Below are 69,013 nucleotides of genomic sequence, written 5' to 3' on the forward strand. Positions count from 1 at the left end.
GGTCGGTGCAAGCCCGGACGGCTCAACAACATCTGAGCAATAATTGCAAGCAGTGCCCCGACCTTCCCGCATAGGAGCCCCGTACGTCGGAACTGGGCGAGGATGAGTCGGCTGAACTATAGGAAGATAGACTCAGTTAGTTCACTACTATTCCGGCTCATGTTGTTATCATATCCACATGTAACGCCCCACGGTCGAGTATATAAGGCCTAGGGGGCACCCCTTCAAGAGGATAGATCGAGAGAGACATCACACGTCACTTAGCCATCCACCCCGCTCTCTACGTTTTCTGACACTAGAGAGCTCCTTTGTAACCCACCGCATAAAGCATCCCAGCCAGGACGTAGGGTGTTACGCATCTCAAAGCGGCCCGAACCTGTACACAACTGTCCACTATCTCTCGTGCATTTAGCACGAACCATCGAGCTACAGTCGATAACACCGTCCTACTCCAAAAAGCATCTTGAGGGGCAACCCCAGGTGCGCGGTCGGACCCGAAACACCGACAGCTGGCGCGCCAGGTAGGGGGTGTGTCATCGATCCAAGCTAGCTCAATGGTCGTCACCTTCCAGCACAAGATCATCCTCCGCCCCGGATCCATATTTTGCTTTGGTACTATCTCATCTGTAGCGGATGAGGAGGGAACTCTGCATCGCCTCGCGGATCCGCCGAAAAGAAAGCCTTCCTCAGAAACCTCCGAGAAAATCGGGGCGAGGCAGGAAAAAATGCAACCTCCGACGCTCCTAAAAAAGATCACCCCCGACAAGATAGGGGCTGAAGGTCCCTCAGCCCGGAGAACTCCGCTGTCCACCTCTCCGACGAAAGAATGGACACGAATCACAAGGAAAAAGAAAGCAGAGGACCATCAAGCTGATCTTTCTCCATCTCTGCCCTCAAAGGAGAACAGAAAGAAGATCGCCGTGACAGCAACTCCATTCTACCCCGACGTCCTCTTCATCGGGAGAGTGGAGTCGCCCCCCGTCTCCGACGACGAGCCGACTGTACCCGGAGAGGAACCTCCTCAGCGGGAATCTCGCCAACGAAGGAACCGACACCGAAATATCCAGCGACATCACGAGGCCGAAGAGCGGGACCCAGCGCAGCCTGTGTCGCGAGACGAGGTCTCAGAGATAGGAGAAACTCCAGAGGAACGTGTCTTCAGGGAACAAAGGAATTCCCGACGGCGTGATCGTCGACGGGCTCAAGAACAAGCTGAGCAGGAGGCAAGGCAACGTCGGGAAAATCCACTCTTCGGGCACAACCTGAACCCCGACTTCGCCCGAGCCATGAACACGCCGAGTGAAGTCGGAGGGGTGCTGGCTCGGATAGCTGATGGCCTCCCTCGGACCCCCGACGCTGAGGGCTATCGGCGGCTGTTCACTCAGGCAGCCAATCACCTTCTACCTCTCGCTCACCCACCGAACGATCTACGACACGCCATCAATAGTCGTCGAGACGCGCGAAGCTCCATCAATGCTTCGTGTGAACGACGACACGAGAACGAAACCCGTCGACGGGAAGAGTACGACCGGGACCATGGCGTCCCAGCACGGAGCCAGGCTACCAGGACCGAGTCAGCCACGGCTTCAACTGGAGGTACCACCCGAGGACGGTCGAGGCACCACGACGATCACTCCCCTCCCTGGGACAGACAACATCATCGACGACAGGAGGACACGTGTGGAGTATCGGCACTTACTCCACGCCTCAGGGCCATTCAATGGCCCCCTAACTTCAAGGTATCCAACGTCAACAAATATGAACCTAAGAAGGATCCAGGAGGCTGGCTGGCCGTCTACACCACCGCTGCTCGAGGTGCTGGGGCGATCGAGGACGTAATGACCGCGTACTTACCTATTGTCCTCGGGCAAGACGCGCTGCAATGGCTGCGACACCTACCTCGACATTGCATCGACGACTGGAGCGATTTCAGTCGGCGCTTCACCGCCAACTTTCAGTCCCTCTCCGACAAATCGGCGCAACCATGGGACCTCAAATCTGTCAAGCACCAGGGGGACAAAACTCTCCGGTCGTACCTCAAAAGGTTCCAGACCATGAGAAATCGTATCCCCGAGGTCGCGGAGGCGGCAGTGATCAAGGACTTCTATAGAGGATCCAATGACTCGGCCTTCGTCCGAACCATATTACAGAAGGCGTCGACTACCTCCAAGCAACTGTTCCGGGAAGCCGACCTCTACATCACCGCCGACGAGCGAGCTCAGGACCTCATCGGAGGAGTAAAACCAGCACCAGCGGCACCGCGACGCGACACAAATCAGCAGCCCGACAAGCGTTGGGAGAAGAGACCTCGTGAAGAAGTACACGCCGCCGGACCACCTGCCTCTCGCGCCCGGGGAGGACCTCGTGGAGGCGAACGCACGCTGGACGACATCCTTGACGCCCAGTGCCCGTACCACAAGGACATGCGCCACACCCTTCGGAATTGTAGAGACTTCAAGCACTCCGTCGGGCACGACCGACCTTTCCAACCTCTACCTCCTCCTCCGCCGTGGGGAGGACCAGGAGAACCGCGACAACCCCAGCAACAGGAGGAGGGAGGAGGTGGAGCCTTCCCACGTGTCGACAGAGAGGTCAACGTCATCTTCGGCGGACACGGGTCGCAGGAGAACAAGAGACAACAAAATCACAACGATCGCCAAATACTGGTGGCGACCACCGGTCCTCCCGCCCCATACCGATGGTCGAAGCACCCGATCACCTTCACTCGGGCAGATCAGTGGCTCAACTTCGACCACCCAGGCAAATACCCGCTCCTCGTCGATCCGGTGATCCGAGAGAGCAGGGTGAAGAAGGTATTAGTGGACGGGGGGAGCAACATCAACGTCACCTTCCCCCGGACACTCCAAGGCTTGGGAGTTCACCTCAAAGAGCTCCACGAGTCAGATACTCCTTTCTTCGGCATCGTGCCGACTGAAGGAGAATACCCGCTGGGCCACATCTACATGTCGGTCACCTTCGGAACTCCGGAGAACTACAGAACCGAGTTCCTAAGGTTCGAAGTGGCGAACTTCGACTGCGGGTACAACGCCATCATCGGGAGGCTTGGATTGGCGAAATTCATGGCCATTCCGCATTACACATACATGATATTGAAGATGCCAGGGTCGCAAGGGATCATAACTGTGCACGCTGACTTCCAAGGCGCCGCAGAGTGTTTCCGAGTGGCCATCCAGGCGGCCCTCACCACCAAACCGTCGGCGACTTCTTCCGCGCAGGCAAACTCTAAGCCTGAGGAAGACCTCGCGGTACCCGCAAATGAGGCTCAAGCTGCGACCTCTATGCGGCCAATTGAAGAAACCAAAAGAGTCAACCTTGGGTTCACTGATGAACACAAAACCGCCATCATCAGCTCCAGCCTGGATGACAAATAGGAAGGCGCGCTCATCCAGTTCCTGCAAGATAACCGAGACGTGTTCGCATGGCAACCTGCGGATATGCCGGGAGTCCCAAGAGAACTGGTCGAGCACAAATTGAAGGTCTACCCCCAGGCGAGGCCGATCCGGCAGAAGCTGCGTCGTTTCACACCCGACAAGAGAGAGGCCATTCGCGCTGAGCTGGCTCGCTTGGTCGCGACTGGATTTATTAGAGAGGTGTTACATCCCGAGTGGTTAGCCAACCCTGTTCTTGTACTCAAAAAGAATAAAGTGGATTGGCACATGTGCGTTGACTATACGGATCTCAACAAACACTGTCCAAAGGATCCCTTCGGGCTCCCTAGGATAGATCAGGTGGTAGATTCCACCGCTGGATGTTCTTTGCTGTCCTTCTTGGATTGCTACTCTGGGTATCATCAGATTAGCCTGGCGAAAGAAGACAAGGAGAAAACAGTGTTCATCACTCCATTCAGTGCTTTCTGCTATACCTCCATGCCGTTCGGCCTCAAAAACACTGGAGCGACTTATCAGAGAGCTATTCAAACATGCTTAGCCGATCACTGGGGCAAGCGTGTGGAAGCTTATGTGGACGATGTGGTAATCAAAATAGAAAATTCGGAAAATTTCATTGAAGATTTACAGCTGGTTTTCAAAAGTCTACGACGATATCGATGGAAGCTTAATCCCGAAAAATGTGTTTTCAGGGTACCAGCAGGAAAGTTACTCGGGTTTATTGTCAGCCACCGGGGAATTGAAGATAATCCAGAAAAGATCGAAGCTATCAAGAGGATGGAGGCACCGCGATCATAGAAGAAAGTTCAAAGACTTACCGGATGTATGGCAGCCCTGAGCAGATTCATATCCAGGCTGGGAGGAAAGGCTTACCAATTTATAAGTTACTCAAGAAGGTGAACAAGTTTCAATGGACTTCAGAAGCACAGGAAGCCCTAGACGCATTGGAAAAGTTCTTGACAACACCACCAGTGCTGAAACCACCGCGTCGAGCCACGCCGACTCAACCAGCTGAAGAGCTGCTGCTATATATCTCTTGCACGACTCACGTGGTGAGCACCGCGTTGGTAGTCGAGTGAGCAGAAGAAGGGCTTGCATACCCAGTACAACATCCTGTTTATTTCATCAGTGAAGTTCTGGGTCCCTCGAAGAAGAAATACCCTCAAGTTCAGAAGCTATTATATGCAGTACTTCTAACTGCACGCAAGCTCCGTCACTACTTCGACGACCACAAAGTCATAGTAGTCACGGGATTTCCGATAGGAGATATTCTTCACAACAAAGAAGCCATCGGGAGAATAGCCAAGTGGGCCTGCGAGCTGGGATCTCATGACATCGAATTTCGGCCTCGCACTGCCATTAAAACTCAAGCACTAGTTGACTTCGTATCAGAGTGGACCGAACAACAAGTACCAGATAACCCAGAAACTGCAGAAGTATGGCGAATGTATTTTGATGGCTCGTTAAAGCTACAGGGAGCAGGCGCAGGGATCCTCTTTACCGCACCTGGAGGTGAGCACCTCAGATATGCCCTTCAGTTGTTATTTCCAGCCTCTAACAATGCAGTAGAATATGAAGCTCTGATTCATGGACTGAACATTGCTATATCACTGGGCATCAAGAGACTGATGGTATATGGAGATTCTCTGGTAGTCATAAGTCAGATAAATAAAGAATGGGATTGTTTGAGCGATTCAATGGGAAAATACTGCACTGCCGTCCAGAAACTAGAAGATAAATTTGAAGGTTTGAAATTTCACCATGTAGAAAGAGATCGAAACACGGCGGCTGATGTATTGTCCAAGCTAGGATCCAGTCGAACTCAGGTCCCACCTGGAGTCTTTGTTCAAGAAATACCACACCCAAGCATCTCACTGTATCAAGCAGAAGAATGTAATACCTTGAGCCAACCAGAGTCAGATTTTGATGACTGGAGGAGGCCGATCATCAAATATATAAAAAATGAGGAGGAGCCAGATGACAAGAATACAGCCAAGCGCATCGCAAGGCAATCAGCTCACTATACACTCATTGGGGGAACACTATACAGAAGGGGTGCATCAGGAGTCCTCATGAAATGCATTCTCTCAGCCACTGGAAAGCAACTTCTGGATGAAGTCCATGCTGGGCAATGTGGAGTACACGCAGCATCCAGGACCCTAGTTGGGAAGGTTTTCAGGTCAGGTTTCTATTGGCCAACAGCGAAGAGTGACGCAGCCGAGTTAGTCCAGAGGTGTGAAGCTTGTCAGTACCTGTCATAACAGCAGCATCTACCAGCACAGCAGCTGCAGACTATACCCATAACTTGGTCGTTCGCGTGTTGGGGATTGGATATGATTGGACCTTTCAAAAAAGCTCAAGGAGGATACACTCATGTACTGGTGGCTATCGACAAATTCACTAAATGGATAGAGTTCAAACCCATTGCTTCTCTAACTTCAGCTAAGGCAGTGGAATTCATACAAGATATAATATTTAGGTTCGGGATACCGAATAGCATCATAACCGACCTAGGATCCAACTTCACCAGTTCGGAATTCTTCTATTTCTGTGAGCAAAAGAGCATTCAGATCAAATATGCCTCGGTGGCACATCCAAGGGCCAACGGGCAAGTAGAAAGAGCTAACGGGATGATATTAGAAGCACTCAGAAAGAAAGTCTTCGACAAGAACGAGAAATTCGCAGGAAAATGGATCAGAGAACTGCCATACGTAGTCTAGAGTCTGAGAACTCAACCCAATCGAGCTCTGCATGGAAATACCCCCTTCTTTATGGTTTATGGTTCGGAGGCAGTGCTACCTGCCGATCTCAAGTTCAGGGCACCAAGGTTAATCTTTGATGACATAGCAGAAGCTGAAGCCACTAGGCTAGAAGACGTTGACGTACTCGAAGAAGAGCGACTGAATACGGTGATTCAATCAGCGCGATACCAGCAAACTCTGAGGTGCTATCATGATAAGGTCATACGGCGTCGATCCTTCGCAGTGGGAGATCTCGTCCTCAGCCGAATTCTAACAGGGGAGGGATGGCATAAATTGTCACCTCTATGGGAAGGACCATTCATAGTAGCAGAAGTGTCGGGGACCATAATTAGGGGTACCCTCAAGACGCCTAATTCTCAGCTGGTAACCCCCATCAGCATAAAGCTGCAGAGGCCTGATGGGTGCGATTAAGTCAGGGATCAGTCCATACGAGTGACTCGATCACGCCTCGTCCGAGCCTAGCCTCGGACAAGGGCAGCCGACCTCGAGGGGTTTCCGTCTCGCCCGAGGCCCCCCTTTAACGGCGGACACATCTCCGGCTCGCCCGAGGCCTTGCCTTCGCTAAGAAGCAACCCTGACTAGATCGCCGCACCGACCGACCGAGTCGCAGGGGCATTTAACGCAAAGGTGGCCTGACACCTTTATCCTGACGCGCGCCCCCCGGCAGAGCCGAAGTGACCGCCGTCACTTCGCCGCGCCACTGACCGGTCTGACAGAAGGACAGCGCCGCCTGCGCCACTCCGACTGCAGTGCCACTTGACAGAGTGAGGCTGACAGGCAGTCAGGCCCTGCCAAAGGCGCCATAGGAAACTCCGCTCCGCCCGACCCAGGGCTCGGACTCGGGCTAGGACCCGGAAGACAGCGAACTCCGCTCCGCCCGACCCCAGGGCTCGGACTCGGGCTAGGACCCGGAAGACGGCGAACTCCGCTCCGCCCGACCCCAGGGCTCGGACTCGGGCTAGGACCCGGAAGACGGCGAACTCCGCTCCGCCCGACCCCAGGGCTCGGACTCGGGCTAAGACCCGGAAGACGACGAACTCTGCTTCGCCCGACCCCAGGGCTCGGACTCCGCCCTGGCCTCTGCCGAACGACCTCCGCCTCGCCCGACCCAGGGGCTCGGGCTCGGCCTCGGCAACGGAAGACAGATTCGACCCCAGCTTCGGAGGAGCCCCCACGTCGCCCGGCCTCAGGCACGGGCCCGCCACGTCAACAGGGAGCGCCATCATCACTCCACCCCGAGCCGACTCGGGCCGCAGAGAACAAGACCGGTGTCCCATCTGGCTAGCTCCGCCAGATAGGCAATGATGGCGCCCCGCGTGCCCTGTGACGACGGCGGCTCTCAGCTCCCTTACGGAAGCAGGGGGACGTCAGCAAAGACTCGACCGCTCCGACAGCTGTCCCTCCGCCAAGCTCCGTTGCTCCTCCGACAGCCACGACATCACGCCAGCAGGGTGCCAAGATCTCTCCGGCTGCCACATTGGCATGTACTTAGGGCGCTAGCTCTCCCTCCGCTAGACACGTAGCACTCTGCTACACCCCCATTGTACACCTGGATCCTCTCCTTACGACTATAAAAGGAAGAACCAGGGCCTTCTTAGAGAAGGTTGGCCGCGCGGGACGAGGACGGGACAGGCGCTCTCTTGGGGCCGCTCGCTTCCCTCACCCGCGTGGACGCTTGTAACCCCCCTACTGCAAGCGCACCCGACCTGGGCGCGGGACGAACACGAAGGCCGCGAGATTTCCACCTCTCTTCACGCCCGTCTCCGGCCACCTCGCTCTCCCCCCTTCGCGCTCGCCCACGCGCTCGACCCATCTGGGCTGGGGCACGCGGCACACTCACTCGTCGGCTCAGGGACCCCCCGGTCTCGAAACGCCGACAGTTGGCGCACCAGGTAGGGGCCTGCTGCGTGCTGACGAACAGCTTCCCGTCAAGCTCCAGATGGGCAGTCTCCAGCAACCTCTCCGTCCCGGGACGGTGCTCCGTTTCAGGAGTCTGGAGTTCATGTCCTTCGACGGCAGCTACGACATGATACTCCTTCCACCGCCGCGCGACAACGACAATGGCGGCCGACAACCCGCGCGCCGGCGGCGGAATCGACGGCATCTTCCCCGCGGGGTGGAAGAACAACATTCGAGCTCGCCCCGTCCTCTCCTCCGCCAACGGAGGAGGAGGCGGGGCAACCAAGGCCAAGCGGGAGGCCGCGCTCCGTCGACCGTCGAGCGAATCGACGTTCCCAGCGCCCCAACGGAGGGCACGCCGGGCGTCGACCTCGCGTTCGAGACGAAGGCAAGCGCCGTCCCCCCGTGACGCGCTGATCCCGAGCAAGAAGACGACGCCAGCGCGCTCGCGGAGAGCTTGCAGGACGTCGCCCTCGTACCTGAGACGACGGTGCAGCCAGTCCCCGATGTGACTACGTCGCTCCTCGTCGACCAAAAGGTACTGACTAACTCCCATCTTACGTCATTTCGACTCAGCCTCAACCCGCCTAGCGGCCTCGCTTTGGCGGGCGCTCTCATTGAGGCGAGTGCAACCCCACTGGGGTTTCGTATGCGGTCGCCTTGGGACCGATTGACGGACGTCTCGACCTACGGGCCCTCTGGGTCCGAGGAAGATGACGATCCTAGCATCTGTTGGGATTTCTCCGGATTTGGCAACCCTAGTGCCATGCGGGACTTCATGACCGCATGTGACTACTGCCTCTCCGACTGTTCCGACGGTAGCCGCAGCCTTGACGATGAGGACTGCGGCCCAAGCCGCGAATGTTTCCACGTCGAGCTAGGGGATCCCTCCGAAGGCAACCATCTTGGCATGCCGGAGGACGGTGATCTTCCTAGGCCGGTGCCTCGCGCCGACATCCCGCGGGAGCTAGCTGTGGTCCCCGTTCCGGCGGGGGGTCACGACCCACAGCTCAAGCAAGTCCGCGGGGCGCAGGCCAGGCTCGACGAGGGAGCAGGAGCGCTTGAGCCGATCCGTCGAGACGTCGGGCAGGTATGGGCGGGCCAACCCCCGGCCGGAGAAATGCGTCACCTGCCCCAAGGTCTCCAGCACCGCATCGCCAACGATGTCAGGGTCAGGCCGCCACCCGCATCCAGCGGGGTCGGTCAGAACCTGGCAGCCGCAACGATGCTCCTCCGCACGATGCCGGAGCCATCAACCACTGAGGGTCGGCGAATCCAGGGAGAGCTCAAGAATCTCCTTGAAGGCGCTGCGGCCCGACGGGCCGAGAGCTCTGCCTCCCGAAGGCAGGGTTACCCCTCGGAACCTCATGCCGCGACTTCCCGATTCATGCGGGAAGCCTTGGTCTACACCGGGCGCACGCGCAACACCGCGCCTGCGGCCCCGGGCCACCTCGGCAACGAGCACCACCGTCGCGACCGTCGGGCCCATCTCGACGAAAGGGTGCGCCGAGGCTACCACCCCAGGTGTGGGGGGCGCTACGACAGCGGGGAGGATCGGAGTTCCTCGCCCAAACCACCCGGTCCGCAGGCCTTCAGTCGGGCCATCCGACGGGCGCCGTTCCCGTCCCGGTTCCGACCCCCGACTACTATCACAAAGTACTCGGGGGAAACGAGGCCGGAACTGTGGCTCGCGGACTACCGCCTGGCCTGCCAACTGGGTGGAACGGACGACGACAACCTCATCATCCGCAACCTCCCCCTGTTCCTCTCCGACACTGCTCGCGCCTGGTTGGAGCACCTTCCTCCGGGGCAGATCTCCAACTAGGATGATTTGGTCCAAGCCTTCGCCGGCAATTTCCAGGGCACGTACGTGCGCCCCAGGAATTTCTGGGACCTTCGGAGCTGCCGGCAACAGCCGGGAGAGTCTCTTCGGGACTACATCCGGCGATTCTCGAAGCAGCGCACCGAGCTGCCCAACATCACCGACTCGGATGTCATCGGCGCGTTCCTTGCCGGCACCACCTGCCGCGACCTGGTGAGTAAGTTGGGTCGCAAGACCCCCACCAGGGCGAGCGAGCTGATGGACATCGCCACCAAGTTCGCCTCTGGCCAGGAGGCGGTCGAGGCTATCTTCCGAAAGGACAAGCAGCCCCAGGGCCGCCCATCGGAAGATGCTCCCGAGGCGTCTACTCCGCGCGGCGCCAAGAAGAAAGGCAAGAAGAAGTTGCAATCGAAACGCGACGCCGCCGACGCGGACCTTGTCGCCGACGCCGAGTACAAGAACCCTCGGAAGCCCCCCGGAGGTGCTAACCTCTTCGACAAGATGCTCAAGGAGCCGTGCCCCTATCATCAGGGGCCCGTCAAGCACACCCTCGAGGAGTGCGTCATGCTTCGGCGCCACTTCCACAGGGCCAGGCCACCCGCGGAGGGTGGCAGGGCCCACGACGACGACAAGAAGGAAGATCACCAAGCAGGAGAGTACCCCGAGGTCCGCGACTGCTTTATGATCTACGGTGGGCATGTGGCGAATGCCTCGGCTCGGCATCGCAAGCAAGAGCGCCGAGAGGTCTGCTCGGTGAAGGTGGCGGCGCCAGTCTACCTAGACTGGTCCGACAAGCCCATCACCTTCGACCAAGCTGACCACCCCGACCACGTGCCGAGCCCGGGGAAATACCCGCTCGTCGTCGGCCCCGTCATCGGCGACGTCAGGCTCACCAAGGTCCTGATGGACGGGGGCAGCTGCCTCAACATCATCTACGCCGAGACCCTCAGGCTCCTGCGCGTCGATCTGTCCTCCGTCCGGGCAGGCGCTGCGCCCTTCCACGGGATCATCCCTGGGAAGCGCGTCCAGCCCCTCGGACGACTCGACCTTCCCGTCTGCTTCGGAACGCCCTCCAACTTCCGAAGGGAGACCTTGACGTTAGAGGTGGTCGAGTTCCGAGGAACCTACCACGCGGTACTGGGGAGGCCATGCTACGCGAAGTTCATGGCCGTCCCCAACTATACCTACCTGAAGCTCAAGATGCCGGGCCCCAACGGGGTCATCACCGTCGGCCCCACGTACAAACACGCGTTCGAATGCGACGTGGAGTGCGTGGAGTACGCCGAGGCCCTCGCCGAGTCCGAGGCCCTCATCGCCGACCTGGAGAACCTCTCCAAAGAGGTGCCAGACGTGAAGCGCCATGCCGGCAACTTCGAGCCAGCGGAGACGGTTAAGGCCGTCCCACTCGACCCCAGTGGTGACACCTCCAAGCAGATCCGGATTGGTTCCGGGCTCGACCCCTAATAGGAAGCAGTGCTCGTCGACTTTCTCCGCGCAAACGCCGACGTCTTTGCGTGGAGTCCCTCGGACATGCCCGGCATACCGAGGGATGTCGCCGAGCACTCGCTGGATATTCGGGCCGGAGCCCGACCCGTCAGGCAGCCTCTGCGCCGATTCGACGAGGAGAAGCGCAGAGTGATAGGCGAGGAGATCCACAAGCTAATGGCGGCAGGGTTCATCAAAGAGGTATTCCATCCCGAATGGCTTGCCAACCCTGTGCTTGTGAGGAAGAAAGGGGGGAAATGGCGGATGTGTGTAGACTACACTGGTCTCAACAAAGCATGTCCGAAGGTTCCCTACCCTCTACCTCGCATCGATCAAATCGTGGATTCCACCGCTGGGTGCGAAACCCTGTCCTTCCTCGATGCCTACTCAGGGTATCACCAAATCCGGATGAAAGAGTCCGACCAGCTCGCGACTTCTTTCATCACGCCCTTCGGCATGTACTGCTATGTCACCATGCCGTTCGGTTTGAGGAATGCGGGCGCGACGTACCAGCGGTGCATGAACCATGTGTTCGGCGAACACATCGGTCGCACAGTCGAGGCCTACGTCGACGACATCGTGGTCAAGACGAGGAAGGCTTCCGACCTCCTCTCCGACCTTGAAGTGACATGCCGATGTCTCAAGGCGAAAGGAGTCAAGCTCAATCCTGAGAAGTGTGTCTTCGGGGTGCCCTGGGGCATGCTCCTGGGGTTCATCGTCTCCGAGCGAGGCATCGAAGCCAACCCAGAGAAGATCGCAGCCATCACCAGCATGGGGCCCATCAAGGACTTAAAAGGCGTACAGAGGGTCATGGGATGTCTCGCGGCCCTGAGCCGCTTCATCTCACGCCTCGGCGAAAGAGGTCTGCCTCTGTACCGCCTCTTAAGGAAGACCGAGTGTTTCACTTGGACCCCTGAGGCCGAGGAAGCTCTCGGGAACCTGAAGGCGCTCCTTACAAAGGCGCCTATCTTGGTGCCCCCAGCTGATGGAGAAGCCCTCTTGGTCTACGTCGCCGCGACCACCCAAGTGGTTAGCGCCGCGATTGTGGTCGAGAGGCAAGAAGAAGGGCATGCATTGCCCGTTCAGAGGCCAGTCTACTTCGTCAGCGAGGTACTGTCCGAGACCAAGATCCGCTACCCACAAGTTCAGAAACTGCTGTATGCAGTGATCCTGACGAGGCGGAAGTTGCGACATTACTTCGAGTCTCATCTGGTAACTGTGGTGTCATCCTTCCCCCTGGGGGAGATCATCCAGTGCCGAGAGGCCTCGAGAAGGATCGCGAAGTGGGCGGTGGAAATCATGGGCGAAACGATCTCGTTCGCTCCTCGGAAGGCCATCAAGTCCCAGGTGTTGGCGGACTTCGTAGCTGAATGGGTCGACACCCAGCTGCCAACGGCTCCGATCCAACCAGAGCTCTGGACCATGTTTTTCGACGGGTCGCTGATGAAGACAGGAGCCGGCGCGGGCCTGCTCTTCATCTCGCCCCTCGGGAAGCACCTACGCTACGTGTTACGCCTCCATTTCCCGGCGTCCAACAATGTGGCTGAGTACGAGGCTCTGGTCAACGGGTTGTGGATCGCCATCGAGCTAGGGGTCAGACGCCTCGACGCCCGCGGTGACTCGTAGCTCGTCATCGACCAAGTCATGAAGAACTCCCACTGCCGCGACCCGAAGATGGAGGCCTACTGCGATGAGGTTCGGCGCCTGGAAGACAAGTTCTACGGGCTCGAGCTCAACCACATCGCTCGGCGCTACAACGAGACCGCGGACGAGCTGGCTAAAATAGCCTCGGGGCGAACAACGGTTCCCCCGGACGTCTTCTCTCGGGATCTGCATCAACCCTCCGTCAAGATCGACGACACGCCCGAGCCCGAGGCACCCTCGGCACAGCCCGAGGGACCCTCGGCACAGCCCGAGGCGTCCTCGGTTCAGCCCGAGGTACCCTCGGCCCCCGAGGGCGAGGCACTGGACGTCGAGGAGGAGCAGAGTGGGGCCACGCCTGATCGAAATTGGCAGACCCCGTACCTGCAATATCTCCGCCGAGGAGAGCTACCCCTCGACCAAGCCGAGGCTCGTCGGGTAGCGCGACGCGCCAAGTCGTTCGTCTTGCTGGGCGATGAGGAGGAGCTCTACCACCGCAGCCCCTCGGGCATCCTCCAGCGATGCATCTCCATCGCCGAAGGTCAGGAACTCCTGCAAGAAATACACTCGGGGGCTTGCGGCCATCATGCAGCGCCTCGAGCCCTTGTCGGGAATGCTTTCTGACAAGGCTTCTACTGGCCAACGGCGATGGCTGACGCCACTAGAATTGTCCGCACCTGCGAAGGGTGCCAATTCTATGCGAAGCAGACCCACCTGCCCGCTCAGGCTCTGCAGACGATACCCATCACCTGGCCCTTTGCTGTATGGGGTCTGGACCTCGTTGGTCCCTTGCAGAAGGCGCCCGGGGGCTACACGCACCTGCTGGTCGCCATCGACAAATTCTCCAAGTGGATCGAGGTCCGACCCCTGAACAGCATCAGGTCCGAGCAGGCGGTGGCGTTCTTCACCAACATCATCCATCGCTTCGGGGTTCCAAACTCCATCATCACCGACAACGGTACCCAGTTCACCGGTAAAAAATTCTTGGATTTCGTATCCTTTTCCTTTTTTCCTTTTTTCTCTATCTCTTGCAACAGGGACCGGGAAAGGGGGATACCCCGAAAAGGATCCTTCCCTGTGAAGGAACCGGGCTCCGAGCCCCCCCTTACTGATCAGAGGTTCGAAGGCTGGCCCTCCGTAGGGTTCAACAATCGCCTCAGATCGCGTGGGCCCTACACCCACTACTGGTCAGAGGTTCGAAGGCCGGCCCCCCGAAGGGCTCCACGGCCGCCTCAGGCTACTCGGGCTCCGCGCCCATTACTGATCAGGGGTTCGAAGGCTGGCCCCCGAAGGGTTCACAGTCGCCTCAGACACCGAGCGAGGGATGACCAGGGGTACGTTCGATACATAACCAAGGCTCGGGCTGCGCTCCCGAGGTACCCTAGGACATTTCCGAGACCAGCGGGAGCGATCTTGTAACAGAATCCCATCGGAGGGAGGCATCGAGCCCTCGGACCCCGTCGCCAGGGGACCGGGTCCGGCAGATCACCCGCAGGTACTTTTGGGCGTGCCTCTGAGCCCCTAGCCGACCCCCAACGAACGAGGCACAGACGTCCACTCGGATTACCCGCTTGCAGCTCACCGGAGACACCATGTTCGGTGCCCATCGAGGGTAACATGGCGCACTCCCCCCCTCCTCCTTGCGGAAAGGCGACGTAGGGGCGTATGTAAAAAAGCCGAGTCTATCCCTGATCGCCCTCTCGCCCTGTGCGGAGGCTCGGGGGCTGCTCTCGCAAACCCGGCTCCGGCCGAACCGTTGACAGCGTCAACATACCAGCCCGAGAGCTTGGGCCCCGACCGTGCACCCGGGCTACGACCAGTTCGCATGAGGGAACAACCAGACCAGCCGAAGCATTACGCAAGGCATTAAGACCTCAAAGGAGTGAAACCACTCCTCCGAGGCCTCGGGGGCTACACCCGGCGGGTGCGCTCGCGCGCACCCACCAGAACAAAATGCAACCGAGAAAGGCTGGTCCCCTTGCAAAAAAGTGCGACGAAAGCCTCCAAGCGAGTGCTAACACTCCCTTCGAGGCTCGGGGGCTACTGTCGGGGACCATAATTAGGGGTACCCTCAAGACGCCTAATTCTCAGCTGGTAACCCCCATCAGCATAAAGCTGTAGAGGCCTGATGGGTGCGATTAAGTCAGGGATCAGTCCATACGAGTGACTCGATCACGCCTCGTCCGAGCCTAGCCTCGGACAAGGGCAGCCGACCCCGAGGGGTTTCCGTCTCGCCCGAGGCCCCCCTTTAACGGCGGACACATCTCCGGCTCGCCCGAGGCCTTGCCTTCGCTAAGAAGCAACCCTGACTAGATCGCCGCACCGACCGACCGAGTCGCAGGGGCATTTAACGCAAAGGTGGCCTGACACCTTTATCCTGACGCGCGCCCCCCGGCAGAGCCGAAGTGACCGCCGTCACTTCGCCGCGCCACTGACCGGTCTGACAGAAGGACAGCGCCGCCTGCGCCACTCCGACTGCAGTGCCACTTGACAGAGTGAGGCTGACAGGCAGTCAGGCCCTGCCAAAGGCGCCATAGGAAACTCCGCTCCGCGCGACCCAGGGCTCGGACTCGGGCTAGGACCCGGAAGACAGCGAACTCCGCTCCGCCCGACCCCAGGGCTCGGACTCGGGCTAGGACCCGGAAGACGGTGAACTCCGCTCCGCCCGACCCCAGGGCTCGGACTCGGGCTAAGACCCGGAAGACGGCGAACTCCGCTCCGCCCGACCCCAGGGCTCGGACTCGGGCTAAGACCCGGAAGACGGCGAACTCTGCTCCGCCCGACCCCAGGGCTCGGACTCGGGCTAAGACCCGGAAGACGACGAACTCCGCTTCGCCCGACCCCAGGGCTCGGACTCCGCCCTGGCCTCTGCCGAACGACCTCCGCCTCGCCCGACCCAGGGGCTCGGTCTCGGCCTCGGCAACGGAAGACAGATTCGACCCCAGCTTCGGAGGAGCCCCCACGTCGCCCGGCCTCGGGCACGGGCCCGCCACGTCAACAGGGAGCGCCATCATCACTCCACCCCGAGCTGACTCGGGCCGCAGAGAACAAGACCGGTGTCCCATCTGGCTAGCTCCGCCAGATAGGCAATGATGGCGCCTCGCGTGCCCTCTGACGACGGCGGCTCTCAGCTCCCTTACGGAAGCAGGGGGACGTCAGCAAAGACTCGACCGCTCCGACAGCTGTCCCTCCGCCAAGCTCCGTTGCTCCTCCGACAGCCACGACATCACGCCAGCAGGGTGCCAAGATCTCTCCGGCTGCCACATTGGCATGTACTTAGGGCACTAGCTCTCCCTCCGCTAGACACGTAGCACTCTGCTACACCCCCATTGTACACCTGGATCCTCTCCTTACGACTATAAAAGGAAGAACCAGGGCCTTCTTAGAGAAGGTTGGCCGCGCGGGACGAGGACGGGACAGGCGCTCTCTTGGGGCCGCTCGCTTCCCTCACCCGCGTGGACGCTTGTAACCCCCCTACTGCAAGCGCACCCGACCTGGGCGCGGGACGAACACGAAGGCCGCGGGATTTCCACCTCTCTTCACGCCGTCTCCGGCCACCTCGCTCTCCCCCCTTCGCGCTCGCCCACGCGCTCGACCCATCTGGGCTGGGGCACACGGCACACTCACTCGTCGGCTCAGGGACCCCCCGGTCTCGAAACGCCGACAAGAAGTCACTCGGCCGGGATCATATCGCCTCAACCAGATGGACGGAACAAAAATTGGGAACTCATGGAATATAGAACATCTTAGGAAATTCTACTCGTAGCTACATCACGGAGGCTCTCGGAACGACGATGTATTCTGTAAATTGAGAAAAATATCATCAATAAAAAGGTTTCAAAGGCACTCAGATTGTTCACCGTCAATTGGCACGCTTACTTAACTCGGGGTGACCACTATGCCCTGCTAACGGAGCAATCGGCTTAAGTCGGCAACGACTTAAGGCGGTGCGACATGCTCACGCTTACTTAACTCGGGGTGACCACTATGCCCTGTTAACGGAGCAATCAGCTTAAGTCGGCAACGACTTAAGGCGGTGCGACATGCTCACGCTTACTTAACTCGGGGTGACCACTATGCCCTGCTAACGGAGCAATCGGCTTAAGTCGGCAACGACTTAAGGCGGTGCCACATGCTCACGCTTACTTAACTCGGGGTGACCACTATGCCCTGCTAACGGAGCAATCGGCTTAATTCGGCAACGACTTAAGGCGGTGCGACATGCTCACTCATACTTAACTCGGGGTGACCACTATGCCCTACTAACAGAGCAATCGGTTTAAGTCGGCAATGACTTAAGGCGGTGCGACATGCTCACACTTATCTAAAACTCCGGGTGACCACTATGCCCTGCTAACGGAGCAATCGGCTTAAGTCGGCAACGACTTAAGGCGGTGCGACATGCTCACACATACTTAACTCAGGGTGACCACTATGCCCTACTAACAGAGCAATCGATTTAAGTCGGCAATGACTTAAGGCGGTACGACATGCTCACGCTTATCTAAAACTCGGGGTGACCACTACGCCCTACTAGCGGAGCAGTCGGTTTAAATTGATGCTAATTTAAATTGGCACTGCGCGCTTGGCACGTTCGCAATCACCCGTCTTAAGGCAACTTTTGTGCCCCATGATGAAATTTCGAAATCATCACACTGCATTTACTTCTACAAATGCAGATACTGTTGAATTCTAAAACAATAGGAAAACAATAGTAGCATTCAGCACTAAAAGGTGTCCTCTAACAAAACATCCAAGCACGTTAACCACGCGTTCAAAACATGCAATGTTTTTCTATTTTGCAATGTTCTTCTCAGGAGCAACCGACGAAGAGGGGCGACTTGAGGAATCAGGAGCAGCGTTCACATCAGCCCTTATGTCGTCAGGAACAGCCACACCAGGTCTCCTCATCAGAATCCGCCCCGCGCGAATGGCTTTATCCATAGCTTTATCGCGCTGGGCCCTCAGAGTAGCGGAAGTCTCTTCAGCAACCTTGACAGCCAACTGAGCGGTCTCTAGCTCCTGGGCGACGGATTTCTTGGAAGCACGCAGATCCTTGATGACAGCATCTTTGGTCGATATCAACTGCTTGAGGCGAATCACGTCATCCAAAGATTCCTGCAGCTTATAACGATGATTGTATAACTCCTCCATGGTGAAGCGATGACTCCTCTCTAAGATGGTCAACGAGTTGCTGGAGTCACGGTATAGCCTGTCAAGATTGTCACGAGAAGTAACAAGGGCACGTTTTTCTTCCTGCAAACAAGAATCAGCTTCTTCAAACGTCAAGCAAGCAATAAGAACACAGCAAAACAAAGCCTGGATTCACATGTCACCTTTTCAGAGTCGAGCTGAGCACGAAGAGTAGAGTTCAGCGTGTTAGCATCATTTAGAGAAGCAGAAACCCAGGCCAGTTCGGTCTGACCTTGAGAATACTTTTCCTCGAGATCAGAGCACCGTCGGGCCAATTTAGCTTGACCTCGAGAATGATTTTCTTCAAGATCAGAAAGTTGCCGAGCCATATCTGGCAAGAAACAGTCAAGCAAAGGTGTTAAAATAAGAAGCAGTTTAATCAGGTAGCTGAAAAGAAGCAAAAGAGCATTGACCAGCATTTGCCGCCTCTAAGTCAGAAACACGCCGCTGAAGCAGCACCGGATTCCAACGCGCCAGAGACAAAGCTCCTTCTGGGACAGAAGCACCCTGCAACTTCAGCCGACTAGACATCTCATCGACCAACGCCTGGCATTAAAAAGCATACAAGCGTCAGAACAATCATCTGCCTAAGTAAAAGTCAGACCAGAAGAAACCAAAATACCTGGAGGTTGGAGAAGAATGAGGGAACCCCCAAGTCGTGAGAGGTCAATTGATGGCTCGGCGAAGGGTCACCAACCGGAACAACTCGCAACGAATCGGCAGCAACCAATTCAGTGTCATCAGCAGAAGTCAGAACTCTGACATCAGGTGCGCTGGCCTCTAAAGCGACTCCTTGATCCAAGGCTAGAGCTATCGTCATGCAACCAGAGTGTGGAGGAGAAAACCCTATGTGAACATCCATGGAAGTATGGGAGGGAGAACCCACTCGGACACCCTCGGGGGCTGGGTCACAGCTTGCGCTACCCATCCGAGCCGGATCATCTCCGGCAACACCCTCGGGGGCTGGGTAAGCGCCAGCACCATCCTTGAGGGCCGAGTCCTGTGCAGCAGCCACCTCTAAGGCTGAAGGTCCCTCAGTCACTTCCATGGGAGCAGGGCAATCCAAACCAGCTTCCTGACCCTCAAGACCGCGCTCCAAGGTCGATGAGGCGCGGGACGCTGCCCGGGATGACCCCAACCCGGCATCAAGCACACCAGCACAAACATCCATCGCGCCACCATCTGCCGGTTCTGATAACAGATCTTCTGGAACCATGTCTTCAAGAGTTTGATCAAAGTTCACCAGAGATAATTCCTGCAGACCAATGAGGGCAGATAAGGCAGGAGAAGGAACACCACTACTTTCCCCACTAGCTATGTAACGCCAGATGTTCTTCCGAATCAGAGGGATTTCGTCCTCTTCTTCATCATCCTCATCAACAACACGGACAGCACACCCATTGGGATCAGCGTCAGATGGGTCACACCCATTGGGATCAGCTTCAGTAAATTCAGGCACTGGCACTTCCTCAGCAACAGGAGCAGAAGGACCGACATCCTGATCCAAGCTAGACACCCAACGAAGACGTCTCTTCTTCTTTTTCTCCCCCTCATCAGGAAAAGAGGCTTGATCGGCTCGGCGAGAACGTTTCAGACGAACATTGACAGACTTCTAAGCGTCCAAAGCTCTGTCAGCCTCAGGGATGGGCGCCACCACCAATATTTCAACAGGAGCGGCATCAGAGGAATCCTCGCCTAACAAATCAAGCATGGCACTTATCTCTGCATCACTTGGATTCAAAGGCACCTCAAAATGAACCTGCCTCTCGTCGTCAGGAATTTCTCCAAGCGAGGCAACCAAAGCACCGAATTTTTTGCATTCTGGTCCTTCATCGGAAAAAAATTCACGTTTGGACCCTAGAAAATTTTAATGTCATTTTTGGACCCTTAACTCGGCGCCGTAGCCTGTGGCGCCGTGGTAACACAGCTCAGCGCCATAGGCTATGGCGCCGAGGTACGTGCTGCGTTGGCACAAATGGATGTTGTGGCGCCGACGTGGTATCAAGCTCGGCGCCGAGCTCCATTCTATACAGAAAACTTGTCTAGCTCAGTTGGTAAAATACAAGGCTCTTAACCTTGTGGTCGTGGGTTCGAATCCCACAGTGGGTGTTTTTAATACTTTTTTGTCTTTGTCACTTATTTGTTTTTTTTATTGTCCATATTTTTCGTTTATATCGTTGATTTGTCTGTCCTGATTTATTTTTCATCCAGTTTTATTTTTGTGACTGATTTGTTTATTCGTCTTGATTTTTTTAATCCGGCGAGCACAGCAGCTGTGTGCCACAGTGCTCACAAGCCGTCAACTTCTCCCCTTGTTTGCTCAGCTAAACACAATAAAAATCAAATGAGAACACTCTTACTTCCATCGTGATCAAATAAAAATATTATATTTTCATTGAGTTCTTTTGAACATAAATTTTAAATCCATAATAACATATTCCCAGTAAAAAGAAGCACACATATTCATCTTTTTTCTTCTGCACTAAATAAAAGTATACTTCATTATATACTTGTCTCATGGATGATATATTTTAGAATTTACTGCATATACAGCTGCTGTGCTCACCGGATAAAAAAAATCTGGACGAATAAACAAATCAGTCACAAAAAAAACTGGATGAGAAATAAATCAGGACGGACAAATTAGCGACATAAACGAAAAATATGGACAACAAAAAAAATAAATAAGTGACAAAGACAAAAAGTATTAAAAAACACCCACCATGGGGCTCGAACCCACGACCACAAGTTTAAAAGCCTTGTATTTTACCAACTGAGCTAGACAAGTTTTCTGTACAGAATGGAGCTCGGCGCCAAGATCTATGGCGCCGAGCTCGGTACCACGTCGGCGCCACGACGTCCATTTATGCCAACGCGGCACATACCTCGGCGCCATAGCCTATGGCGCCGAGCTGTGTTACCTCGACGCCACAGGCTACGGCGCCGAGTAAAGGGTCCAAAAATGACATTAAAATTTTCTAGGGTCTAAACGTGAATTGTTTTCTGATGAAGGACCAAAATGCAAAAAATTTGGACCAAAGCACTAACTTCTTCAGGAGAGGGTCACACTCTAAGACCCAAACCGCTATCACCAGCAGGAGGATTTGACACGAAACTATTAAAAGCCTGGGAAGGAGGCAGATTCCAGGCCGAGTATGCAACAAGGGCACCGATGTTCGATACCTTGCCTCTGAGTATCATCTCAAGCTAGCTCACTAAATCCACAGCAGGAATTCTTCTGTTGGTCACCCGGGTTGAGTCAGCCAAGCCTCGGTACAGATAAGCCGGATATGCTCTGTCTTCAGTGGCTGAATGTTCTTGAAAACAAAGTCAGCGACCACAGCTTCTGCAGTCAGACCCTTTCTTTCAGCAATCCAACTTCTGCTAACAAAACCCCTGCTTCAGCCACTTCCTGGTCCGTGGGGGACTCGGTCCAGCTCGGAGTGCGAACATCCGGCTGTCTCCCTGACCGTGGGGGGAGGGAATTCCCATGATTTTCCACGATGAACCATTCCAGGAGCCATCCCTTGATGCTGTCCTTGAGGGGGATGTCGAGGTAATCAGTCTTCCTTCCGCGACGCATCTCCAAGCTCGCGCCCCCCACTAGCTGGTGCTGCCCCCGGCCATCCCAGACCGACAGTGGTACAGATACTTCCAAAGGCCAAAGTGGGGCAAAACTCCAAGAAAGGCTTCGCATAAATGAACAAAAACAGAAACTTGCAGAATGGAATTGGGATTTAGATGGGTCAGATTCAGGCGATAGAAATCAAGGAGACCGCGGAAGAAAGGAGAAATGGGCAAAGCAAGTTCGCGGATGAGAAAAGGAACGTAAATGACAGATTCGTGGGTGTCCTCTGTTGGAACAGTGACCTCACGGCAAATTCGCCACGAGCAGAGCTCCATCGGAGGAAGAACCCCGATGGAAACAAGATGAAGAAGGTCGGATTTGGAGACAACAGACATATGGTTACCTGCGAAGGGCAACTGACTGTTGGGATCAATAGGGGGAATGATTGCGACGGATGAACTCGAAGCTTTCCACTTGGGCGCCATCTCAACCGCGCTGGCGAGCGGAGCAGAAGCAATGTTGCAGGAAAGCAGAGAAAGCTTGGATGCAAAAAGCTAAGCAAAACCTAGGGCACGGAGCGTGGAGGCGTGCGACAGTGCAGTACATATGGGGTTTTCCCGGGCCAGATCTGTTTCCAAAAAGTGCCTAGTCATCACCCAGCGGTTATTTCTAAAACGCTGGCGTGCCATGTCATCACTCAGCTGCTATTTCTAAAAAAGATGGCACACCATGTCATCACTCGGCCGTTATTTCCAAAACGGCCGACGCGGCTCAAATTGACTCAGCTGTTGTTTCTAAAAACGCTGACATTATCTGACTCCACTCGGCTATTACCTTCAAAGTGGCTGACGCGGTCTGATTATCACTCGGCTGCTACCTCTAAAGCACCGACGTCGCCAGTAATCGTTCGACTGTTACCTCTAAAACACCGAAGTCGCCAGTAACTGCTCGGTCGTTATTTCTAAAACACCGACGCAGCCCCCATTACCACTCGACTGTTACTTCTAAAAACACCAACGTTGCTAGTAATCGTTCGGCTGTTACCTCTAAAACGCCGATATCGCCAGTAACCGCTCGGTCGTTATTTCTAAAACACTGGCGCGACCCGTTATCACTCGGCCATCACCTTTAAAAGGCCCCGACATCGCTGATAATCACTCGACCACCACTACTAAAGCGCTGGCATCGTGAAGAAGGCAGTCTGAGGCACGGCTCAACGATTCTAAGTTGCTACTTAAGCGTTACGTTCAAAAACAACCTCTGCAGTAGGCATCAACACAAACAACGATCAACAAGAAGGCGGAATGATATGCACAAGAGGGATCGAAACCATTCTTCATTATATGGGAAGTACCACCGAACTTATAAATCAACTCATTATGAGCTTATGCTTTCCCTTCTACTACATTACATTTAACTAACTATACTACTAGCAACTACTACATTATTTCGCTAATACTATTTCTACTACTTATCTACACTAACATCTAAAACCAGTGGCATCTAGCCACTGGCCTTGTTGCTACCCTTGCTGCTGCCCTTGCTGTCGCTGCCGCCGCCGTCGCCCTTGCCGTTGCCGTCACCGCCCTTGCCGCTGCCGCTGCCGCTGCCACCATCACCGTCGCCTCCGTCGCCGTCAGCGCCGTCGCCGCCGCTGCCCTCCTCGGACGAGTCGGAGGAGTCCTCCTCGTCCGAGGAGTACTTCGACTCATCCGAGCCCTCGAGCCCGGCATGCTCGACGGCCCGGATGTGGGTCCATACCTCCGCGGCGATCCCCTGGGAGTCGTCTGAATCATCAGACGACGCTGGGGGAGAGGCAGGAGCTGGAGAGCCCTCGGACTCGGAGGAGAACTCCTCCGAGTATTCCGAGTCACCGAAGTCCTCCGAGGGGGGAGTCGGCTCGCGCTTGCGCTTGTCACCCGAGTGATGTGAAGAGTTACCACCTTTCTTGCTCTTGCCCATGGCGGAAGTGGAAGGAACGATAGGAGATGAAGTAGAAAGCAGTAGCAAGAAGCGTGAAAACGTTGGAGAAGCAAGAGCACTATTTATAGAAGAAGAAGGCAACCGCTCACCTCCTACCACAGCCACCGAACAGTCACAAAAATTCAATATGAAATTCAAACCGTCTGAAGACACGTCAGGCGGCTGACGCCGTTTCACGTAACACGACACCCATTGGGACTCCAGTCAACTACGCGGGCGATATGATTACACCCGCGGTCACATCAAGTTACTACTCAAAAGCAGTTTGCTAAACGCTCAGCGTACCAAGCCGTCCCTTGCCTACACCCATTGGGGGGACGCCTAGAAATTATCACTATATTTTCCAAAACTGTCACATCCGTGCAGTATACACAATGAATACTCCAAGACAGAAAAGAGATATCAGCAAGGATCAAAGGAAAGCCAAATATAGCTGATAAGGTACAAGTCTAATCAACAGAAGCATCAAAGCACGAAGTGACATGAAGACTAGTCAAGACCCATCTATCGAACGTCCAATCAGTTGCAGATCAAATAAATTGCCAGACGTAGCAAGATATGGGCAGATCGTGTACTCGGCTTCAAAAACAAAAATGTATGCTGACCTCTAAGGCATTCAACAAAAGAAAAGGACGATTCTCAGAAAAAAGCACGAAATGAAGACCTTCGAGTGGATTATTTTCAAAAATCCACTCAAAGCACGGGGGCTACACCCATTGGGTGCACCTTCGGTACACCCAATGAATCATCATCCCCGAAGAAGCAAAATGCTGACTTCTAAAGCACAAGGCAAAGTTAAGGCTAGGCTGACCTCTGAAAAAACACGAGTGGAAGATAAAAATGATTTCCGATAATACCTGAAGTGAAGACCTTCGAGTGGATTGTCTGCAAAAATCTACTCGAAGCTCGGGGGCTACACCCATTGGGTGCACCTTCGGTGCACCCAATGGACTTCACAGTTCGACAGTACAAAATGCTGACTTTCGAAGCACAAACCCGAGACAGAACACCAAATTTTGAGGAATAATAGCAGGAGAAGACAATAAAAAGAAGACGTGTTGACCGGATCGCCCAGAATTCTGAAGCAGTGGCCTGGCACACTCATTTCCAAAAGCATTCCCTGGCAAAATCAAATACCACAAGCTGGACCTGGGATCTTTGGGCCGTTTATTTCAAAATCGGCCCAAAGATCGGGGGCTTGTGGGGGACAGATATCCCCCGGGTCCACTAGAAGGATAAAAGACCTCACGAAAGGTCCAAAGGCCCCATAATTCGTAAGGTCATCCCCCTCGTGGGCCTGGAAGGAACGAACAGTGAGACAAATCAGCACAAGGCCGGGTCGGTGCAAGCTCGGACGGCCCAACAACATCTGAGCAATAATTGCAAGCAGTGACCCGACCTTCCCGCACAGGAGCCCCGTACGTCGGAACTGGGCGAGGATGAGTCGGCTGAACTATAGGAAGATAGACTCAGTTAGTTCACTACTATTCCGGCTCACGTTGTTATCATATCCACATGTAACGCCCCACGGTCGAGTATATAAGGCCTAGGGGGCACCCCTTCAAGAGGATAGATCGAGAGAGACATCACACGTCACTTAGCCATCCACCCCGCTCTCTACGTTTTCTGACACTAGAGAGCTCCTTTGTAACCCGCCGCATAAAGCATCCCAGCCAGGACGTAGGGTGTTACGCATCTCAAAGCGGCCCGAACCTGTACACAACTGTCCACTATCTCTCGTGCATTTAGCACGAACCATCAAGCTAAAGTCGATAACACCGTCCTACTCCAAAAAGCATCTTGAGGGGCAACCCCAGGTGCGCGGTCGGACCCGAAACACCGACACGCACCTGCTCCTGTTTTCATCAGCGACCCATCGAAGTACATGGTCTAGAGTTCCGGTTGGATCGAAGCTGTTGGTAGCTGGGTGTCGACCCATTCAGCCACGAAGTCCGCCAAGACTTGGGACTTGATAGCCTTCCGAGGAGCGAACGAGATTGTCTCGCCCATGATCTCCACCGCCCACTTTGCTATCCTACCCGAGGCCTCTCGGCACTGGATGATCTCCCCCAGGGGGAAGGATGACACCACAGTCACCGGATGAGACTCGAAGTAGTGTTGCAACTTTCGCCGCGTCAGAATTACTGCGTACAGTAGCTTCTGAATTTGCGGGTAGCGGATCTTGGTCTCGGATAGCACTTCGCTGATGAAGTAGACCGGCCTCTGGACGAGCAGTGCATGCCCTTCTTCTCGTCTCTCGACCACGATCGCGGCGCTGACCACCTGAGTGGTTGTGGCTACGTAGATCAGATGGGTTGGCGTTTTGACCCCGGGGGGTCCCTGGACCGACGAGTAAAATTGTCGCTGCGTGCCCCAGCCCAGATGGGTTGCCGCGAGACGAAACACAAGGGGGGAAGAACGCGGCTCGTGTTACCCTGCGCCAAGGGGGGATGCGCTTGCAGTAGGGGTTACAAGCGTTCGCAAGGGAGAGAGAGAGCCTGTTCGTCAGCCCGTCCTCCCGCGCGACCACCCTCCTGCATGAGGGCCCTGGACCTTCCTTTTATAGATGCAAGGAGAGGGTCCAAATGTACAATGGGGGTGTAGCTATGCGCTAACGTGTCCGGTAGAGAGGTGCCATAGCCCTGTGTACATACTAACGTGGCTGTCGGAGAGGTGCTAGAGCCCTATGTACGCGGTGTCATGGCCGTCGGAGGAGCGCTGGAGCCCTGTAGAAGCACAGTTGTCAGGGCTGCTGGGACCTTGCTGACGTCTCCTTGCTTCCGTAGGGGGCTGAGAACCGCCGTCGTCATGGACGCACGCGGGGAGCCATCATTACTTGTTACCGGGGCGAGCCTGGATGGGACGCCGGTCTTGTTCCCCCGTAGCCTGAACTAGCTAGGGGTAGGGTAATGATGTATCCTCTGTGGCGCGGTCGGTCCGAGCCCAAGGTCGGGCAAGGCGGAGACTCCTCCTGAGGCCGAGGTCGGGCGAGGACGCGATTCCTCCCGAGGTCGAGGTCGAGGCTGAGCCCTAGGGTCGGGCGAGGCGGAGACCACCTTCCGAGGCTGAGGCGGGGGCCGACCCTAGGGTCGGGCGAGGCGGAGACTCCCTTCCGAGGTCGCGGTTGAGGCTGAGCCCTGGGGTCGGGCGAGGCGGCCAAGGCCCAGGGTCAGGCGAGGCGGAGCTTCCTGTTGCGCCTGAGGCTGGACTCAGCTGTTGTCAGCCTCACCCTGGCGGGTGGCACAGCAGTCGGAGAGGGGCGAGCGGCGCTGTTTTCCTGTCAAGTCGGTCAGTGGAAGGGCGAAGTGATTGCGGTCACTTCGACCTTGCCGACTGAGGCACGTGTGTCAGGATAAGGTGTCAGGCGATCCTCACATTGAATGCGCCTGCGATACGGTCGATTGGTGAGGCGATCTGGCCAAGGTTGCTTCACTGCGAAGCCTGCCCAAGCTGGGCCTCGGGCGAGTCGAGGGTGCGCCCGTTGCTTGAGGAGGCCCTCGGGCGAGGCGTGAATTCGCGTGGACTACTGTTCCCGCCTGAGGCTGGGCTCAGGCGAGGCGAGATCGCGTCCCTTGAGTAGACGAAGCCTTGACCCTAATTGCGCCCATCAGTCTCTGCAGCTTGTGCTGATGGTGGTTACCAGCCGTGTTTAGGAGTGTTGGGGGTACCCCTAATTACGGTACCCGACAGCTAACGACTTGTAAAACCTTTCTGTCAACCCACCAGGGCCTGTTCAGCAGCCCACGGGTCGTATCGGGGTCATGGATACCCGGGGAACATTCATCCCTCACAACCACATCAGGGCAACATGACGCTTACATTATATTGGAAAATCCTTAGGAAAGGGATGACGATGTGTCAAAGAGATGAGAAGCACACATTGCTTGATGAACATCTGTCTTCTATTTATTGATACTGGGAAATATGTATTTTATAGTCCATAGACTTGATGTGATAAGCACTCCTGAACTAATTCTATCAAACTAATGTTTATCTATAGATACACGACCCATAGGGCACCTTGTTGCACATGATGATTAGTTTTTTGATATTGTGCCCATCGGCCAACTACTATTGCATTGCACCAATCTTGGCAGCAACACATTGATAATCCTAAGTTTGTTAGCCCTGTGTTGACAACAGGAGGAATGTCTGAGGCAACTAATAATGATGCTCTCATGAGGGCGTATGATCTCGAATTTGTAAAATGAGGGAGATCAAATAAAAATGTTTAATTATCATCAAGACTTCTCTGTCATAGAGTCGGTTAGGGGAGCAACTCTAGAATGTCAAAGTGTCACCGAGTACCTTGCCAAGATTCAACAATTAAGGGGTTCCTCAAAGGCTTTTGTTGGGATCATTATCAAGAAAATTGTTACTAAAAATTATGATGACTCTAGAATAAGGGAGTGATACTTAAGATGACCAACTTTGTCAATAATATCAAAAGATTTGACATGGAAATAAAGAATTATTTTGTTATTCACTTGATACTAGTGTCTCTGCCCAAAGAGTTTGAGACATTTACAACATGAGTCTAGAAAAAAGCGGTCTATATAAAAGCTCATTGTTATGTGTATCCATGAAGAGAACTGGCTTAGGGGTTGGGCCGTTCCTGGAGGGAGGCGAGGGGTGCGGTCGCCCCGGGTCCCCAGTTCCATGGGGCCCCACCTTCAGTAGGCTAGGTTGACAACGTATTACTATACATACTCAGTATTTAGGCCCTGTTTGGGAGAGCTTCACTTCAAGAATTTCAAGTCTATTTCAGCTTCTTCTATCTAAACAGGTCCAGCTCCACAAGCTCTAGTTTAAAAAAACTAAAACTAGAGGCTAGTTTCATGAAAATTTTGAAGCTCCTCAAACGGTGCTTCAAAAACACAGTTTTCATACCTTCTCATGAAGTTGCACAAAAAGTAGCCATCGTGTCTTTGGTTACATGACCTACTAATTTATGTCTCGTTCTCCACCTGCTAATCATCAAGGGTAATTAAGGAAAATCATAAATTGATTGCATTATATAAGCTGGAGTCTATGTGCAAGCCAAACACTCTTGAACCCCACCTTACTAATCTGTTGAAGTTGTTACATGGTGAAGATGGAAAACCAAAGTAACAATTTTTTAAGTGAAACCCTCCCAAACAGGGCATTAGTTTCAGATTACACGTGATATTTGCGATAAATAATCTGTTCAAAGTGCTTTGCTCACATAGCGCACACATCGATTCATGTGCCTTGTCTCCTATCACCTAGCGGCTGCAGTGTGGCGCCACCCATTAGCAGATCGTTTTAAACGAGTTTATGACATGCGATCTGTGATTTGTGCCTATGGTTGTTGTGTATCTGAAAGGAACTTTGTAAAGTTGAAGTTGTTGAAGACTTATTTAAGGTTCACAATAACTTTTATGTGCATTTTTTAATTGCTCTAGCAAGTAACATCTTAAAAATTTACATGAATTAATTGATTTGATTGAAGCCATCATTGATGATTTTGCATCTAGAAATGTTAGAAAACATTTTAAAGGTGATTTCTGTAATATATTTGAGATAATGATCTCTCTTTTATTTTGACCGCTGAAGTTTTTCTTTGTATTTTAAGTTGATATATATATATATATATATATATATATATATATATATATATATATATATATAAGTCCCACATCGGATGTTTGATGCAAATTAGATGTATTAAGGGGGTGTTTGAATGCACTAGAACTAATAGTGTTAGTGGCTAAAATTAGTTGAGACATCCAAACACTCTAGCTAATACTTTAGCTATTAGCTATTTTTGATAAAATAGTTAATAGTTAGGTAGTTATTTATTAGCTAGCTAATTCCGCTAACTATTTTTAGCCAACTAACTATTAGTTCTAGGACATTCAAACACCCTATAAATATAGTATAATCATAAAACTAATTACATGAATAAGGACTAAATGGAAAGACGAACCTATTAAAGCTAATTAGTCCATGATTGACCTTTGCGATGCTATAGTAATCATTTCCTAATTATGGATTAATTTTGTGTAATAAATTATTCCCGTTGTTTAGTCAAATTAGTTTTGAAATTTGACTATAATTAATATTCGTAACTGATATTAAAACATTCGATATGATATAGAGTAAACTTTAGTTAGGGAACCTAACACCCGTGAAGCCATGAGGAGTGACAAATTCTTTACTTAACTTTTGACTTTTCTATAGGAAGCCAAACAAGTTAGAAAGTCTACAAAAAAAATCAAGTCAGCTCATTATAGAAAACTAATTCATCTCTCTTGCCTCTATATATACCCCCAAGTACATGTATCACAAGTTTGATTCGTACAGGGACCACTGGATATGCTTCTTCATTTATCCTAAGGTTAGAAAGGTGCTGGTGCTCGACTCCTTGCACACCGAGCCTTCGGCCTATTCAAAATTCCTCGGCATCTTAGAGATGTAAGCCTTTTCTATGCATGATACTTATATCAATGAGAATTGTAGAATAACATGGTGATTCTATTTGAGATCACAGTGCATTTAGGTTTTATAAGCTACGAGGTGGAAAGTACGACACGTCCAAAAAAGGCGTGCCACTAGACATCCATTATAACTGGTCGGTAAGTATATGAATTTATGAATACATATCATACATGTACGTACATAGGACAATGTTGCAACTAAATAACCAATCTCCCGTTATGTAGTGCCACAAGCAACCACCCGGATCGGTCCTATGTGGGTTCTACGTGTGCGAGTTCATGAGAATGAACAGACGATACATCACGAACCCTGGCAAGGTATTATTAGTAATAGTCACGTATGTATTTATGTCATTAAAGATGCAAATGTGTTATTATTGAGTATAAATAGATGATGTTTATAAACTTCCTTTACAACAATTTCAACAAGGAAGCCCGGAGAACTTGACTTTAGGTGCATTGTATGGCATAGTTGAGGACCTGTGCACATTCATATTGAAAGAGGTCATTCCCGCAGAAGGGAAATATCACGATGCTTCCGGAACATTAGCTTTGCCAGAGTTTAGAATACTAACAGAAATTAGTAGACTATCTCTTAGCCGAGATAGTTATTAGAGCTTAAGTGAAAACTTTGATGTATATAATGTGTGATGCATACATGGTTGTAAACAAGACTTTGATGTATATAAATGTATGATAGAATTTAATTCCATGTTGCTTTTAATATCAATACTACATGTTTATCAATATATATATATATATATATGTTTGTGTGTGTAAATATATATAAATTTCAGTACGAAAATTTAAAAAAAGGCGGGAAAACTTCCACTGGCGGCTAAATAAAAAAACCGCCTTCCACTGGTGGAAATGCTATTTTCACTGGCGCGATTTCCACTGACCCCTAGCACTGGGGGCACTGAAAAACGCCAGTGCAAACGTCTCTAGAACCGCCACTATAGAGGCTCTGTGTACTAGTGTGAGTTAAGAGTCGCCGCTTGTGAATTATAGGGCGAGTCAATAATATTTTTCATAGCCAAATAAATGTTAATACGAAGGAGAGGAAAGAAAAGAGCTTGTGTCACGTACAAGCAACAAACTGGACAGAAAAGATGTGGCATAAATAAAAATAATAAAACGTGTTTTATAGTAAAATAAAAGATAACTATTAAACAGGAGTAGCTTGTCTCCTACTATAACTTTAGCCAATTTTGATTTTACTATTGGATCGAGTTGGTCTGTTGGTGGCACCAGCAAAGTAGTGCAGCATGTACACGCGCAAATTAAACAAAACATGCACTGCGATATGGAAGCAAGCGTTGTGCTCACCAAACATAATTGAGGCATCGTTGCCAGCAGAGCCGGCTTGGTAGATTTAAAAAAACCGCGAGATGATAGAGGCGTGGGCCGCGTGTGGTGTGGCACAATAGTAGCGTTCCTCAGCACACCACCATATATATATATATATATGGATGTGTCCATCATCGTCTCTGCAGGATAGATAGACACAGATGGAGTTTCACCTCCTGCTTCACAGCGTGCTGATGCACGTCACAGCCGCGCTGCTGATCCTGGTCTACATCCCGCTCTCCGTCCCGGTGAAGCTGCTGGTGCGGGCGTTCGTCAGGCCGCTCGGGAAGGAGGACCTGAGAGGGAAGGTCGTGCTCATCACCGGCGCCTCCTCCGGCATCGGCGAGGTCAGTACAACGTACGTACTTGCAACTAGTAGCCGTACGTGTTTTTGCAAGTAAACTGTGCCAAATAAGATCTAGCTATTATATCTAACGCTGTGTGTTATTGTTAGAGCAATTCGAAGAGTTTCTTTATACTTTTTCCCTATAGATAGAGATTAAGATTTTTGGGGAGGAAACCCATCAAACACAGTTTATTTAACTCTAGATCTCTAACTATATATTTGACATATCCCTCGCTTCTAAATTTCTTGCTAGCCAAAAATAGAGAGCAGGGTTAACATACTTTCTAGATTGCACATAAGATATAAAAAATGTTATAAAATAAAATAAAAATAATCTGTACAAAAAGTAACTCTCTCTAAATGATGCCACAGAGAGTGAGTTCAAAAGTGACTCTTGGAGACCAATGCAAGACTGTAGAGAAGTCGGCCAACAACTAATTTTAAGGCTCTCCTTTGGAATATGTACAGGAATTTCACAGGATTCATATGGAATTTCACAAGGATCGATTCATTTTTACCAGAACAAACGCAGGAAACAGAAAAAATTCCCGCATTTCAAAGGTGGGCTAAGCTCGGAAGTGGTCCTAGGCAAGACGCTACTTGCATTGGCATATTTATATAGCTAAGAATCTAAACATACATTAACTATTGTTTTAGCAACTAACTATTAACTATTTGGGATTAAACAAGCTAGAAGCTAGCTACCAAACCAGTAACAATCCTTAATGTAGTATCATAGTAAATTTTGGCTACACAAACATTTAGATAAAAAAAATCACAAAAATGAAGGCACTGCATGCACACACCTTCAAACGAAACTACAGCTATCTGCTCCTTCCATTATTGTAAAAAGGAATATACTTCTTTTTTTAGTGCTTAAACAGTTTAAATTCTAATCGAACCTATTAAAAACGCTAACATTTATAATGTAAAGTACGTAGCGTTGCACTAAATAAGTAAATATATTTTGTTAATAAATGTAGCAGTTTGACTCGCATGAATATTGAAGCTGTATTATTTTTAGGACATAAGGTAGCATTCTAGCTTTCTTGCAGTAGGAAGGTTGCCCGCATGCAGTCGGTACGTCGCTCTCTATTGCCGTACATGTCCCGCCGAAGCATTGGCCGGCCAATTTTGGCGATTAATAAAATTGGCCGTCCCCAAATTTTGCTGCGCATGCATGGGCCACCTACTTTGGCCGTGCAAGCCAAAATAAGGTATCGATACATGGATCATGATCTAAATGTTTCTTTATAATTTATCAGGACTCTAAATTAATTTAGTTTAAAAATAAATAAAAGTAGAGCTTGATCATAATTTAATTTAATCCTTAAATTTTAAGGTATAAATTTTAGAGCTCATTATTATCTTAATCTCTAGGGACGGCAACGAGCACATTTTACCCGCGTGCCCGCGGGTAAAAACCCTATAGAGTGCGGGTTTGGGTGTGAGTTTATACCCGTAGGTACGGGTTTGATTCTCAACTCGACGGGTTTTTTCTCGTGGGTATGAAAATGTTGTACCCGTGCCCACAAACCCGCATACCCGCGTGTGTGTGTCTGTGTAGACTGTAGAGCACATGCATCTCAATTTAGTGCCACCCCGAAAGCTTTGAGCGAGCGGAGCCAATCAAATGATATAAAAGAAGACTACAGGCGCCAGCGAACTCGTAGAACTTTTGGCTAAGATCGATACATGTTTTTATCATGTTAATAAATATTTATTATTATGTGCTATCAGTTTAATAAATATATATTATATGACTGTGCCCGCGGGTGTACCTGCGGGTGCCATAAACCCGCGGGTAGCGGGTTTGGGTAACATACGCTACCCGTCGCGGGTAGCGGGTGCAGGTATAGGTTTAACATTAATCTCGCGGGTACGAGTTTGTAATCTCCATACCCGCGGGTTTTAAACCCGTTGCCATACCTATTCATCTCTAGGTCAACGACCACGTTTTGGTCTGGCACAGGCCTCGGCTTATATACGTGTTTGGTTATCATGTTTCAATGACGCAACCTTACGTGTTTCGTTGTTTGGTTATCATCTTCCGTTTGCATGCATCAACCAATTCAAACTAAAAGTTTAAGCTGATAGGAGGAGGTAGACAATTCACTTATATTATATTTCAACACTCCTCTCACATCAAGCCGTCTCTCTTGGGTCACATACAATAATTATTTTATTTAATTACGCTAGCTAGGATTCAAACTCATGACCTCTGACTCCGATACCATATTAGGTTGCATGCACCAACCATTTAAACCTAAAAGCTTAAGCTGGTAGAAGGAGGTGACCAATTCGCTTATTATATTTCAAAACTACTCCTCACATCAAGCCTCTTTTGGGTCTCAGACGTGGAATATGGGTGAGCAACAACTATCTTATTTAATTGCGCTAGCTAAGATTCGAACCCATGACATATGGCTTTGATACCATATTAAGTGGCATGCACCAATCAGTTCAAACTCAAAAACTTAAGCTGATAGGAGGTGGTGGACAATTCATAAATATTATATTTCAACACTCTCCCTCACATCGAGCCTCTCTTGGGTCTCAGACGTGAAATAGGAGCGAGCAACAGTTATTTTATTTAATTGTGCTAGTCAGGATTCGAATCCTGAACTAGTGACCTATGTCTCTGATACCATATTAAGTTGCCTGCACCAACCAATCCAACCCAAAAGCTTAACCTGTGTCGGGTACCGTAATTAGGGGTACCCCCATACTCCTAAGCATGGCTGGAAAACATCTTCAAAACAGACCGTAAAGACTGGTAAGCATAGCTCAAAGTTAAAGCCTCATCTACCAAGGGACGCGATCTCGTCTCGCTCGAGCCCGGCCTTGGGCAAGAACAGTAGTCCCGGACGGATTCACGCCTCGCCCGAGGGCCTCCTCAGGCAGTGGGCGCACCCCCGACTCGCCCGAGGCTAAGCTCGGGCGAACTTTGTCGTATAGCAACCTCGGCCAAATCGCCTTACCACCGACCGTATCGCATGCGCATTTAATGCGGGGATCACCTGACACCTTATCCTGACGCGCGCGCCTCAGTTGGCAAGGTCGAAATGACCGCAGTCACTTCACCCCTTTACTGATCGTTCTAACAGGAAAACAACACTATTCACCCTGTTCCGACTATTGTGCCAACCACAAGGGTAAGACTAACAACAGTAAGTCACGGCCTCTCCCGAGTTCAGCCTCGGGCGCAACAGGGAGCTCCGCCTCGCCCGACCCCTGGCCTCGGCCTCAGCCTCAGCCTCGGGAGAAGGTCTCCGCCTCGCCCGACCCCAGACCTCGGCCTCGGGAGAAGGTCCCCGCCTCGCCCGACCTCAGCCTCGGCCTCGGGAGGAGTCACAACCTCACCCGACCTCAGCCTCGGCCTCAGGAGAAGTCACCGCCTCGCCCGACCTCGGCCTCGGACCGACTACGCTACAGGGGATACATCATTACCCTACCCCTAGCTAGCCGCCTCAGGCTACGAAGGAACAAGACCGGTGTCACATCTAGATTACTCCGGCAACAGGTAATGATGGTTCCCTGCATGCGTCAGCAGGACCCAGGGCCGCACCGCCAGCTACGCTTCTACAGGGCTCAAGCACTTCTCCGCCGGCCACGTTAGCACATAGCTACACCCCCATATGTACAGCTGGACCATCCCCTTGTATCTATAAAAGGGGATGCCCAGGGCCTTCCCAAGGCACGCGAAGGAGGCTAACTCGGACGGCCCACTTCAAGGCAAAACCCTCTCTCGCGAAGCTTGTAACCCCTACTACGAGCACCCCGGTGCAAGATAATATAAGCCTCATCCCCCCTCTTGTGTTTCATCTTGCATCAATCCATCTGGGCAGGGACACGCAACGTCAAATTCACTAGTCGGTTGAGGGTCCTCGCGGGTCCAAAACGCCGACAGTTGGCGCGCCAGGTAGGGGTCCAGCTGCGTGTTGGCAATACTTTCCCGTTGAGATCCAGATGGACAATCTTCAGCAGCCTCTTCAGCCCGGGATGGTGCTCCGCTTTGGGAGTCTCGAGTTCATGTCCCCAGACGGCAGCTACAACATGGTACTCCTCCCCCCGCAGCACGACAACAACGACGGTCGTCGGCTCGCCTGGCGGAGGCGAACTCGACGACGACATCTCCCCGTGGCGGAAGAGGAACACCCGGGTTTGCCCCGCCACCCTCCTCGCCGGAGGAGGAGGAGACGGAGCAACCATGGCCAGGCAGGAGGCAGCACCTCGTCGGCTGTCGGCCCAGAGCGAGTCGACGACGCCGGCACCCCTGCGGGGGCACATCGGGTGTTATCCTCGCACCTGGGACAACGACAGGTGTCGCTTCCCAGCAACATGCCAACCCCAGGCGGACTGATGATGCCAGCACCCTTGCGAGGGACTTGTCGGGCATTAGTCTCGCACCTGAGATAACGACACATTCCATCTCCGATGCAACTTCACCACCATCCATCAACCAGGAGGTACCATCAGTTTTCCATCCTGTTCCCTTTAGATCATCTTCGATCCACCAAGCGACCCCACTTCGGCGAGCGCTTTCGCAAGGGCATATCCTGACCTTCCGGGGTACCATATGTGGTCAACTTGGGACCTACTGACGGTAGTCTCAACCTCCGGACCCGCGGGTTCCGAGGAAGAGGATGACCCCGACTTCAGTTGGGATTTCCTCGGACTCCGTGATCCCAGTGCCATGCGAGACTTCATATCCGCATGTGACCACTGCCTCTCCGGCTACTCTGACGATGACCATAGCCTTGATGACGAGGGTTACGACCCAACTTGCGAGTGTTTCCACATCGATCAGGGGGATCACGACGAAGACAACCACCTCGGCATGCTAGGAAACGACGACGCCCCTGTGCCTGCGTCTCGCGTTGAGATCCCGCGGGAGCTAGCTGTGGCCCGGATCCCTGCGGGGGTCAGGGCACACAGCTCGAGCAACTCCCCAAGATGCAGGCCAAGCTCGACGAAGAAATGGGGCGACTTGTGCAGCTCCGACAAAACCTCGAGCAGGAGTGGGCAGGCCGAGCACTCGCCGGAGGAGCGCGTCATCGGGCCCGGGACGTCCAGCGCCGTATTATTCACGATGCCAGGGCAGGGCTGCCTCCGGCCTTCAACGGGGCCGGCCAGAACCTAGCTGCAGCGGCGATGTTACTTCGAATAATGCCGGAGCCATCCACCACCGAGGGGTGACGTATCGAGGGCAAACTCAAGGACCTCCTGGAAAATGCCGCAGCCCGACGAGCCGAGAGCTCTACCTCCCGAAGGCGAGGATGCCCCTCGGAGCATCACGCAGCGTCCTCCCGACACATGCGGGAGGCCTCGGTCCACACCGAGCTCACAGGAGACAGGACGCCTGCAGCCCTGGCTCGCCTCGGCAACGAGCAATACCGCCGCGACCGTTGAGCCCGCCTCGAGGAAAGGGTGCGCCGAGGCTACCACCCCAGACGCGGAGGACGCTACGACAGTGAGGAGGATCGGAGCCCCTCGCCCGAACCACCAGGTTCGCGGGTCTTTAGTCGGGCCATACGACGGGCGCCGTTCCCAGCCCGGTTCTGGGCCCCGACTACCATTACCAAGTACTCAGGGGAGACAAGGCCGGAGTTGTGGCTCACGGATTACTGGCTGGCGTGCCAGTTGGGAGGGACGGACGACGACAACCTCATCATCCACAACCTCCCCCCTTTTCCTCTCCGACGCTGCCCGGGCCTAGCTGGAGCATCTGCCTCCTGCGCAGATCTTTGACTGGGACGACCTAGTCAAGGCCTTCGCTGGAAATTTCCAAGGTACGTACGTGTGCCCTGGAAACTCATGGGATCTCCGGAGCTGCCGCCAGTAGCCGGGGAATCCCTGTGAGAGTACATCTGGCGGTTTTCAAAGCAGTGCACCGAGTTGCCCAACATCACTGAATCGGACGTCATCGGAGCATTCCTCGTCGGCACCACTTGTCGAGACCTGGTAAGCAAACTGGGGCGCAAGACACCCACCAAGGCGAGCGAATTGATGGACATAGCCACCAAGTTTGCCTCTGGTCAGGAGGCGGTCGAAGCCATCTTCCGGAAGGACAAGCAGCCTCAGGGAAGCCAGAAGGAAGACGTCCCCGAGGCGTCCGTCCAGCGCGACACGAAGAAGAAGATCAGGAAGAAGGCGCAAGCAAAACACAACACCGTTGACGCGGATCTCGTCGCTGCTGCCGAGCACAGGAATCCTCGGAAACCTCCCGAAGGGGCCAACATGTTCGATGAGATGCTCAAGGAGTCGTGGCCCTATCACAGGGGTCCCGTCAAGCACACCCTTGAAGAGTGCGACATGCTCCGACGTTACTTCAATAAGGCTAGACCCTCGGCGGAGGGTGGCAAGGACCAAGGCAACAACAAGAAAGGAGGCGACAAGGAAGAAGAGTACCCAGATGTCCACAACTGCTTCATGATCTACGGTGGGCAAGTGGCGAATGCCTCGGCTCGACACCGCAAGCAAGAACGCCGGGAGGTCTGCTCGGTGAAGGTAGCAACGCTAGTCTACCTAGACTAGTCCGACAAACCCATTACCTTCGACCAGGGCGACCACCCCGACTGCGTACCAAGCCCAGGAAGGTACCTGCTTGTCGTCGACCCTGTCATCGGCAACGCTAGGCTCCCCAAGGTCCTCATGGACGGAGGCAGCAGCCTCAACATCATCTACGCTGAGACCCTAGGGCTTTTGGGGGTCGATCTGTCCACGATCCGCGCCGGTGCAGCACCCTTTCATGGGATTGTCCCCGACAAGCGTGTCCTGCCCCTTGGGCAACTTGATTTGCCCGTCTGCTTTGGAACTCCCTCCAACTTCCGAAAGGAAACCCTCACTTTCGAGGTAGTTGGGTTCCGGGGGACCTATCACGCGGTATTGGGAAGACCGTGCTACGCCAAGTTCATGGTCGTCCCCAACTACACGTACCTCAAGCTCAAGATGCCAGGCCCCAAGGGAACCATCACCGTCGGATCCACATACCGCCACGCTTACGAGTGAGACGTGGAATGCGTGGAGTACGCCGAAGCCCTCGCCGAGTCCGAAGCCCTCATCGCCGACCTGGATTACCTCTCCAAAGAGGCGCCCGACGCGAAGCGGCACGCCGGCAACTTTGAACCAGCCGAGGCGGTTAAGTCCGTCTCTCTCGACCCCAGCAACGACGCCGATAAGAAAGTCAGGATCGGCTCTGAGCTCGACCCCAAATAGGAAGCAGTGCTCGTCGACTTTCTCCGCGCAAACGCCGAAATTTTTTCGTGGAGTCCTTCGGACATGCCAGGCATACCGAGGGATGTCGCCGAGCACTCACTGGACATCCAAGCCGGTGCCCGACCCGTGAAATAGCACCTGCGCCGTTTTGATGAAGAAAAGCGTAGAGCCATAGGCGAGGAGGTCCACAAGCTAATGGCTGCAGGGTTCATCAAAGAAGTATTCCATCCAGAATGGTTAGCTAACCCTGTACTTGTAAAGAAAAAAGGTGGGAAATGGAAGATGTGTGTAGACTACACTGGGTTAAATAAAGCATGTCCAAAGGTTTCGTACCCTCTGCCTCGCATCGATCAAATTGTGGACTCCACCGCTGGGTGCGAAACCCTGTCTTTCCTCGATGCCTATTCAGGCTATCACCAAATCAAGATGAAAGAATCTGACCAGCTCGCGACTTCTTTTATCACACCTTTTGGCATGTATTGCTGTACTACTATGCCATTTGGCTTGAGGAATGCAGGTGCAACATACCAGAGGTGCATGAACCATGTGTTCGGAGAGCACATCAGCAGAACGGTCGAGGCTTACGTCGATGACATCGTTGTCAAAACAAGGAAAGCCTTCGACCTCCTCTCTGACCTTGAGGTGACATTCAGGTGCCTAAAAGCGAAGAGCGTAAAACTCAATCCCGAGAAGTGTGTCTTCGGAGTCCCTCTAGGCATGCTCCTAGGGTTCATTGTCTCCGAACGAGGCATCGAGGCCAACCCGGAGAAAATCGCGGCCATCACCAACATGGGACCCATCAAATATTTAAAAGGAGTACAAAGGGTCTTGGGATGCCATGCGGCTCTGAGCCGCTTCATCTTGCGCCTTGGCGAGAAAGGATTGCCCTTGTACCGCCTCTTAAGGAAGGCCGAGCGCTTCACTTGGACTCCCAAGGCCGAAGAAGCCCTCGGAAACTTAAAGGCACTCCTTACTAATGCGCCCATCTTGGTGCCCCCCGCTGCGGGAGAAGACCTCCTGATTTACGTAGTCGCAACCACTCAGGTGGTCAGCGCTGCGGTCGTAGTCGAGAGACGAGAGGAGGGGCATGCACTGCTCATCCAGAGGCCAGTCTACTTCATTAGCGAGGTGCTATCCGAGACCAAAATCCGCTACCCGCAAATCCAGAAGCTACTGTACGTAGTGATTCTAACACGGCAAAAGCTGCGACACTACTTTGAGTCTCATCCGGTGACTATGGTGTCATCCTTCCCCCTGGGAGAGATCATCCAGTACCGAGAGGCCTCAGGTAGGATAGCAAAATAGGCAGTGGAGCTCATGGGGGAAACACTTTCATTTGCCCCTCGGAAGGCCATAAAATCCCAAGTCTTGGCAGACTTCCTGGCTGAATGGGTCGACACCCAATTGCCGACAGCTCCAATCCAGGCGGAACTTTGGACCATGTACTTTGATGGGTCGCTTATGAAAACCAGAGCAGGTGCTGGCTTGCTCTTCATCTCACCCCTCGGGAAACATGTGCGCTATGTAATACGCCTCCATTTTTCGGCGTCAAACAATGTGGCCGAATACGAAGCCCCGGTTAACGGGTTACGCATCGTCGTCGAGCTAGGGGTTCGGCGCCTCGACGCTCGTGGCGACTCGCAGCTCGTTATTGACCAAGTCATGAAGAACTCTCACTGCCGCGATCGAAAAATGGAGGCCTACTGTGACGAAGTTCGGCGCTTGGAAGATAAGTTCTATGGGCTGGAACTCAACCATGTTGCTTGACGGTACAACGAGACCGCGGATGAGCTGGCTAAAATAGCCTCGGGACGAACGACGGTTCCCTCGAATGTCTTCTCCAGGGACATATATCAACCATCCGTCAAACTCAACGACGCACCCGAGCCCGAGGAGACCTCGGCCCAGCCACCCTCGGCTGCCGAGGGTGAGGCCCTGCACGTCGAGATAGAGCAGAGTGGGGTCACACCAAACCTAAACTGGCAGACCCTGTACCGGGAATATCTCCTCCGATGAGAGCTGCCCCTCGACAAGGCCGAAGCTCGGCGACTGGCTCGGCGCGCCAGGTCGTTCGTTTTACTGGGTGATGAAAAAGAGTTGTACCACCGCAGCCCCTCAGGCATTCTCCAACGATGCATATCCGTCACCCAAGGACAATAGCTGTTACAAGAAATACACTCGGGGGGCTTGCGGTCACCATGCAGCACCTCGAGCCCTCGTAGGAAACGCTTTCCGACAAGGTTTCTACTGGCCGACCGCAGTGGCCGACGCCACTAGGATTGTACGCTCCTGCCGAGGGTGTCAATTCTACGCGAGATAGACGCACCTGCCCGCTCAGGCCCTACAAACAATACCTATCACTTGGTCGTTTGTCGTGTGGGGTCTGGACCTCGTCGGTCCCTTGCAGAAGGCACCCGGGGGCTTCACGCACTTGCTAGTCGCCATCGACAAATTCTCCAAGTGAATCGAAGTCCGACCCTTAACCAGCATCGGGTCCGAACAGGCGGTGGTGTTCTTTACAAACATCATCCACCGCTTTGGGATCCCAAACTCCATCATCACTGACAATGGCACGCAATTCACTGGGAAAAAGTTCCTAGACTTCTGCGAAGGCCACCACATCCATGTGGACTGGGCAGCCGTAGCTCACCCAATGACAAATAGGCAGGTGGAGCGCGCCAATGGCATGATTTTGCAGGGGCTAAAACCCAGGATCTACAACGACCTCAACAAGTTTGGCAAGCGGTGGATAAAAGAGCTACCCTCGGTGGTTTGGAGTCTGAGGACGATGCCAAGCCAGGCCATGGGTTTCTCGTCGTTTTTCCTAGTCTATGGGGCCGAGGCCATCCTACCCACGGACTTAGAATACGGCCCCCCGAGGACAAAGGCATACGACGACCAAAACAACCAGACCAGCCGAGAGGATTCATTGGACCAGCTGGAAGAGGCTCGGGACGTAGCCTTACTACACTCAGCGCGGTATCAGCAGTCTCTGCGACGCTACCACGCCCGAAGGATTCGGCCCCGAGGCTTCCAAGTGGGAGATTTGGTGCTTCGGCTTCAACAAGATGCCCAAGGGCGCCACAAGCTTACTCCTCCCTGGGAAGGGCCGTTCATCATCGCCAAAATTTTGAAGCCCGGGACATAAAAGCTGGCCAACGATCAAGGCGAGGTCTACAGCAACGCTTGGAACATCGAACAACTACGTCGCTTTTACCCTTAAAGTGTTTCAAGTCGTTCATGTATCTCGGTCCCTTTACATGTATAAATAAAAAGTCTAACTGTCAAGGGAGGATCGGCCTTGCCTTAGCAAAAACCGACCCTCCCTCGGGGGCTAGAAGGGGGAACCCCCTCTGCGTCAAAATTTTCCTCGGAAAAGTTTTCTACCAAAACGACTTTCGTGCCTTTCGACTATGTCGATAACGGAATCCTAAAAACGAGCGAGAGAGACCTCGAACGGCAAGGCCGACCGAGCCAAGGGACTCCTACGCCTCCAGGATACGGATACCTCACCCATCACCTTCCGCGAAAAGTAACTCGCGCTTGGATAAGTGATTCTGCTACCGAACAAGTCCTAACGCTCGAAACAAGAGTAAAGAAACGCAGCTTTATACTCTAACACTAAAAATGTTTAGGCCTCAGCGGCCGCAAGAAACATACACATACTTAGAATAAACTGTTCCCCACAGGCTCAGGTGTCGGCAGGGGGAGGAGCAGCACCCTCGGCGTCGTTCCTACCCGCGGCGGAATCTGACCCGGCCTCGGACGGTGACACAGGCGGAAGGATCTCCACCTCAAAAAAGGAAGCCAACACCGCGCCTGGGCCCTCAGCAGCCGCATCAAGCCTTTGGACCTCGGCTAGGGCGGCCTCCTCTTCGTCGGGTAAGCAGTAGCCCTCGCTGACCCGCTCCAAATCCACATCATAGTGGGAAGCAAGGACAGCGAAGGCCCGCCTAACGTCGCGGTGTAGCGCCCCGCGGAGTCTGCTGCGCACGTGGCCGCCCAAGGCCCGCAGGCAACTCTGGGGGGAGCTGCCCGAGGGGATGTCGTCGAGGCCAAAGGTCCGACAGAAGGCCGAGATGGCCTCGGACATGGCCATGCGGTCGGCCTCCTTCTGCTCAGCCGCCTGGGCAAGCGCCTTGCAGTTCTTGACGGACTCGTTAAGAGCCGCCTCGAACCCTGAAGACAGCCGGACAATATTCTTCAGATATGAGAAGAATGAAGCTAAAACAAAATCACAAAGCGGGCAAAACATACCCTCGGCCCGGGCATGCTGCTGCGAGGCCATGGCTTGGGCAGACCAGGCAGACCCGACGGCCACGGCCAGGCCCTCCGCAAGGGTCCCGGCCCGAGCGGTCGCCTCGGCTAGCCGCTCCGTGACCTCAGCCAGCTGTCCCCTAAGGGCCTCTGCCCGGCTCACGGCCTCGGTAGCTTGGCTCCGAAATTGGTCCCGCTCACTGGTGACCTGGCCCAGCTCCAGCTGCCGCTGTTGCATCTCCTCGGCTTGGGAAGCCACCTGCTCACATGCCGACGAAGCCTCCGTTCGTGCCGACGCCGCCTTTGTCCGCACCACCGCTGCCTCCGACTTCAGCTTATCACATAGCAGCCGAAGGTCCGCCACCTCGGCGCTCCATTGGGCGAGGCGCTCATTGGCCTCGGTAAGCGCGGCCCACCGGGACCGCAACGACTCCTAAACGTCGCTCTCGCGACGGATGAACAGCGACTTAGCGGTGCTCATGTCCACGAGCTCCTGAGAGAGAAAATAGGATATCACAAAGAATGCCCTGATCATGCGAGGTCTACGTCTAAATCCTTACCTGGAAGCCCTGGGAACGTCCCTAGAAAGGATTTCCATGGTCGTCCGAAGCGACCTCATCGCCGCCTCGGTATATTCACGGAAATTATCCCGGAACTGCTCCTCCAACTCATCGTTAAGGGAAAGGAGGGGCTCCGAGGTGTCGCGGCTCCAGAACAGGAGCGGCTGCCCACACCACTCATTGGGATTGAGCTGCATGGGGATAAGGCCGCTCCTCCCCAAGACGGGCCACGGTTCTGCGTGCCCCGCGACCGAGGCATCGGGTCCCCCTGCAGTCGGTGCATCGGGTGCCACCGCAGTCGACGTATCGGGCCTCTCCTCGGCCAAGGTGACAAGCCTCCGCTCACCGACCTCGGCAGCAATGACCGCCCCCTCCTCATGGTCAAAAATGGGGAGATAGGGGATGACCAGGGGTGGAGGCACCTCAGCCATCTCAACATCAGGGGTGACGGGCGGCTCCGAGGGCGAATCAGCGACGGCCCCGGCAGGAATCGATGTCGGCGCCGGCTACAAGATAGGCGGGCTCGGGGCCGCGGCCGCGTCAACGGCCTCCCCCGGCATGATGGCCGCTCCAACAGGAGGGTCGACCTGGGAGGCTTGCCCCATGACAGCCCGTGCCGCTTGGGCCCCCCGCCGGAGGGAGCCTTGCGCGGAGGCCAACCAACCAGCGTGGCGCGCTGCAACTCCGGCTGCAGAGGTCGGCCCCGTCTTAAGGGCCTTCGTGGGAGCCAGACCAGTCGAGCCCTGCCTCCGCTTGCTGAAAGGAAGAAAGGGCAAAATCAAGACACACAACGAAATAACTGAAACAGGGGTACCCTCAGATACTTACCCACTCTGGGGCAAGGCCAATCGTGCCTGCGGGGAGACCCCTCGGGCCCCGGTCTCCGCAGGCGCTGCAGAGGGTTGTCCCGCAGCCGGCTTCGACGCCGCTTCCACCTCGGACGCCCGAGGCACCAAGGGGGCGACCAGCCTAGGCGACGTCACGACAGCCGAGGGATCAACTTCCTGTACGGCTGGCATAGGCACCTGCTCTTGGGGGACATGCGGTTCGGCCTGACCCCCCGGAGTCGCCCCAATTATCTCGGCCAAGGGGTCAAGTACCCCCTCGTCCCGCCTCCGCTCCTCGGACCGGGACCCCGGTGTCCCGGCCCTGAACGCTGGTGGCGCTAGCCCTCCTGGAAGCTGGCTTGACAACCTCTAGCCCAGCCTCGGGTCCGGACTGAGGCCAAGCCGGGCCACCATGTCATCGTCTTTGTCATCATCATCATCATCATCATCATCATCATCATCATCATCATCATCATCGTCAGGCGTGTCCGGCGACGGCTCCAACGGGAGCCCATCCCTTGCTTGCCTCCGACGACGCTTCTCTAAGGCTTCCCGAGCTCGCATCCTCTCGCGAGCTCGGGCCTTTTCCGCGTCATTCCTCTCCTTATCCTTCTCCGCGGCAAGCCTACGCGCGGTTTGGCCCGCCACGTCCTCCGGGACCGGTGGACGGGAGAGTTTAAAATTCCTCAACCCCTGGAGACGAACGAAAATCCCAACAGTAAGAACTAAAGACATAAGAAGCACATCACAAAACAGAAGGAGGGTCGGACACTTACCTGGGACACATAACCATGGTCGGGACACATTGAGGGCTGGCTAAGGACGCCAGCGTCCAGCCTCCCTACCGTGCCTGCTACCCGTCTGAGGAGGTCGTCGGCGGAGAGGTGGGTCGAGGACATCCGTGAACCCTCCAAATCAACCCCCGGCTTCATCTCCGAAAGTCGCAACCGCCGCTCTACCAATGGGAGCACCCTCTGGCGGTGGATAGCGGCAACGACCCCAGCAGCGGTAAGGCCCTCGGCTTGTAACTTCTGCAGGGCATAGAGAATGGGCTGGAGCTTTCTCCTGGTTCTCGCGTGTGGCCCCCCAGCGCCAGTTATCACCGGCGGCGGTCACCACTCGTTGAGAAAACGGCAGAAGCATCCCGTCGTCGTTCCGGAGATAAAACCACCAGTTCTGTCACACCTTGTTCGAAGATACAAGGGAGGTGGGGATGTACTGCTGTGCGCACCCTGACCTCAGCTGGAGGGTGCAGCCACCAGCCCGCACCTTCATACGGACCTTCTTCACGTCCGTCGACGCGGCGAAGAACTCTGCGGAGAAGAGATGGATCCACAGGTCCTAGTGGGCTTCAATCCCCAGAAACCCCTCGCAAACCGCCACGAAAATAGTCGCCTGTGCGATGGAGTTGGGGTTGAAGTTGTGAAGCTCCACCCTGTAGTAATGCGGGAGCGCCCGCATGAAGCGGTTCGCCGGCATCCCAAACCCCCGCTCATGGAAGGGGGTGAAACTGACTACGTACCCCGGCGGTGGAGTCGGGTCGGCCTCGCTCCTAGGGGCCAACCACTCAGGCTGCGGCCCACCGGAGAGAGAACGGAGCAAACCCTCGGTAACAAGGGCCTGCAGATCCTCCATAGTTACGATGGAGAAAGGCCACGGGTCGCGCGACGGAATGACGATTGCCTTGTCAGCCATCGCCGAGCTGAAGCGGTGGAAGCGGAGGGGATGAGGTGCGCGGTTTTCTCTTCTCTGTCTACTCTCTTAGGTTGCGAAAACAAAAGCAGAAGACAAGCGCAAATGGCAGGTAAAGAACCACTACCAGCCCCTCTTCCGGGTATATAAAGGCCCGGGCGAAATCCACCCAAAACTTCGCCCGAAACTTTGTGAATTTCAAACTCGATGGAAAAACAGTTTTCCCATTCCTCGAATGACTCGCGCACGCGCAACAGATACCCCACGAGTCGCCCGTCCCGTCGCATTAACTCCCTGGCAGGACACACGTCTCCTCTGGCAGGCGGGCGGGCGTCGTTTCGCCTCCGTCATGATGACTGCCTCAAAAAAGGTACGCCACACTATTTCGAAATATCTCCTTTCTTCCTTTCCTCTCTCTTTCTCTCTCTCCACAGGGATCGGGAAAGGGGACATTTCGAAGGAGCCCTTCGCAGCAAAAGAAACGGGCCCTGAGCCCTCCTACTGATCAGGGGTTCGAAGGTTGCGCCCTGCGGGGTTCGGCAACCGCCCTAGAGCACTCAGGCTCCGAGCCCTTTACTGATCAGGGGTTCGAAGGCTGGCCCCTCGAAGGGATTCGACAGCCGCCCCAGAACATGCAGAGTCAGGTATGACCCTGGGTACGTCCGTTACATGGCCAAGGCTCGGGCTATGCTCCCGAGGTACCCTAAGACATTTCCGAGACCAGCGGGAACGGTTTGTAATGGAATCCCACCGAAGGGAGGCACCGAGCCCTCGGACCCTATCGAATGGGTCCGAGTCCAGCAAATCACCTGCAGGTACTTTTGGAGTGCACCTCTGGGCCACTAGCTGACCCTTATCGAATAGGGCTCGGGCGTCCGCTCGGATTACCCAATAGCAACTCACTGAAAACGCCATGTTCAGCGCCCACCGAGGGTAACATGGCGCGTTCCCCCCCCTCCTCCTTGCGGAAAGGCGACAAAGGGGCATACAATAAAAAGCCGAGACGGTCCTCGATCGTCCTCTTGCTCCGTGCAGAGGCTCGGAGGCTGCTCTCGCACTAGGCTACGGCCAAATTGTTGACCACGTCAACAAACCAGCTTAAAAACTTGGAGCCTGACCATGCACCCGGGCTGCGGCCAGGCCGCATGAGGGAACAACAAGGTCGACCGAGGAATCACAAGAAGAATTAAGACCTCAGAGGAGTCAAACCACTCCTCCGAGGCCTCAGGGGCTACACCCGACAGGTACGCTCGCGCGCACCCATCGGAACAAAATATAACCGAGAAAGGCTAGTCCCCTTGCAAAAAATCCGGTAGAACCTCCAAGCGAGTGCCTACACTCCCTTTGAGGCTCGGGGGCTACTGTCGGGTACCGTAATTAGGGGTACCCCCAATACTCCTAAGCATGGCTGGAAAACATCTTCAAAACAGACCACAAAAACTGGTAAGCGCAACTCAAAGTTAAAGCCTCATCTACCAAGGGACGATCTCGTCTCGCCCGAGCCCGGCCTCAGGCAAGAACAGTAGTCCCAGATGGATTCACGCCTCGCCCGAGGGCCTCCTCAGGCAGTGGGCGCACCCTCGGCTCGCCCGAGGCTAAGCTTAGGCGAACTTTGTCGTATAGCAACCTCGGTCAAATCGCCTTACCACCGACCGTATCGCATGCGCATTTAATGTGGGGATCACCTGACACCTTATCCTGACGCGCGCGCCTCAGTTGGCAAGGTCGAAATGACCGCAGTCACTTCGCCCCTTTACTGATCGTTCTGACACGAAAACAACACTATTCACCCTGTTCCGACTACTGTGCCAACCACCAGGGTAAGACTAACAACAGTAAGTCACGACCTCTCCCGAGTTCAGCCTCGGGCGCAACAGGGAGCTCCGCCTCGCCTGACCCCTGGCCTCGGCCTCAGCCTCAGCCTCGGGAGAAGGTCTCCTCCTCGCCTGACCCCAGACCTCGGCCTCAGCCTCGGCCTTGGGAGAAGGTCCCTGCCTCGCCCGACCTCAGCCTCGGCCTCGGGAGGAGTCACAACCTCGCCCGACCTCAGCCTCGGCCTCAAGAGAAGTCACCGCCTCGCCCGACCTCGGCCTCGGACCGACTACGCTACAGGGGATACATCATTACCCTACCCCTAGCTAGCCACCTCAGGCTATGAAGGAACAAGACCGGTGTTACATCTAGATTACTCCGGAAACAGGTAATGATGGTTCCCTGCATGCGTCCATGACGTCGATTGTTCTCAGCTCTCTACGAAGGCAAAGAAACGTCAGCAGGACCCAGGGCCGCACCGCCAGCTACGCTTCTACAGGGCTCAAGCACTTCTCCGCTGGCCACGTTAGCACATAGCTACACCCCCATATGTACAGCTGGACCATCCCCTTGTATCTATAAAAGGGGATGCCCAGGGCCTTCCCAAGGCACACGGAGGAGGCTAACTCGGACGACCCACTTCAAGGCCAAACTCTCTCTCGCGAATCTTGTAACCCTTACTACAAGCACCCCGGTGCAAGATAATATAAGCCTCATCCCCCTCTTGTGTTTCATCTTGCATCAATCCATCTGGGCAGGGACTCGCAGCGTCAAATTCACTAGTCAGTTGAGGGTCCTCGCGGGCCCAAAACACCGACAACCTGATAGGAGAAAATGGGCAATTCACTTATATTATGTTCCAACATAGATATTGGTTGGTCCACAGCGCCGTGTAGGTAGCCCAAAGTGCCTCGATCCCACTGTCGTACTGCTTGTCGTCCCGACGGCCAGCCTAGGCGCTACAGAGGTCGTTCACGGTCTTAGGATTCGACCTGGTGGAACCTTTTAAAAGGCACCCAGGGGCTACACGCATGTGTTGGTCACCATCGACAAGTTCACCAAGTGGATCGAGGCCTGATCGATCGCCAAAATCATGCCAGAACTTGCAAAAAAATACCATCATTGTACATTGCATTGGGATACCAAATTCCATTGTCACTAGACATGTCTGGTGCGTTATAACCCTGGTAGATTGCATTTACATCCTCTCTAAGCAACCTATCGGGTGTAGAGTTTGGTGTATCACCAGATATGTTTAATGTGTTATAATCCTCCACATACATGTTGCAGACGTCTATATATAGTTATCATATCTGGTGTGTTGTTTGATGATTCATTCAATACACACATGTGTGTCTGGCGTACTCTGAAATCTTGTCCTTTCTTTAGCTCAACATTGCTCCTATCAATGCTTTATCTAGTGCACCACAGAACATGTTTGATGTTGCTCTGAAGTCTGATTTCTTCATTTCATTTTTGTTTGGTCTTCTTCAGTCTTGCATGATGCTTGTAGGGCTTCAAGGAGTCTTGTAATGTCCTACTTGAGATGTTGATCTTCTTGATTAACATGTTGCCTTCATCTAAGTCTTTGATGCATCCTTTAAACTATATCAAAAACAATTGCAAGTAATATTAGTCCAAATTGTTATATTGTTCATCAAACACCAAAATCTAACAATCAAATGGGTTGCGATTTATTTTCTTTATGGCCTCTTAAAGAAAAATGGATGGTGTTCTCAAGGTGGCCTTTTTTAGGGTGGTCCGGTTTGCCTAGAGGAATGGCTCAAGATGCTTAATCCACTTGGTATCGTGCTCCTTGAGTCAATCATATGTTGCGGTCTCAAGACCCTAGAGGATTTTAGTGTTCACTCACTTGATTTGCCCATTGCTTCAGGGTTGATGCAGTGAGGCAAAGTAAAGTTTGATGCCCATGTTCTCATAGTAATTGTTGAAGAGACAACTGGTGAATTGAGTACCGTTATTGGTAATCATTCTTTTTGGGACCATGAAGCGAGGTACAATATCCCCAAAAAACTTGATAATAGTGTGCTTTGTTAGTTTTTATGATAGCCATGACTTTGAACCACTTTGTGAACTTATCAGTGGCTATGTAAAGATACTCGTAACCATTGACAACCTTAAGGAAGGGCCCCAAGATGTGCCAGGACAGAGAGATGAACTATCACACTTGCGTCATTGTGTGGATTTGCTTTGAGTATAATTGACATGCTCGTCATTTCTTTGCCAGCTTAGTTCATCCTTGATGGTTGTTGACTAGTAAAGTTATTACCAAAAGACTTTATTGGCCATCGTGTAAGACGATGAATGGCTAGCTCACTCATCCTGATGGATGTCAACGTGGCTAGCTCACTCATCCTGATGGATGTCAACGTGGCTAGCTCACTCATCCTCATGGATGTCAACGAGTATATCATTGCCCTCTCCACGGTATATATGCGCTTTAAGAGAACTCTGTTGGCACCATGACGGTAAAAGTTCCCTTCCACCAACAAGTACCTTTTAGTATGGCGAGATATGTGTTCCATGACAATAGTAGAATTAGAAAGGTAATTGTCTTAAAGTAGCCTAAAATCTTAGAGTTCTATACATCAAGGTATGTCTGAGCATTTCTAGCTTGGTTTGGGGCCTTGAGGGGTTCCAATCCATCGTTGTCGACAGGTAGGGGCATTTGAATGCAACGTTGCTAGGGCCACCAGTGCTCACGTGTCAACCGTTCTGCATCACTCAAAATAGCATGCTAAGCAGCAGGTTCAAGGAGCCTTAACTCGAAGGTGCCCATAGGCAATGGTGCCTGAGTCGAAGGAAGTCTAGAGAGCTCATATGTTATCATGTTTTATGCTATAGGAATATACATATAGTGCACAAAATAGAGTGAGAGCTTCAACTACTTTACTTTGATGGCTTAGGCCACTAGTTGTGCTTAGTTATACGCAAAGAGCCTACAAATTTGGGTAATCACTAGTTGCAAGTCACCCTCCACTAACAGCTGGTGAACCCCAATGGATATGGAGGTTTTCGGGCCTACATCGCCGCCTCATACTCGCTCATATTGTTTGTGTAGAGAAATGGATACGGTATATGTAGCAGATCTATTTTTTAGTTGATGAAACTAGAAGAAATCATGTGCCAACGTTGTCGCGTTGGTTAGATCCATGAAAGCAGAGCATCCAAGGGTCATCATCGAAAGATGATTTGAGAATAACCTAGGTGGACCCGAGATCTAAGTTCAGATGTCCTCTGGGAGTCCACTCAACCACTTGACTTGAGGGAGAATTTCTCATTTTCATAACTTTTAACATAGGAATTAGAACTTAAAATATAATATATTGATAGAGTAAATAATATGGATGCCTATATTTTTTATATTTTATATAACTTTTGATAGTTTGATTGCACCACAATTGCATGGAAAACTTGATTGCACAACAATTTTTACCATTTTGGGACGCTTGATTGCAACGTCAGTTTTTACCATTTATAGATTATCTAGTTCTATTACAATTAGTATATAAACTATTTAAAACAAATAAACATGTTATGCTATTGTACAGATCTAATATGCATGCATATGCATAAGCGACAAAGGTTTATATTTATGTTTCAACTGAAACATCATGATATATTTATATGATAGTATTGTTGTACTGTCGTCTATTTAAAAAAAACTATACCGTTACATATATAATTATATTCTTTATTAATAGAACTAGTGTATAACGCGCGACTAGCACGTGTCGGTCGTTTCTGTATAGCTATACAAACTTGTATAAAAAGATGTTATACATGAGGGTACAAGTGTAATGAAACATTAATATTTTTACGCAAATAAACCAAAGGTATAAATATCGACATCAGTTCGAAATTATTCAACATGAAAAATATTGTATTCATCTGTTACCTTCAAGAAGTAGGTAGCATGATCTAAAGGCTAATTGTACAGTTATGCATATATTGCAACCAGTTACAAAATGATGGCTTATATGGCATCATGCCATATTTAAGTGGGTCATTATCCAAAATAAACATAAGTTGCAGTGCATCAGTTGACTTCACCTTTTAGTAGCGCGACTGAAAGTTATGTATATGCAATTACAAAATGGTAAGATTAATTGCAAAAGATGTGACGCTGAAGATGCTTGTTCTGTTATGCCCCGCTCTTTTGCTCATCTCTTTTACATTGCTGGTAAAAATAATATTTTGATCTTGGTTCCTTTTGTTTGAACCTACATTATGCCCTACCAGATTCAGAATAAAAGCTGATGGGCATCAATACGGTCCATATGTTGAAGCTTTGGCAAGCGATTTTTATAGACTATCATTTTAGAAAATAATTAAAGATTTTTTTATTTTTAAGTGGATCTAGTCGCACACATGCCCATATGGAAGGGCTTGGCAATGTTCAATGCCTATATTGGTCTCTGAAAATGTGTGTGTATGCTATTCGTTGGAAAACACTGCTATATATATGTCTCTATTCATTGGAAATCGGATCGATTAGGGATGTCGAAATCTAGATGTAATGTTTGAAAATTCTATCGTGTCTTACCGTGACGCCAGGTAGCTGTCAGGAACTCAGGATGCCACTGCCAGGCACCAGCCCCCTCTCGAAGGCTCTAATAAACTGCATCAGAAGTGAAGCGACCCCGTGGTCGTGGTCGCGGTCCTGCTCTCAGATCTCGTGGCAGAAGTCTTTGATGTAGTCAGCAAGCGAGAGCCACATGTCACTACGGATTCCCAGACCAGAGCAAAGGAATCCAACATGCGGCAGCGACCGGTGCTCTTTGGCAAATCCTTCACCGTCAAACAATCCTTCGTGTCCGGTGGATGAGGGAGCCACACTCACCTACTGCCTCGCCCGCGAGGTACGACTTCGCCGTCGGCTACCTACGAGGCTGCGACGATTGAGCGTGCGTGGGCGTGGGCTGTTAGTGTGGAATCGGCAGTGGTAAGGATGTGCGCAGTGCGTGGGGGAGGCGCTCGAGACCAGAAGCGTCAAACTTTCACCGAACTCAACAGGGTACTGCCCTCTGCTTCCTTTTTCTGGAATGCTCTGGAGGAATTGACGAGCCGGCCTTATACGAAGGATGGTCGCGTGGATGAGGGGCATCCGTAGCCGTCGATGCATAATCTTACAGATGAGGTGAGATGGGCTGACGTGGACAAACGACAGGCAAGAAATGCTCCCGCTGTTAATATATAGAAAGAACTAGTGTCTCGACGCGCGCTTGTTTGTTTTATAATATATAGACATATCATATATATATATATATAAAGGTACTGGTATAATATAATATTGATGATTCTTTTTACAGGAACAAATACAGGATAGGATGATATATATAATCTTAAATACAGTAGTAAAAATATTAGTTACTGGATATGGAGCTTATAACTATATAGAAGCTTACCTGTTTGGAAAAGATTGAAATGGAGACCTGACCTTTTTACCTTTATTAGTAGGAGTTTGATGCGAGTGTTTTAAAATAGAATGAGTGAGAGGTACATAAATTCACTCAAGAGTGTAAGTCAAATCCCATAAGGACAATCACTGTGCAATGTCCTAAAATATTAAGAGTAGAGTAACCCGCCTTATATATTTTACTACGATATTTTGAGCCCAAGTGAATATTAACAATCTGCAAATGCGGCATCATGATCAGCGTGAATATTATATTGCAGCGGTCCTGCTTGCAGATAGTTGAAAAAACAAAAAAATGGTACCGGTCGCAACAAAATAATTATGCGCTAGAAGAAAGTTTGTTGTGAGTTTGTGAAGCTATGCATTTGAGAGCAGATTAGACATATGTACAAAGTTTATGAGGCAACAAAATACTTGGTCTAAAGGCCACAAAATGCAGAGAGTAGCAATGCAGAAATATGTGAGTCTTTTTAACAGTCGTGTTTAATCTTCATGGAGTTAATGTTTTTTATTTATGTTGTGTGAAGCAGTAAATAGTGTTAGGTATGGATTACTCACCTTGCTAATATAATTGGGTACTACACATTTTAATACAATAGATTTTTTACGTGTCTAAATTTTAACTTGAGTAAATCTTATTCGTGCAAGTAGATATATACAGGTAGGTATTGAATAAAAGGTACTCCCTTCGTTCCAAAATAAAATTTGCTTAGAAAATTAATAGGTTCATATAACACTTAGCGTATGTGTTTTATATATGCATTCATCATCATCCTTCTGAATATGGACTTAAAAACAAGAGCTGAAGCTTCTACTATTTTGATGAAACTGAGGGAGTATATGTTTAGAAGTATAATCTTTTTTGAGGAGATCCAATTGCGGTTATGGTAGTTTTTCTTTTGGCATTACTGGTGGTCTTTATTTGGTCCTAGTTAAGAAAAATAGGATTATTACTAATAAGATTTTTTTGGTTATGTAGTCACTTACTTTACTACAGGAAAACATAATCAGTAAATTTGGAAACATAATGGTGAAACGAGGAGTAATTGTACCTTTGCATTTTTTTCATCAGTATCAGACCTGGAATGATGGTGTCTGCAGTTATGAAGTAACTGTTTGTTTATTATGAATTGTTTGGATATATAATTGTGTTTTGTGGTGAAGTAAGTATATTGTACGAGAGTTGTTGAATATGTTATCTTCATTGTAACCTGGGACATCCGTTATCTAATATGAATTACTTGATATCAAGTGGGACAATATATATTATTAAAAATAAAAAGATAGGAAAGATCATGTTTTTGGGAGTTGTTGGCTGCACTTTTCCGAATACTAAGTTGGCTTACTAAATAATTTTAAAAGAGCTTAAATTGTGAATTGGTATGGTAAATAAATCGAAAAGGTAGTGTAAATATGAAGGTTTATGTAGCCGTGCTAAGAAGGAAGCTCGCCTGCTGCAGCTCCTAGTGTTGACTATGTTGGTCTTCAAAATACACAAATAAAGAAGTTATAACCTATGCGACAGAATTGTTTCTTGGTATTTGCTTGTTCTGGTTCTACATCCACCTTATATTTACAGTTTATAATTTCCTTAGTTTACCGCTTGCTCCAATCAAAGCAAACCATAAAATTGATGCAAATAATCAAATGATCGATGATGAGGGCTTGTTGTAAAAAATGAATCCTGGTTGAATGCCAATGACATGACACCAGAACTGAAACGCGTAGTACAAAGAAATTAAACCGGACAGCAACACTATACAAATCGTGATACAGCTACAGACTGAACCTAGATGAGCCTTCCACTGCTTACGTTGGCCACTCAATATTCAACAATATTTAAGATGTATGTATCACAGTTTGAGGCACACTACATAAAGAACAGCAAGAACAATGGTAAGTATTGTCCGCTTGTGATCCTCGCTGATCCCTCTCTAGTACTCCTACCAACATATCATATTTTTTGTTTGAAATGTTAAGCCAGAGCTATGAGAACTTGCCATTTCTTCAGAATCAATCAAGAGTCTAATGTATATCCTAAAGACATGTGAATGCAGTTAAGTACGTAATAGCAGCAACTTTTATTTTAAACACAGTCTAATGCGTGCAAATTTGCATACCATCTTCACACCATGGATCTTCTTAGATGTGTTCTTCTTTTTCATGTGCTTGGATCGGATTAGGATTAGGACAATGAGCTCTAAATTTTATACTATAAGATTTAAGGATTGCATCGGATTAGGATCGAGCTCTATTTCTATTCATTTTTGAACTACAAATTATTTAGGGCCCTACCATTTTGTGAAGAAGCATTTGGATCACGATCCATTACCACCCATACCTAGTAGGCTAATGTATAGTTTTAAATCGTTTACAATTTACATGGTAATGGTCGATGTCTAATTTCTGCAGCTCCTGCACATCTGAATCAGTATAAATGTGTTGAAGTTAGTCTATTCTTGTCATCAATATTGCTATCAAAAGCATAATGGATAGATTTTACCTAGAAACCACTTCACTCATTACAATTTACATGGTAATGGCTGATGTCTAATTTCTGCAGGTACTACACATCTAACTCCATTTTAAACGACACATGTGTTTAAGTTAGTCCATTCTTATCATCAATATTGCTATCAAAACTATAACGGAGAGATTTTACCTAGAAACCACTTCACTCTTGTTCACTAAACATTTCTATGAGCTTATGCTCAATCTCCAGCCGGCCTCTTAGTAACTAACAATGTGTAATTGTTCAAAAACTCAGTTTCTCTCTAACAATCCCCAAAAGGAACAACCAGTTTCCTGCCAAGTGATGTTCCATCCAATCTTCCTAAGTACACAGATGGGAATGATACGAACTCATCTTGCTGCTTACAAATGCAACCGTGTGCTCCGTCTGCAATGTCATTCGGCCACAGACGTGGTGGCGACACATGCAGGAACCACAATAGTGTTTTAAGGGGGTGAGCAGGGGATGGCGACACAGCCCGCGCCGACACGGCGGCGGTGTCTCACGCACAGTAAGGCCGAGGATCTCATTTACCGAGGAGGATGGAGCGCTGACCTTGAGTAGTGGATGCGCGTTCTTCGGGGCTTGGCATCCTAGCGTGGGGCCCGCTGGAGGACTCGATGGTGGACCTGGAGTTGCACGTCGGCGCGGGCGTGGGCACGTTGGTGAGAGAGTGAGAGCCGAGCGTGGGGAGGGGGTTGGAGATCGTGGTGGCGTCCATGTCGAGCGGTGCAGAGAGCTTGAGGCCGAGCTATGGGTGCGACCGAACAAGGCCGACGAAGCGCGTCCGTTGTGGCAGTCAGCGTGGGCCATCATGGCTTGCCGCGACTAAGCAGCAGCACGTAGTCGTCACGTTTTGCCGCGGCTTCGCAGCACGCTTGTGGGCGCCTCGGCCGACATCCTGGAGGAGGATGAAAGGTGAGCATGAGGAGGGGGAGGGGCCCATAACATGGGGAAAAGAGGGACACACCATCGCCAACGAAGAAGACACCGCCCCTCCATATAATCTCCTTTTGATTGTGCGTCCGTGCTCTCTGGAAGTCTCCCGTAGCCTCAGGCTGCCTGTTGAGGCGATCTGTCTGAGGGTGGAACGTTCATCGCAACCATTTGGAAACGATCCGACGGCTAGAGAATTAAGGGATGACGTGGATAGGCCCATATGCGCCGTTTCGAACCGTCTTTGTTATATAGTAAATTTAATATCTTGAGGAATTGAGTAGATTAATGAACTGACGATATGCCCCTGACCTTAAACGTCATGCTATGGCGGTGTATATATGGAACAACTAACCTAGCTCCCTGTTTGGAACGACTAGCTCACTGTTTCATTTTACAAAGCCATTTTGTCTAATACAAAGAGAGTATTACAACTTTAAGGGCTAGTTTGGGAGTTCAAAAACCGGAGGGGATTGGAAGGGCTAAAATTCCCTTCTTATTCAATTTTGAATAAAGATAAGATTTTATCTCCTCCAATTCTTTTCGGTTTTCCCAAACTAGCCATCAAAGATAACTTTGCAAGAGGAATCAAATAACAAAAAACTATTGGGGGTATATATATGGAACAACTAACCTAGCTCCCTCGCTTAAAATTGCTACTATTTATACATAGGCCACAAAACACCTTTTCATATTGATGATCACTAGTATAAAAACCGGTTTTTACTGACGCTGGTGGTTTTCTCACTAACAGCTTTATAATACATAGACTTCAGTAACACATGCATGTTTATAAACTATTAGTGCAAAACCTACGGCCACTTGAGGGCCGGTAAGCTTAAAAAAGGATCCATTAAAAATGCATTTGTAATGTTGGTTGATAAAATTAAGCGCCAGAAAACTATAAAAAGTGCTGTGAATAAAGATATTTTATGTAACGGCGGTGGATATATATACGTACTGATATGCAACGTGCATGGACGGATCGGAGGACAGGAGCTTGCCTACCAGTACGCGAAGGAAGGGGCGTGCCTTGCGCTGGTGGCGCGGAGGGTGCAGGCGCTCAAGGCCGTGGCGGCCGCCGCCCTGGAGCGCGGCGCTCCGGACGTCCTCGTCTTCCCGGCCGATGTCTCCGACCCCGAGCAGTCGAGGCGCGCCGTCGAGGAGACCGTCGCTCACTTCGGCAAACGTACGTGCGCATGCATGCAGCTCCTGTCTCTCCTGATGAATAATGCAGAATGAATACATACACACACGCACACACATGCAAACCAAAAACTAACCCATCTGTTTCATCTTTATTTTGACGCCTCTTCATATGTATATAGTGAACCATCTGGTTGCCAATGCCGGCGTCTGGTCTAGCTGCGCCTTCGATCAAATCACCAACATAACCGCCTTCACCAAGCTGATGGTAAACCTAACTAGCTAGACCGATTATTCAGATCTCTTGGATATATATATATATATATATATATATATATATATATATATATATATATATATATATATATATATATATATATATATATATATATATATATATATATATATATATATATATATATATATATATATATATATATATATATAGCTACAAGTGTATACATAATGTTCTTTTATTTACACATGTACATCAATCAATTGTATTTGTATGTACGCGCGTACGTGTGCCAGGACGTGAATTTCTGGGGCTCTGTCTATCCAACCTACTATGCCCTGCCACACCTCAAGGCAAGCAAAGGGAAGCTCATCGTCTGCTGCTCAGCGGCGGGCACGGTGGCCACGTCCAGGATGGCCTTCTACAACGTAAGCAAATTAAACTGAAACTGGATGGATCGTTCGTACGTGCCTTCTGCTAATTTCTTTGGCTCAATCGACGTCGTCGTCGTCGTCGTCCACAGGCCAGCAAAGCAGCGCAGCTGAGGTTCTACGAGACACTGAGAACCGAGGTGGGCTCCGAGGTCGGCATCACCATACTCACGCCTGGCTACGTCGAGTCCGAGATAACCAAGGGAAAGGGGATGCAGAAAAGCGGCGAGGTCGCCGTCGACGAGGAGGCCAGAGATGTACTGTAACGACCAATTAACAATTAAAGCCCTCTCGATCTCTCACTGATTATCACATCTTTTTTTATTTTAACATACAGGCGCAGATCGGCGTGTTCCCGGTGGGCCGAGTGGAGGCGCTCTGCGAGGTGGCTCTGGACGGCATCCGGAACGGTGACTGGTACGTGACATGGCCGTCCATGTACCGGCCGCTGCAGCTGATCGCTTGCCTCGCCCCCGAGGTCCTGGACTGGATGTCCGACGCCATGTACAAGGAGACCACCCAAGGGAGGCGGCCGCTCGGGCAGAGGATCATGGAGGCCACCGGAGCCAAAAGGCTGTACCCGCCGTCGCTTCTGCAACCGCGGATCAAGGCGGACTAGAGACTAGACTAGCAGGAAGAGCTAGGAACATGCAGACGCAGATGCAATGCAGCATCAAGGTCTCAAGGGTGCAGCCGCTTTTATAATCTATATTAGTACTTCTCATCCCAAACTGAACCAAAGCCAACATGCATGTGCAGATCGATCCACTTTAATTTATTTGCACCATTCTTCACTGTACACACAATTTCTTGGCTACTGTACGTTTCTAAGGATTCCCTTGCTTTCGAAGGCTTTTGGCACCTCTAAAATGCAAGTTCTTTGCTTGATTCGTTCGTCGTCTGAATCGGTGTCCAGAAGCGAAGGAGGAAGAAGATGAGCTCATGATTAAACATACCATATAATTAAGTGCAGAAAAACATAGATGTAAAAGCTATGTCAAAAAATGTGTACTAAAGCAGACCATGTAGAGCCCAATATTTTTTATGCTTATTATATCATGTAGGACTAAATTGTAGATTCAATTTCATCTAAAAACTATCTAACAAACATAAACTTAGATAAATATATATATAACCCAATCATATAAAATTTGATGAGCATCAATTTGTTACTGCAGCCCAAAACATGCAATAAGCCCAGTATAAAAAAACCATCACAATTAGATAACAAAAACTATAACTATGAATTAATTACATGGAATCATAGATTTGAAGTTATAGTAAGAATTTGTGCTACAACGTACCATATCATATGTTCACTTATAGATTTACTCATGTGAAGTCACACATATTTTTTATATTTTATAAATTTCTACAATTTTCAAAGATTCAAATAAAATAAATTTTAAATAAAAATTTACCAAAATAAACAGCCATGAATTACTTTGCCGATTTTGAAAGATGAGAAAGAAACTATTTTTATTTTAAAGTTGAGTGGACAAAAGCAGTTTTTTTGTCAGAGATCAGAATCCAGATGTGCGTTTTCCTATCATGAATCAAATATTGGACTCGTTTCGATCCGAGATGTCCCAGCTCAGCCCAACCCATATAAATTCCATAGACCCTACAAACTTGCAGCCGCATCTCCGACCAGCACCCACTTTTTTTTGCATTTTAGCCCTTTTAGGGTTTTATTTCACAAATACGCCCTTTACAGTTTCATTTTAAAAAATGCACCCCTGGCTCGGCGTCATCATCATCGACGCCTAGCTTCTGCGTGTCGGCGCCAACTTTTTTGGCGTGCATAGATAAGAATCTGGGTCATGGTGAAACTAACGTGGCATGTACCTCAGCGCTGAGGTAGGCGCCATGGAACCAAGATCTACGGCGCCGAGGTACACGCCTATAAATATGCCCCTTCGGCCGTCAGTTTTCGTACTCATTTCTATTCTTCAAAATGACAAGCATCAACCTAAATCATCGACTTAGATCCATTGTTACTTTGTATCAACGTAAGCTCTCTCTCCTTTTTTTTTCTTGTTTTGTTATGTATGATTAATAGGGTAAGGATTAGGTTTTGGATATCATTTTTAGAAGCATTTTTTATTGTCATATTATCGATTTGTAGGATGTCTAGGCGCGGTAAATCTGCTAAACAGAGGTAAGCGTTGTATTAAATTATATTTGTGAGTCTATTATATTTGTGATTCTTATAGATCTTATCGAAATTTAGGATGGGTCATTTGACCGGAACTGCCTTCGACCCGCTGCCTTTGCATCAAACATACACTTGGTACATGTATAGTATTAAAAATGAGTAAAACCATTTTAAAACTTACCACTCGATCCAAGATGGGTGCCACCTCCACTTTGGTTCCTAGTCTAGTGGACTGGTTGTACGTCGTGTCTTCATCGTCGGAAGAATCAATGTCGGCGTAGTCATCCGTTGTCCACTGCTGGCGAAGCTTACAACGAGTCGCACCCTGGTACCAAGCTTGGTACCGCCTGTAGTCACTGTTGTTGAGCAACTCATCGTTTTCATGCACATTCTTCGCAGTCAAATACCACTCTTCAATAAATGCCAAATGATGTTGACGAAAGTCTGTTATCTTCTTTTGCTCCCACCGGTCAAATCTACGCACAGACCATATCATTTAAAGAACACAAAAGATTTACAAATGCTTGATGTTACGAAGTCAACTAGAATAATTGAATTTGTATATAGCAAACTTACTTGTGCAGCTCCCTAGAAGTTGGAATATCTTCAACCGTCCATATCTGGTTCCTACCAAACTGTCTCTCAACCCTGTGCGGTAGGTGCCACTCAACACACCAGAAACAGATCATAGGACATTTCATCCTATAGATTTCCTCGTTGTTGTTGCATACTGAACTAAAGATCATCCCATCCAACTCAGGTGCGTTGTATGGTTGCCATGTGACCTGAAATCAATGTTAAGTTTGATGAAACAAATTTTATAATGATAAGATACAAATGTTGAGTACTTATGCTAGACGCTGAGAACGTGTCAAGCTCGTTCACATACTCCATATATGCCCTCTTAGCTCTAGCAAAAGGAGCTGTCACTTGGTCCCTAACATAAGCATACGTCGGTCGAGGACAGTCATTTCCAGCAATGTTCCATGGTCTAGGCTAGAAAACACGTGGTCGACCAACTGGTATGCGAAACCACATCCACATCTGGAGGAGGTACACACAACTGCCTACAAACGAAGAGGAGGAGGTATGACGGCAAGCCTCACAAAGCTGCCGGTACAAAAAAGAAAGCACGATGGAGGCCCAACTGTAGTGTCCAGTTGTATCCCAGACGGTTAGGCATGGGATGTACATCCATGACACGCAGTCGCCTGTTGCGTCTGGGAAGAGGACACAACCAAACATGTGTAGGATCCAAGCTCGACAGTAGAACTGCATTGTATCCTCATCAGCATTAGCAGGGCACACACCAAATGTCTCACAGATCCATGTGATGCGTACTCCAGCAGTCCTATCAACGCCCTCAGCAGGAAGCTCTCTACCAAGAAAGGCCTCAACTCTAGCCCTCCAACCTTCAGAGTCACATTGGCCTGTCACTACTCTGCCTATAAAATCTAGTCCAAGTATCTTTTGTGTGTCCTCTAATGTGACTCTCATCTCACCAAAAGGAAGAACAAAGCAATGTGTCTCGGGCCGCCACCTACATAATTAAAAAAACAATTTAGTGTAAATGAGCTCAATCACTCAAGAATAATTTGACAAAATCATAAAATAATACATGTCCACAAGTGCAGTAATGGTCGTCGAGTCAATAGTAGGCAACCCTTGGCGTAACTGGTATGATATTACATCTAGACCTGCTAGTCTGGGGTAAGGAGTGTACCTCTCATCGAACAACATGTCTAGGAAACCATTGTGTGTCGAAGAACGCAGGGTTGCTAGGTCCTGCACGGAAATAGGTTATATTAGCAACAATATGTGTAGGACAACTATTCTACAAAAGTAGTTAAAATTGAATACCTGGCCTTCCGCCAGAAGGCGCCCCCGGTGGCTCTCGTCGTAGAACAGGTCGAGCAGGTGAAAATGTGCCATCCTACAAAATCAAATTAAGGTTAGAAAGTAATATGTACTTATTAAATAAAAATAGGTAATATAAAATATTAAACGAGACAAACCTCACTAATCTGCCAACGACAAGTGCGTGAATTGTGACCAAGTCTACCGCACTTGCCACACTCATACTATTCGGGGTCGGTAAGAAATGGTGTTCTTCTTCCCCTCCGACTCCTACCAGCTATCTGATCCATAACCATCTTGTGCCTCGTCTTCTTCCTGGATCCACGCTTGGTCCAACGACTGCTTGGATGGGCAACACACTTTGGGCCATCGTATGGAGGCCACTCACCCGGGACAAGATAAGGAATAAATCTTAGACTCCAAGTCAACACAAGCTTGTCAATAGTAAACTCCTGGGGTATCCTCCTCTCTAAGTCAAAGTTGTGAGCTCGGGCACCTGCGATAAGATGAGAACATGGAAAATGGTACTGTCTCGGTGCCCCACAAGTACATGACAAGTCATTAAGGACAACCACATGCTTTCTGGACTCTTGTGACTCGACGTCGGAAGTAGTACCGGCTTGAAGGAATACCTCATATGTCCCTGGCTGCAAGTCAAAACAATCAACAGTGTGTGTGTTCGCCCTTTCCTTTGCCTTGTCTAGAAAAGTCTTAGGTTTTGGAGCTCATCTCTCTCCCTCATTCTACAATCCAACTGCATGGGTGTGTCTATCATTAAATAATGCCACAAGCTTGTAAAAGGTAAATGATATTATAGCAGTGACCGACATACCACATATGCCCAATAATAATTTGTTGAATGACTTGGCCATGTTACTACACTGGAACTCATATCTCCATCCACCTAAGTCGTGAGCTCTCATCCACTTCTCCAAATCCGGCATCAATCCAGTCAACCAATCTCTGCCTTCGGTATTTGTTGTGACTTTGAGCTTATCTAACTTTTCTCTAAAGAACTTGTCTTCCAGCTAGCAACATGTCTCCTGGAAAAGCTCAAAGTTATCCTTCACACCATCCTTGCGCAGAAGATTCTCAGCAAGGTGTCGAGTACACCATCTGTGATGCAAAGGAGGGTACCCATCGATCTGCTCACGGATCGCGTTGAGTATTCCCTGGTGTCGATCTGATATTACACCAACTTCCCGTCCTGGGCCAACCACATGTATCCGGACCAGTCGCAAAAACCACCCCAATTGTCTTTGTTCTCTTTCTCAACCAGAGTAAATGCCAGGGGAACTAGCTTGTTGTTTGCATCAACGGATATGGCAATTAGAAGCGTGCCCTGGTACTTGCCGAGAAGAAACGTGTCATCAATGGAAAAGACAGGACGACAATGCCTGAAGGCATCCACACACTGCGGAAAGCACCAGAACGCACGGAAGAATATCTGCCTCCCATCAATCCATGCATTTGGTTTAGGGATGTACTCATAATGCATGTCTGGATTAACCGTCTTCATTGCATTTAGAAGAACAGGTAGCTGCTCGTACCTAGACTCCGAGTCCCCATATATCATCTTCACGCACACTGCTTAGTCCTCCAAGCTTTACCATATGTTATCTTATATCCATCATACTGAAAGTCGCCTAGAGGGGCGGTGAATAGGGCGAATCTGAAATTAATAAACTTAAGCACAACTACAAGCTGGGTAAGCGTTTGAAATATGAACGAGTCCGAGAGAGAGGGCAAAAACAAATCGCAAGCAAATAAAGAGTGAGACACAAGGATTTGTTTGACCGAGGTTCGGTTCTTGCAAACCTACTCCCCGTTGAGGTGGTCACAAAGACCGGGTCTCTTTCAACCCTTTCCCTCTCTTAAACGGTCACTTAGACCGAGTGAGCTTCTCTTCTCAATCAAACGGGACACAAAGTCCCCGCAAGGACCACCACACAATTGGTGTCTCTTGCCTCGGTTACAATTGAGTTGATCACAAGAAAGAATGAGAAAAATAAGCAATCCAAGCGCAAGAGCTCAAATGAACACAAATGTCGCTCTCTCTAGTCACTATTTGATTTGGAGTGATTCCGGACTTGGGAGAGGATTTGATCTCTTTGGTTGTGTCTAGAATTGAATGATGTAGCTCTTGTAATGTGTTGAAGGTAGAAAACTTGGATGCAATTGAATGTGGGGTGGTTGGGGGTATTTATAACCCCAACCACCAAAAGTGGTCGTTGGGAGGCTGTCTGTCGCATGGCGCACCGGACAGTCCGGTGCGCCAGCCACGTCAGCCGGCCGTTGGGTTCTGACCGTTGGAGCTCTGACTGGTGGGGCCTATGGGCTGTCCGGTGGTGCACCGGACAGATCCTGTAGACTGTCCGGTGCCCCTTCTGCGCGTGCTCTGACTCTGGCGCGCACTGTAGCGCATTAAATGTGTTGCAGTCGACCATAGTGTGCGAAGTAGTCATTGCTCTACTGGCACACCGGACAGTCCGGTGTGACACCGAACACTGTCCGGTGCTTCAGCGGACTGTCCGATGAATTATAGCGGAGCGGCCTCCCATTTTCCCGAAGGTAGCGAGTTCAGCATCAAGTTCCCTGGTGCACCGGACACTGTCCGGTGCGCCAGACCAGGGTGCCTTTGGGATGTCTTAAGCTCTCTTTATTTGAACCCATCTTTGGTCTTTTTATTGGCTTGTTGTGAACCTTTGGCACCTGTAAAACTTATAGACTAGAGCAAACTAGTTAGTCCAATTATTTGTGTTGGGCAATTCAACCACCAAAATCAATTTAGGAAAAGGTGTAAGCCTATTTCCCTTTCAATCTCCCCCTTTTTGGTGATTGATGCCAACACAAACCAAAGCAAATATAGAAATGCATAATTGAACTAGTTTGCATAATTGTAAGTGCAAAGGTTACTTAGAATTGAACCAATAAATTCTCATAAGATATGCATGGATTGTTTCTTTGTATTTTTAACATTTTGGACCACGCTTGCACCACATGTTTTGTTTTTGCAAATTCTTTTTGTAACTTCTTTTCAAAGTCCTTTTGCAAATAGTCAAAGGTAAATGAATAAGATTTTGAGAAGCATTTTCAAGATTTGAAATTTTCTCCCCCTATTTAAAATGCTTTTCCTTTGACTAAACAAAACTCCCCCTCAATAAAGTCCTCCTCTTAGTGTTCAAGAGGGTTTTAGATATTAGTTTTGAAGAGGTTGTACCAATTTGAAATTCTAATAAGATACCGATTGAAAAAATCATCAATTGAAAAATCTTTTCTTAACTCAAATTTTTGAAAATTGGTGGTGGTGCGGTCCTTTTGCTTTGGGCTAATACTTTCTCCCCCTTTGGCATGAATCGCCAAAAACGGATACTTGAGTGAAATATAAGCCCTTTCACTTTCTCTCCCTATGGTGAATAACATATGAGTGAAAATTATACCAAAGTTGGAGAGTGGCTCAGAGCGACGGCGAAGGATGAGTAATTTGATGGAGTGAAGTGGAAGCCTTTGTCTTCGCCGAAGACTCCAATTCCCTTTCAATCTATGATTTGGTTTGAAATATACTTGAAAACACATTAGTCATAGCATATAAAAGAGACATGATCAAAGGTATATTAATGAACTATGTGTGCAAAACATCAAAAGAAATTCCGAGAATCAAGAATATTTAGCTCATGCCTAAGTTTGTTAAATGTTTGTTCATCTAGTGGCTTTGTAAAGATATCGGCTAACTGATCTTTGGTGTTAATATATGCAATCTCGGTATCCCCCTTTTGTTGGTGATCCCTTAGAAAATGATACCGAATGGCTATGTGTTTAGCGCGGCTATGCTCAAAGGGATTATCCGCCATGCGGATTGTGAAAGTCGCCTAGAGGGGGGGTGAATAGGGCGAAACTGAAATTTACAAAGTTAATCACAACTACAAGTCAGGTTAGCGTTAGAAATATAATCGAGTCCGAGAGAGAGGGTGCAAAACAAATTGCAAGCGAATAAAGAATGTGACACGTGGATTTGTTTTACCGAGGTTCGGTTCTTGCAAACCTACTCCCCGTTGAGGTGGTCACAAAGACCGGGTCTCTTTCAACCCTTTCCCTCTCTCAAACGATCCCTCGAACCGAGTGAGCTTCTTCTTCTCAAACAATTGGAACACAAAGTTCCCGCAAGGTCCACCACACAATTGGTGTCTCTTGCCTCAATTACAAATGAGTTTGATCTCAAGAAAGATTGAGAAAGAAAAGAAGCAATCCAAGCGCAAGAGCTCAAAAGAACACAACAAATCTCTCTCACTAGTCACTAAAGCTTTGGGTGGAATTGGGAGAGGATTTGATCACTTGGATGTATCTTGTATTGAATGCCTAGCTCTTGTAAGTGGTTGGAAGTGTGAAAACTTGGATGACTTGAATGTGGGGTGGTTTGGGGTATTTATAACCCCAACCACCAAACTAGCCGTTTGGTGGAGGCTGCTGTCGCATGGCGCACCGGACAGTCCGGTGCGCCAGCCACGTCACCAGGCCGTTGGGTTCCGACCGTTGGAGCACTGATGTGTGGGCCCGCCTGGCTGTCCGGTGGTGCACCGGACAAGTCCTGTAGACTGTCTGGTGTGCCACCCGCGCGTGCTCTGCTCCTCTGCGCGCGCTGGCGCGCATTTAATGCGTTGCAGATGACCGTTGGCGCGAAGTAGTCGTTGCTCCGCTGGCTCACCGGACAGTCCGGTGTGCACCGGACATGTCCGGTGAATTATAGCGGAGCGGAAATCCGAAGCTGGCGAGTTCAGAGTCGCTCTCCTCTGGAGCACCGGACACTGTTCGGTGTGCACCGGACATGTCCGGTGAATTATAGCGAAGCGCCTCTGTAGATTCCCGAAGGTGCGAAGTTTGGATTGGAGTCCCCTGGTGCATCGGACACTGTCTGGTGGCACACCTGACAGTCCGGTGCGCCAGACCAGGGCTGCCTTCGATTATCCCTTGCTCTTTTTGTTGAACCCATTTCTTGGTCTTTTTATTGGCTAAATGTGAACCTTTGGCACGTGTATAACTTATACACTAGAGCAAACTAGTTAGTCCAATTATTTGTGTTGGGCAATTCAACCACCAAAATTATTTAGGAAATAGGTGTAAGCCTAATTCCCTTTCAATCTCCCCCATTTTGGTGATTGATGCCAACACAAATCAAAGAAAATATAGAAGTGCATAATTGAACTAGTTTGCATAATGTAAGTGCAAACGTTGCTTGAAATTGAGCCAATATAAATACTTATAGAATATGCATGGATTGTTTCTTTTATGTTTAACATTTTGGACCACGCTTGCACCACTTGTTTTGTTTTTGCAAATTCTTTTGTAAATCCTTTTCAAAGTCCTTTTGCAAATAGTCAAAGGTAAATGGAATAAGAGTTTTGAGAAGCATTTTCAAGATTTGAAATTTTCTTCCCCTGTTTCAAATGCTTTTCCTTTGACTAAACAAAACTCCCCCTAGATGAAATCTCCTCTTAGTGTTCAAGAGGGTTTTAAGATATTGATTTTGAAAATACTACTCTCTCCCCCTTTTGAACACAATGAGATACCAATTTGAAAATCATATCAATTGAAAAACTCTTTCTAAAATTAGTACCAATTGAAAAACAAAAAAATTTAAATTTGGTGGTGGTGCGGTCCTTTTGCTTTGGGCTCATGCTCTCTCCCCTTTGGCATAAATCGCCAAAAACGGAATCATTAGAGCCCTTTTAACTACTTTCTCCCCTTTGGCAAATAAAATATGAGTGAAGATTATACCATCGTTGGAGAAATGGCTCGGAGCGACGGCAAAGGATGAGTTACGGAGTGGAAGCCTTTGTCTTCGCCGAAGACTCCAATTCCATTTCAATATACCTATGACTTGGTTTGAAATTTACTTGAACACATATTAGTCATAGTACATGAAAAAGACATGATCAAAGGTATATGAATGAGCTATGTGTGCAAATCAACAAAAGAAGTTCCTAGAATCAAGAATATTTAGCTCATGCCTAAGTTTGT

At 50.5% G+C, this 69,013-nt stretch overlaps 1 protein-coding gene across 1 annotated transcript; it reads left to right on the plus strand.

The window, feature by feature from the left end:
• The first annotated feature begins 31,729 nt into the window (after positions 1-31,729).
• On the plus strand, positions 31,730-59,833 carry LOC103645429 (11-beta-hydroxysteroid dehydrogenase A). Its single transcript, XM_008668483.3, has 6 exons — positions 31,730-31,918; positions 58,168-58,360; positions 58,500-58,585; positions 58,849-58,980; positions 59,076-59,240; positions 59,321-59,833. Exons 1-6 carry the CDS (start codon positions 31,733-31,735, stop codon positions 59,600-59,602), a joined length of 1,044 nt encoding a protein of 347 aa, XP_008666705.1. The 5' UTR covers positions 31,730-31,732; the 3' UTR covers positions 59,603-59,833.
• Positions 59,834-69,013: the final 9,180 nt, after the last annotated feature.

The sequence above is a fragment of the Zea mays genome, chromosome 1 (assembly GCF_902167145.1).
Source record: "Zea mays cultivar B73 chromosome 1, Zm-B73-REFERENCE-NAM-5.0, whole genome shotgun sequence".
NCBI lineage: Eukaryota > Viridiplantae > Streptophyta > Magnoliopsida > Poales > Poaceae > Zea > Zea mays.

Bases quoted from the DNA above. Each gene is read 5' to 3' on its own strand.
- LOC103645429 (XM_008668483.3), top strand. From the start codon at position 31,733: ATGGAGTTTCACCTCCTGCTTCACAGCGTGCTGATGCACGTCACAGCC. The intron at 58,586-58,848 runs GTAAACCTAACT...TACGTGTGCCAG, and splicing joins CCGCCTTCACCAAGCTGATG to GACGTGAATTTCTGGGGCTC. The intron at 59,241-59,320 runs GTACTGTAACGA...TTTAACATACAG, and splicing joins TCGACGAGGAGGCCAGAGAT to GCGCAGATCGGCGTGTTCCC.